This window comes from Saccopteryx bilineata, chromosome 5 (genome assembly GCF_036850765.1).
Source record: "Saccopteryx bilineata isolate mSacBil1 chromosome 5, mSacBil1_pri_phased_curated, whole genome shotgun sequence".
Classification (NCBI taxonomy): Eukaryota; Metazoa; Chordata; class Mammalia; order Chiroptera; family Emballonuridae; genus Saccopteryx; species Saccopteryx bilineata.
In genome coordinates this window covers 50613122-50685210 of record NC_089494.1, presented here as the reverse complement: position 1 = coordinate 50685210, position 72089 = coordinate 50613122, and the positions used below count along the sequence as shown (strand labels likewise).

The following is a 72089-nucleotide window of genomic DNA, read 5'->3' as shown; positions in this document are numbered from 1 at the left end:
CTCTTGTGTTAGCACTTCTATCCCAAACATTCAAAATATATATTTCATACTGTGACATATATTTCATCAGTAATTAAGTTCTAAATTATAGACTCAAGAACATTTTTTTTTGCTTTAAAGTTATTTTTTATATATTACCAAATTGTTATTTCCTAATATTTTTAAATTATATTCATGATAGATACTGGTCTATATTTTTCTTTTCTTGTACTATTTTTATCATTTTTATTAAGTTATTTAATTTATTGTGTTAACATGGATTCAAGTGTCCCACTCAATATAACATGCTCATTTCCCAACAATGTGACCCCATTACACTGCCTTTGTCCCTTTCTTGACAAAGTCCCCCCTTTCCCTCTAGAATTTTGTCTTATGTGTATCTATGTGTTGTGTATATATAATTTCACTAATCTCTTCCTCTTTTCTGATCCTGTCTCTCATTCCCCTTTTCTCTGACAGCTCCTCATGACCCCACTTCTGTCTCTATTTTATTTCTCAGTTCACTTTGTTCATTAGATTCCACATATAAGTGAGATCATATGATACTGGTCTTTCTCTATGTGATTTATTTCACTGAGCATAATAATCTCCAGATCCATCCTTGCCATAGCAAAAGGTAAGATTTCCTTCTTTTTCACGGCTGCATAGTATTCTATTGTGATAAATTCCACAGCTTTTTAACCCTCTCATCCATTATGGACATTTGGGCTGTTTCTAGATCTCTGCTATTGTAAACAGTGCTGCAATAAACATGGGGGTGCATTTTCTTTTGAATCAATGATTTGGTATTCTTAAGATATATTTCTAAAAATGGGATAGCTGGGTCAAAAGGCAGTTCCATTTTTAATTTTTTGAGGCAACATCATACTGTTTTCCACAATGGCTGCACAAGTCTGCATTCCCATCAGCAGTGTAGGACAGTTCCCTTTTCTCCAACCTTTACCAGCACTTATTGTGTGTTGATTTGTTAATGAGTGCTGTTCGGACAGGTGTGAGGTGGTATCTCACTGTGGTTTTAATTTGCATTTCTCTGATGATTAGTGGTGAACATTATTTTCTATGTCTATTGGCCATCTGTGTATCCTCACTGAAGAAATATCTATTCAGTTCCTTTGCCCATTTTTAAATTGTATTGTTCACCTTCCTGGTGTTGATTTTTTGAAGTTCTTTATAAATTTTGGTTATTAACCCCTTATAATAACCCTGTATTATTGCATGGATTGTCTTTCTGTTTTGTTAATGGTGTCTTTTGCTGTGCAAAAACTTTTTAGTTTGATATAGTCCAACTTGTTTATTATCCTTTATTTCACTTGCCTGTAAAGATATATCGGTGAAAATACTGCTATGAGAGATATTGAAGAGTATATTGCCTATGTTTCTTCCAAGGTTTTTATGGTTTTGCAACTTACATTTAAGTCTTTTTTTTTATTTTGAGGTTTGTTTTTCTTATCCATTTTGAGTTTATTTTTGCGAATGGTTTGAGTTGGTGATCTAATTTCATTTTTTTTGCATGTACCTCTCCAATTTTCCAAAACCATTTTCAAAGAGACTGTCTTTATTGTATACTCTTGCCTCCTTTGTCAAATACCAATTGACCATAAAAGTGTTGGTTTATTTCTGGGTTCTCTGTTCTGTCCCATTGATCTGTATGCTTGTTCTAATGCCAGTACCAAGCTATTTTGATTACAACAGCCTTGTAGTATAGCTTCACAACAGGAAGTGTGATACCTCCTACTTTGTTCTACATTTTCAAGATTGCTGAGGCTATTCAGGTTTTTTTTTCTTTTTGTTCTACATAAATTTTTGGAATATTTGTTCTAGATCTGTAATGTGTGTCATTGGTATTTTAATAGGAATTGCATTGAATCTATAGATTAATTTGGGTAGAGTAGATATTTTAATATTTTCATTCTTCCTATCCATGAACGCGGTATATGCAGCGGTGGATTTAATAGCAGGTGCACCAAGCATATGCCCTGGACCCTAACTTCTAAAAAGCCCCCACAAAAGCTCAACTTTACACTTTTTTCTAATGACATCAAGTTTGGTTTCATATGTGCAATTTTAATATTAATAGTACATAATATTATTTATTTAAAAATATGGTTAACATGTATTTTTATTTTCCCAGTTTCTCTCTCTCTCTTTTTTTTTTAAGGGGTCCAATATTTTCTTCTGTGCCTGAGGCCTCAACTGATCTTAACTCAACTCTGGGTATATGTTTCCACTTGTTTGTTTCTTTCCTGATTTCCTTATTTAATGTCTTATAATTTTCCAAGCACAAGCTTTTAACTCTTTGGTTAAAGTATTCCTAAGTACTTTTTGTTGTTGTTGTTGCAATAGTGAAGGGCGTTGTTTCCTTAATTTCTTTTTCTGACAGTTTATTTTTGGTGTATAAAAATACCACTAATTTCTGAATATTGATTTTATATCCTGCCACCTTACCGAATTCATTTATCAAGTCTAGTTTTTTGACTGGAACTTTAGAATTTTCTATGTATAGTATCATGTCACCCTCAAATAATAACAGTTTTATTTCTTTTCCAATTTGGATGCTTTTTTTTCTTGTCTGATTGCTGTGGCTAGGACTTCCAAACCTATATTGAATAGGAGAGGTTTAAGAGGGCACCCTTGTCTTGTTCCTGATCTTAAGGGGATTGCTTTTAATATTGGCCCATTGAGTATGACATTGGCTGTCAGTTTGTCATAGATGGCCTTTATTATAATATGTTGAGTATTCCCACTTTGCTCAGAGTTTCAATCATAAATGGGTACTGCATTGTATTAAATGATTTTTCTGCATCTATTGATATAATCATGTGATTTACATACTTCAATTTGTTTATGTGATTCATCACATTTATTAATTTGTGAATATTGTGCCAGCCTTACCTCCCTGAAATAAATCCCACTTGATTGTGATGTATGATCTTTTCAATGTATTGCTGGATACAGTTTGCTAATATTTTGTTGAGAATTTTAGCATCTATGTTCATCAGGGATATTGGCCTGTAGTTTTCTTTCTTTGTAGTGTTTTTACCTGGTTTTGGAATGAGGATAATGCTAGCCTCATAAAATGACTTTGGAAGTCTTTCCACCACATGAAATTTTTGGAAAAACTTGAGAAGGATGGGTATTAGTTCTTATGTGAATGTTTGGTAAAATACACCTGTAAAGCCATCCAGTCTAGAACTTGTGTTTGCTGAAAGTTTTTTGATAACTGTTTCAATTTTATTTTTTGTAATCGGTCTGTAGGGTTTCCGATTCTTCCAGATTGCGTTTGGAAGATTGTATGTTTCTGAAATTTATCCATTTCACCTAAGTTATCCAATTTTTTAGCATCTAGATCTTCATAGCATTTTTTTTTTTTACAATCTTTTGTATTTCTGAGGTTTTAGTTTTTACTTCTCCACTTTTATTTCTAATTTTATTTATTTGAGTCCTCTCTCTTTTTTTCTTGATGAGTCTGGTTAAAAATTTGTCAATCTTGTTTACCTTTTCAAGGAACCAGTTCTTGATTTCATTGATCTGTTGTATTGGTTTTGTTGTTGTTGTTGTTGTTTTTGTTTTTGTTTATGTCTCTATGCCATCTATTTCTGCTCTGGCATTTATTATTTTCTTCTTGCTACTTCCTCTGGGCTTTATTTGTTAGGATTCTTCTAGTTCTTTTAGGAGCAGGGTTAGGATGTTTATTGGAGATTTTTCTTGCTTCTCAAGGTATGCCTGTATTGCTATGAACTTCCTTCTCAGGACTGCTTTGGCTGTGTCCCATAGATTTTAGGTTTGTTTCAAGAAAATTTTTTATTTTTTCTTGATCTCATTGTTAACCCATTCATTATTTAATAACATGTTAGAGTATTTTTTATTGTTTTATTGTGGTTGATATCTAGTTTTATGCCATTGTGATTAGAGATGCTTGATATGATTTCAATATTCTTAAATTTATTGAGACATATTTTATCTCATAACATGTGGTATCTTAGAAAATGTACCAGGAGCACTTGAAAAGAATGAATATTCTACTGCTTTGGGGTGAAATGTTCTTAATTTATCAATTAAATCCAGTTGATCTGGTGTGTCATTTAAGGCTGCAGTTTCTTTGTTAATTTTCTGTCTATAGTACCTATCCATTGATGTTAGTGGGGTATTAAAATCCCCTACTTTCATAGTATTGCTGTAGATCTCACTCTTTATCTTTATCAAAATCTGCTTTATATATTTATGTGCTCCTAATTAATCACATAAATATTTACAATGCCTATATCCTCCTGTTGGATTGCTTTCTTTATTGTTATGTAGTTATCTTCTTTGTCCCTTACTATATCCTTTGTTTTAAAAGCTATTTTGTCAAATATAAATATTGCTGCCCCAGCTGTTTTTTATTTTCCATTTGCATGAAATATTTTTTCCAACCTTTCACTTTTAGTCTATATGTATTTTTTGTTCTGAGGTGGGTCTCTCATAGACAGCATATATAGGGGTCCTGTTTTCTTATCCATGCTACTACCTTATGTCTTTTGAGTGGTGCATTTAATACATTTACATTTGTTATAATCGATATGTACTTATTTATTGCCATTTTATTTTTAAACCTACAATGCTGTTTCTTTTGATTTTTTTCTCTCTTTTGCTCTTTTTTTATAGCAGGCCTTTTAACATTTGCTGCAGTACTGGTTTGGCTGTTAATGAATTCCTTGAGTCTTTTTTTTTTTTTATCTGGGAAGCTTTTTATTTCTCCTTCGATTTTAAATGATAGCCTTCCTGGATAAAGTAGTTTTGGTTGTAGTTCTTGTTTTCTATCACTTTGAATACTTCTTGCCAATCCTTTCTGGCCTCTAGTGTTTCTGTTGAGAAGTCAGATATCTCCTTTATGGGTGTTTCTCTGTAGATAATTAACAGCTTTTCTCTTGCAGCTTTTAGTGTTCTTTCTTTGCCTCTTAACATTGGCATTTTCATTATGATGTATCTTAGTGTAGGCTTGCTTGGGTTCATCTTTAAGGAGATTCTCTATTCATTTTGAACTTGTGTGACTTTTTCCTTCATCTATTTAGGGTAATTTACAGCTATGATTTCTTCAAATAAGTTCTTTATTCCTTGTTTGTTCTCTCCTCAGTCAGAAACTCCTATGATGTGGAGGTTGTTTGTCTTCATGTTGTTACAAAGGTCTTCTAGAGTTTTCTTAGTCTTTTTATGCCTCTTTTCTTTTTTGCTGCTCTGCTTTTGAGCTTATTTTATTTTGACCTCTAAATCACTCATTCAATCCTCTTTTTCACCCACCCTGCTGTTGATTCCTTCTAGTTCAGTCTTTATTTCTGATATTGTATGATATTTGTCATTTCTGACTGGCACTTTATGATTTCAATGTTCTTTTTGATGGTTGTTATCTCTTTAAGTTCTCATCATGATCATTCATTGTTGCTGTAAGATCTTTGAGCATCCTGAAAATTACTATTTTAAACTTTGTGTCTGGCACTTTGGTTACTTCTATTTCACTTAATTCTTTTTCTGGGGATTTCTCTTGTTGATTCATTTGAGTCATATTTCTTTGCTCTTTTTATCTGTGTATTAGGTAGCACTGTCTGATTTTGAAATTTGTAGTGGTGTCTTTATGAGGAAGATGGTCTCAGTGGTACTAACCTCCAGGCAACCTGAGTTCTTTACTATAGGGATGCTTCTTGAGGGTAGTATTTACACTACTGTTGTGAGTATTGAATGCAATTGGTTTTTTTGTGGGTGCGATTATTACTTCAGGCTGGCTGGCTCTAAGCATCAACTTTGAGTATTAAACACTGTGCAGTGTCTTTCCTATTGGGTGTATTTATTTTCCACTGCGTCTGATGCCTGTGGGACTCCTCCTTTGAGCATGTTGCTTGTATAGCTAGCTGAGTCTAGTGTTGGTGCTGTCTGTCACCCACTGCTGGTTTTGTTGGTTCTGTGTATTCTTGGGTTTCATCAGCCATTTCTTATAACTTGCTGTGGTCTACCTGTCTGTAGCTACTTCTCTGTTTGCTGTTTGTGCCTGGGAAGTATAGGAGGGGCCAAACTGTGTATAAGGACCAGCTTTCTCCTGTTTTGAGATGAAAGCAACTTTGTAAAAGCTCCAAGCTCTATAACAGGGGTCCCCAAACTTTTTACACAGGGGGCCAATCCACCGTCCCTCAGACTGTTGGAGGGCCGCCACATACAGTGCTCCTCTCACTGACCACCAATGAAAGAGGTGCCCTTTCTGGAAGTGTGGTGGGGGCCGGATAAATGGCCTTGGGGGGCCGCATGTGGCCCGCGGGCCGTAGTTTGGGGATGCCTGCTCTATAAGATTTGTCTCCACTTTTCAGGTACTCCACCTCTTCTTGGAACTGAGTGGTCTTCCCACAGAGTCTTCTATAGAAATACTGTAGTGTAGGCTCAGACTGGCCTAACCCCACCAACCCATCTAAAGGTTTCAAGCTTGATGGGTTAGGGAGCTGAGGTTAGTGGAATCCCTCACTTCAAGGGTCTCTTGGTCAGGAGCTCAGTAAGGGGAAAGTGGACCCTACTCCAGAGCCTCAGACATGCTGGATACTCCAATTATATTTCTCTCCAGGGAGGTGAGCAGCAGGTTCAGATTGGATGGGGCTAAAAGTTCCTCTGCAGAAGTTCTTACAGTTGGTGAGCCCCTGGTCTCAGGGGAGAAGATGGAGAGAGTCCTCCCCAGGGGCTGACTGTGCCCCTTGAAAAATATATAAGCTCCTCATCCAGGAACAACAACAGGCTTATAGGGACCCACTATTTTAGTATATGTGGTCCATGCCTCTCTCCCTTCTTCCTGTGGAATTGAACCCAGTGGGGAAGGATATCCAGCACCCAGACTGGCTGACTGTGAAGCTCCACCCTTTCTAATGTGCACTCAACTACCATACCAGTGCTGATTACAGAAAGTGAAACTCTCCTCAGATGGGCCCACTCTCTGATGAGACTGTTAAAGCAAAATGTATCCTCAAGGCTCAAAACTTCCCCCTCCCAACCCTTCCTCAGTCAGTATGTGATGAACTGTACATAACCTTTAAGTTGATCAAACAGGAGCCTATTACCAACAAGGCAGGAGACAAAACAAAGAAGGAGCACACCACCAAAGGAGACAGAAACCAAAACAGACCTGTTACCAATAGAGAGGTAAGAACCAAAACAGAAGAATATGACAAACCCAGGCCGGAAGCCTGGCAACCAGCATCAATAGAATTTGCCAGAAAGAGTCAGCAGAATATAAAACGAACCCTCTCTCCCCTGCTCGGAGCTGACTCTTTTATCAGACTCAGCCTACCTGCACCCAGATGCTTACAATAAACCCTCTTTTTCTCACTTTTACCTCTGCCCAGTTGATGTGACTTCCGCCAGGTCCCAGAACTTTCAGGACCCTCCCTTAGGATTTGCCTCCAGCAAGAGTCATTAGGTCCTGAATTGATGCTCTCTGCAGCTGGCCTCTGGACATTCTAACCTTGTGCCTCCCTGGAGGGAATCTGCTGAAGACCACTGGGGGACACTGTCCATTACTGGCCCTCAGCAACCTTCTTGAATCTACAAACAATCCAGAGTTTGTGGCTGCCTCTGCTGGACCCAGGTGCACATGAAAATACCAAGCCACACACCTAGGCTGGCTTTTACCCACACTAGACTTGAGGGAAGGTCCACAAAAGGCCAAAGTTCCCTGAGACTCACTTCTTGTAGCCTCTACCTGCTGGCTGCTGGTTGGGCTTGGCCACTGAAAAACCCCCTGGTGGATCTACAGCCTGCAGCAACTCAGAAATTAGAAATGGTAGTGGCTGTGATTCCACCTCTCGACCCAGCTGTCAGTCTGTTCAGACTTTTTTCACAGGCCTCAGTAGGGTGTGGCTCCCAGGGGTCTGGTTGGTGTGGCCTCTGCCACATAGAGATGTGGTTGCCCACAGTTTCTACTGAGTCTCTCATGAGGTAGAAGCAGCAGTCATAGTCTTGGGAATGTGTGTGGGGTGGGTTAGGAAGTTCTGGCCCCAGAGCCAGAAAACTGAGTCAATGACATACTCCCTGCTTCCTGGCTATCTTCTCAGAATGGCCCAGTCTCCACAGGGTGAGTTAGGAAAGATTCCCAAGGGTGGAGCAGTTGCATTACCCCGGGCTGCTGCCACAGGGAGGGGACTGCTCCATTCAAGAAAGATGGTGACTGCAATATTGGAGAATGACTCAGCATGGGGGTGCCAGTGGCCATCCCCCACAGTGTCTACCCTCAGGCCACCAATTTCACACTCTCCGCATGCAACTTTAGTCCTCTCAGCCATCCCATCCACCAGAGCTGCAGGTAAGTGGCTGTGAATGAGACTTTCTACCCTGGACCTTTCAGATGGAGCCTGAGTTTTTAAGAGCTCCCATCTCTTTCTCACAGATAGAAACCTTGGTTCTTTTCACTGCCAAATGCTATGTGGGTGCTTCTTCTAGGCCCTGGGGCTCTAGGATGGGTGCCGGACTTGGGGCTTAAGACTCACACCTCTTAGGGCAAACCTCTCCGCGGTGAGTCCCTCCAGGCTCTTCGCAGCTGCTATCTCCTGGGAACAAGGCAGCCCTTTCCACATCTCCGCTTTTCCTACCAGTCTCGATGTCACTTCTGTGATCCTTATTTATAGGCTCCTTTTCTTTTAGTCCAAAGTTGATTTTTCATGATGATTGTTCTTAAATTAAGTTGTAATCCAATTTGGTCCTGGGAGGTGGCAGTTGGAACATCTACCTACTGCGTTGCCATCTTAAAATCCTCTCTACGGTTGTTTTTTGTAAATAGTTTTGCTTTTCTTAACTTCGAGATTTTCTCTGTATCTCTTATTTTTAATTTGTTTATAATATATATGGTATTCTTTTTAGCATTTACCTTGCTTTTTATGCTCCAATTTTTGGATATGTGGTTTGTTAAATTATCTTTTTTTGAAAAACTTTCTGTCATTATTTCTTCTAATATCTCTTGTGCCTAATTTTTTTGTTCTCTTTCTATCATACTGATTATATATATGTCACACAATTTGATTGTTTTATACCTCATGTTTTCCATGTTCTTTTTTCTTCCTTTTTCTTTTCTTTACATTTTGAGGGTATTCATCCTATTTCCCTCAACTCTGTCAAATCTACAAATGAGCCTATTAATGAGGGCTTTATCATTTCTTTTATTGTGCTTTGATTTCTAGCATTTCTATTTTCCTGTTTCTTAATAATACATTTCTCTGCTGAACATATCAATGTGATCATATGTGTTATCTAACTTCTGCATTGGAGCCTTTGACATATTTGTCATAGTTACTTAAATTCCTTATCTTATTATTGTAATATCTTTGAGATATCTGACTTTGTCCATAATAATTATTTTATGTTTAGATAGTATTTATTCTTACCTTTTTGCATATATTATAAATGTTTTATTGGAGTCAAAGGTCTTCCAAAAATGATTAATAATAAGAGATGTGAATAAACTTATGCTTGAAAATGAGGAAAACTTTTTCTGGTCTTTAGTATGGGGTTCTGCATGATCTTACTATAAATTTAATTTTTTATCAATGTATGTTAAAGACATTATAGAACATTGACAATATGATGTTCATATCTTTTAGAAATTATAGACAAGATAAGGTCAAACACTACTAATTTTTAAATTCCAAATACATTGTCTATATTATATAACTAATTTATAATATATAAAGGTGGTACACCTTCTATTTTGCACTTGAAGTAAGATAGGTTGAAATTTGGGCTTCTATATTTTTAAGTTGAGTAATATACAAACATACTGTTTTTATATTATACATGTAAACTTTAATTATACAATTGAGGTATACATTGCTGTGAAATATTTCTTAATAAGAAGGGGAAAGTGGGTGACCCATTATTCTTGGCTGTGAGTAATTTTTATGCTAATAATATTAACACATTTTCACTGGGAAATAACTGACATACAATATTATATTAGTTTTAGGTATACAACATAATGATTCAATATTTGAAAATACAGGGTGGGGCAAAAGGAAGTTTATAGAGTTGAGTATGCAAAACAGTTTATTATTGTTATTTATTAATTAATGTATTATTTTTTATACAACTGTAAAACTACTTTTGCTCTACCATCCATTGCAAAATGATCATCATAAATCTAGTTAAATTCCACTACCACACAGTAACAGTACTTTTTGTAATGAAAACTTTTAAGATCTACTTTCTTAGTAACTTTTAAATATTTAATAGTTATTAATTGTCACTACACTGTACATTATATCCCCAGAAATTACTTACATTATAACTAAAAATTTGTATCTTTCAACCATCTTCACTTATTTTACCCATCACTCTTATTTCATAATATTAACATATTTTTATTTGTAATATATAAACTTAGTTTTACCTTGCTTTTTCCCTGTTATTACAAAATATTCATTGATATTTTCTTATATGTTTTATTATATTCTTTATTTCTTTCATAAAAATTCACAGTAATTAAATTACTAATTGAGAATTTATCATTAGTTATTTTTGTGGAGAGATGTTTTAGAGGACTGGAATGTTGTTTTATTAGTTATTTAGCATTTTATGTTTTTATCAGCACTTAAAATACAGAACAGATTTTGTTACAGGTCATTTAATTGTGATTTTTTCATATTTCTTTGAGTCAGTAAAACTGAACAATTTTTTTTTCTTTTATCCTAGTATATTTTTTGGAACATAATGTGTTTCTAATTCTTGTAACTATTTAAGAACATTATTTAGTCTTGACTACTTTATTTTCTTTAAGTATAAACTTTACCTATGATCTTGGTAACCTAGCTTTGTAATGTATTATATGGTTTTAAAATTTACATATCAGTCAAATGTTTTAAATAGCATATTTTTATATTTGAAAATAGTTCTTCAGTGTATCAAGCAGAATTTTCTTTAGTAAATATTAATCACAAATACTACCCTATAGCATTGGAATGATATCAAAATAGATTATATGATTTATATGAATGCACACACTCACTCAATTGAAATAAAAGCTAAATTTAGGGTTATTTTTTATTGTAGCTTTTTAAATTTCTATATCATTATATCATAATTTGTTCTTTTTTGTTCATTTTAAGGTAAAAATTTAATGTATACAACATATTTATATATATATATTTTGTGAAATGATTACTACAGTAAAGTTAATTAATATCTTCACATAATTACCACTTTTTTGTGTGTGATGAGAAAACAAATCTACTCTCTTAGCATGTTTCTGGTGTTTAGTAAAGTATTATCTTTAGTTTGTCCTATAGTCTCACATTATCAAAAATGCTTTAAAATAATAATCGGACAATTATAATCCTGATAAATAAAAGAGAAGGGCAAAAATAAAACAAAAACGGGTGTTTATATCAGTGTACATTGCTACTATGTGTTTACTAAATATTAGCATAAAATGGCTATAATTTTTTAGTTGTAATTAGTTATAGTGACTGATTCAGATTGAGCACTGGGCTGTCAGCTGTCTTAGATTATGCTTGCTCTGTTCCAGTCAAGGCAATTCATTAGTTATGCTGTTTGAGAGCAGCTGTACCCTTTGAGATGTGATTTATTCAGATCCCCTCAATATTACTGCAGAAGCATGGGAAGATAAGTGATTTGATGAGCCTATGTATTTACTGTCAAATGCTATTATATTTCGAATGTGCAGCAGCAGTGATAGGAAGTTTGTGTTTTAAAAGTGATGGATTAAGTCAACTGAAGAAAAGTACATAAAATCTCAAGATACAAAATTATAGTTCTTATAGGTAGGCATGTGCTTTTTTAAAAAAATATATTTATTCATTTTAGAGAAGAGAGGGAGAGACAGAGAGAGAAAGAGAGAGAGGAGAGACAGAGAGAGAGAGAAGGGGGGGAGGAGCTGGAAGCATCAATTCCCATATGTGCCTTGACCAGGCAAGCCCAGGGTTTTGAACCGGAGACCTCAGCATTTCCAGGTCGACGCTTTATCCACTGTGCCACCACAGGTCAGGCGGCATGTGCTTTTTTAAAGAATGTTATAGAAGTCATTAAATTCTCACTTTGCCATTTCTATTTATTTATTCATTGTGAAAAGTATATACACTGTTTAAAATTACATAAAAACAAAATTGTTAACAACTAAATGGTCAAATTTTAAAACTAAAAATAATAATCTCTCCTGTGTTTATTGTCACATTTTAGATTAATTTATTTATAAATATTTCTCAGAAGAAGTATTTAACTTGAAATGAACTATGTACCCAGATAACTTGATTTTGAGACAATATTCTTTTGATGTTGTATAATAAAAGATAAATAAATTTAATGCTTAATTTCAGTGTTTCTTCAATATTTATATATAAGGTCATCAAAGAAAAATATTACCAGAAAACTTATACAATTTCTAGTGGCTGCATACCTTGAGAGAAAGTATTTCAGTGATTTTCAAAATGTTTCATCATTATAACTCTAGCTGTTAAAGAGTAGGACTTGGTCCGTTGTTCTAATTAGGGATTGAGATGGTGCCAGAATTTTTCCAGGACTGTGAAACCTATTCTATATTTGATTTACCATGTCCCTAGACCTCTGGGCACATTTTAGGAAACAGCTGGATTACCACAGTGGAGAGAGCAATCAGGACAGTCCACTGCATGTCCGTTTGGTTCCCTTCTTTCTCTGATTAAATTTTTTTGCTCTCTAATGGCTTTAAACAGCACATTTGTTTGTTTGTTGTCTGTTTTTATAATTCAGCCTTTATAGACTTTCCGAGTAAAATTGACTTTTATTAGGAACAGGAGATATATGCATATTTCTTTATGACTTAAAGTATTTAAGAGAAATGCTTATAAAATGTTTTCATATATTTTTCCACCTAAAAATTTATACTTCACTTTGAAAATATAATAAAAATCAGAAACATATTTAAAAAGTAAAAAATAAAACTGTACCCTTTGAAATAGTAGGACTTGTTTGTCAAAAGTGCAGCCACAGGAATCAGAGAATAGACTGAGAAAAGGTCACTGTCTCTGTAACTTTCACAGGTTACCAAATCACTTAATCCTTAATTCTCTCATCTATTAAATAGGAACAAAAATGGTAGCAACTTCAGATAATTAGATGTAACATTTTACAAATCACTTAATATAAACCATTTAGCATAGCTTTTGGCAGCTTAATTATTGGATAAACCAAGACTACTAGTAAAATAAATGTATAATGCAGAAAAAAGTTTACAAGTAAAATCAACTAAGAAATGGCTATTATGTTATTATTTAAAGCATATTTATGTTTCAATTTGATTAAACATAAAATTACATAAGTGAATATTTTAATACTTTAAAATATGAATAATATTTTTAAGAAATTATATCTCTGTTGTATCCCATCTCAATAAAAATTTCTAACTGGTCTAAAAGATAAAAATTACATGCATTTTATATAATATATAAATTAGACTAGTTTTCAGAAAGTTATATATAAATATAATTTTATTAAACCCATTGATTGTATTGATTTTTATGTTTCTTATGTTTGTAAATATGTTTTCAGATATAAGATTAAATTTGATTTTTCAGTAATTTTTTTAAATGGACTACTTACTAATTAAATTTTAAATCATTCGTATAAAATTTTAGGATTGCGAGGTCATTTACCAGCATTCAAGAGTGTAAAGCAAAGTGTTGATATATAAAATCATCTGAAATATTTTATGCTAAAATAATTATATACATGAATTAAGTCTCCAAGTACAAGAAATAATGTAAATTAATTACAATGAGTAATGTTTAGCATTATTGCCACATGTCACTTCTATATTACTGAAATAAGACCATTAAACATGATCATCTTATTTTTAAAAGACATACACTCTTTCTTTCTATAAAGTTGAAAGATAGCATGGTGGTATTCAGAAAAACTAACATAAAATCCTCTTGATTCTCAAAAATTGATAGCATTGTTTAAGTGCTTTCTATGTTCTAGGTATTGTTTTTAGAACTTATGTGAACTCATCTACAGTATTTAATCCTACAACAGCCATATGGGTTAGGTAATTCAATTATTACATTTATTTTACAGGTGGTGCTATATAGGCACAAAGAGTTTAAATAGCCTGGCTATAATAGCAAGTTAAAGCCAAATTTTAAACCTGGCTCTGCCATAAAACAGTCATTTACCCATCCTTTAATAATGCCATTATCAAGGAGATAAAAGAGGCATATGAGAGAGGAGAAAGGCTTGATGAAGTGGATATCAGCCTATCAAAAGAAGTAAGAAGGAGGAAATCACCAATGCTAAAATCATAAATCAAGACACACATTTTGCTGAACTGAGGACCAATTGGGAATTACAGAGTGAGAGTAGTCAATGAATAACGATGTTATATCATTATAGCAAATTAAATCTCTTTATAAATTGTGCATGTTATATCTTGTTCCAGTTTGTATAATTAAGATAATTATATTTATAGTTAGTTCAATACAGAGATGAAATGTGTTACATGCTTTTATGTCTGCTTGATACATAGTAAGCATTCAATGTTAGCTGGAAAATGATTTCCTGAGTGATCTAAGGGTGTGCAACCAAATAATAACAATAAGAAAACTGCATTTCGCTGGTAGCCTGTGCCAGCTATGAGATTTTGCCTTTTTCCTCCCAAGTACTTTCTGTCACTGGCAGATTTGTGCAAATATCAGGAAAGGTCAGAGATGAGATTTTAGCTGTGGTAGCCATGTTCCAATATAATCAAAACAGCTTTTTCTTTTAAATTTTTTTTATTCTTTTCATTATAAATTTTCCAGTAGACTCTTCCATTTAAAATGTTCATGCTAGATGGGGGGGGGGGATAAGGAGGTGCAGGGAGATATATTTGGTGGGACACTTGAATCTATGTAAACACAAATTTAAATCATAAATTAAAAATAAATAAATAGGCCCTGGACGGTTGGCTCAGTGGTAGAAAGTTGGCCTGGCGCACGGGAGTCCCAGGTTCGATTTCCAGCCCCGGCACACAGGAGAAGCGCCCATCTGCTTCTCCACCCCTCCCCCTCTCCTTCCTCTCTGTCTCTTTCTTCCCCTCTGTCAGCCAAGGCTCCATTGGAACAGCGTTTACCTGGGCGCTGAGGATGGCTCTGTGGCCTCTGCCTCAGGTGCTAGAATGGCTCTGATTGTGGCAGAGCAATGCCCCAGATGGGCAGAGCATCGCCCCCTAGTGGGTGTGCCGGGTGAATCCTGGTTGGGCACATGCGGGAGTCTGTCTGACTGTCTCCCCATTTCCAACTTCAGAGAAATACAAAAAAATAATAAATAAATAAATAAATAAATAAAATATTTATGCTAACATTTATTGAATACTAAATATTATATATGCCAGACACTGTTCTAGGTGGTTTACATGTATTAAATTACATTTAAAATATTTGATCAATTTTTATCTGTTTTATAAATTAGGAAACTGAGTCATACAGAGCTTAATTAATTTAGCCAAGATAACATGGATAGTAAGAAGTAAAGTAATACTTGATTCCAGATACCATGTCATAAATCATTAATTTTATACACAGAAGAGAGAAAGAGAGAAAGTGAGATTGGGAGAGCCTAACACAATTATGTGATATACTCAGGTTATAAAGTGTTTTTAAATTAAAGGATAGTTCAATATTGTCCAAGCCAAATTGGTGTTTTATACAAGACCAAACCAACTCTTTTAAGGAAACACTAGAAAACTAGACTTGGAATTTATGTATGTCCCAGCACTTCAATGCTCAATTTCTCACCTAAAAATTTTTTTAATAAAAAAAAGCCAAAATATTGCATCTTGACATCTTTTGAATTTTACAGCAGTGAGGTACTTCTACACAGAACGTATTAGATTAGCGGACACTGTTATAGGAACCACTGATGAATGTATACTGTGATAATTGCTTTGTCTGACTCTTTTCTCAAGATGACTCATCAGTTGGCTGCTCACATCAAGTAGTTCAGAGCAGAGTGTTCCCTCATTGAGCATCATTCTTTTTGTGAAAGAAGAAATGGTGAACACTTGGAACACAGTTTAAATTTGCTTCTGTTCTTGCTACTAAAATTGTTTTTGGTAGCAAGTCTTTAAAATTTCGAGGCAGTGTCCTATTGGGGTATTTGTATTTCTTTTATTTTTTTATTTTTCTGAAGCTGGAAACGGGGAGAGACAGTCAGACAGACTTCTGCATGCGCCCAACCGGGATCCACCCGGCACGCCCACCAGGGGGCAACGCTCTGCTCACCAGGGGGCGATGCTCTGCCCCTCCGGGGCGTCGCTCTGTTGTGACCAGAGCCACTCTAGCACCTGAGGCAGAGGCCATGGAGCCATCCCCAGCGCCCGGGCCATCTTTGCTCCAATGGAGCCTCAGCTGCGGGAGGGGAAGAGAGAGACAGAGAGGAAGGAGAGGGGGAGGGGTGGAGAAGCAGATGGGTGCTTCTCCTGTGTGCCCTGGCTGGGAATCGAACCCGGGACTTCTGCACGCCAGGCCGACGCTCTACCACTGAGCCAACCGGCCAGGGCGGTATTTGTATTTCTTTAGACTACAATTTAGTGTCCCGAGAGGACTCTGAATGGAGTGACTGACCAACATTGAGTTTGTATGATGATTAAAAACTCTTATTTGTAATGTCTGTCATTCAAAAAACGGTAAAAAACAAGTTTGTTTAAATCAAATTGTCTATTTTGAAGAACAAGGAATCAACCTGCTAAATATTATTTTGAAATATGAAAAGCATAGTGGCAAGTGAATAGATGACACTAATATAAACTATAATATTTTATAACATACCAACAAATGTTATTTTATAACATTTGTTGTATATTTATAACAAATATATCAAAATGTTGACTTTTTTTATTTATTTTTTTTACAGAGACAGAGAGAGAGAGAGAGGTATAGACAGGGACACAGAGACAAGAACGAAGAGAGATGAGAAGCATCAATCATCAGTTTTTTGTTGTGACACTTTAGTTGTTCATTGATTGCTTTCTCATATGTGCCTTGACCACGGGCCTTCAGCAGTCCAAGTAACCCCTTGCTCAAGCCAGGGACCTTGGGTCCAAGCTGGTGAGCTTTGCTCAAACCAGATGAGCCTGCACTCAAACTGGTGACCTTGGGGTCTCGAACCTGGGTCCTCTGCATCCCAGTCCAATGCTCTATCCACTGCGCCACCACCTGGTGAGGCAAAAGTGTTGACTATTTTAAAATAAAAAATATTAAATAATATCTGATTAGAACTAGATAATGATTATTAATATTATAAATTTTTATAAAAAGGACCATTAATTTCCTCATTGAAGTCTTTGTAGCCTGACCAAGCAGTGGCGCAGTGGATAGAGAGTTGGCCAGGGACACAGAGAACCCAGGTTAGAAACCCTGGAAGTTTCCAGCTTGAATGCAGGCACATCCAGCTTGAGTGTGGGCTCACCAGCTTGAGCATGGGGTCACTGGCTTGAGTGTAGAATCATAGACATGATCCCATGGTCGCTGACTTGAGTCCAAAGGTTGCTGGCTTGAAGTCTAAGGTTACTATCTTGAGCAAAGGGTTACTCTGCAGTAGACCCCCCTCCCCGTCAAGGCACATATGAGAAGGCAATCAATAAACGACTAATGTGCTGCAACAAAGAAATGATGCTTCTCATCAATTTCCCTTCTTGCCTGCCTGTCCCTGTTGTCCCATTCTCTGTCTCTTTCTCTGTCCTTGTCTCTTGCAAAAAAGAAATCTTTGTAAATGACTGTATGTTAATTAAAAGAAATATACTTAACTGACCTTCTTAAAAATTTTATTGTAAGCTGTCAGATGATATTGTTATTACATAACTAAGAAGATGGTAATTTTTAATATAATGAGCTCTTCATGCAGATGATGTGATTTTGCTTTTTATTAACTCAAAGCTCTAGCCTTTTTTATGAACCTACAAATAAAAAAACTGCATATATAATCCTTAGATAAATAATATACTTTTTGCTAGAGAGACATTTGTTGTCATTATAACAGGTTTGGTTATTAGATATTATGTATAATAAGAAGTTTTTATGTATACTAATTCAGTATTTTATGTATCAACCACCAACTGAATGGTGATACTCTTTAGTGTATTAAAAATCTAACAAGTTTGTTTATTCCAGATACAAAAAAGAAATAGTTTATTATTCAATAATTATGCTTTATACTTTTCTAAAAAGCTATCATACTTTAAATAGAAGTGAAAAGGTTTAAATAAAAGTTTGTCTGTCAGAAGATTACAAGATGGCGAGAAAGTAGATGGACATTCTAACTGCCACCTCCCAGAACCAAATAGGATTACAAATTAATTTAAGAACAATAATCTTGAAAAACCAACAAAACAACAAAAAAGTTTGTCTGCAATTATGTAATATTGCAATAGAATCAAATAATGTATAAACAATTACTTTTGGTAGCTGATTTCTAGCTTTGAATCAAGTCATATAACTTTTAGTAATATTTTATAAATATAATAACAAAACCTACCTTTTCATCTGTCATAATTTTTAATATATATGAAAATATTTAAAAACAATATTAACACATTGACTCTATTGAAATAAAAATAAGTCACTTTAATAAGTAGAGATATTCTAGTATCAAAGGTTGTTCAGTAATAGAAAATTGTTAATATAATTAAACACAACTGCAGTTTAAACAATACAAAAATACAATATAACCTTAAAAAGTGACCCCAAAATACCCAATCTACATTAATTCTTCATTTTTAAAACCCTAACTGTATAAAACCTATTTTAACTAATAGTCTCCAAATATCAGTTGCTTAATACAAAAAGGATCATTTTCAATTGTTCAATTGTTCAATTGTTCAACAAGGTTAGGGTTGGAAGTGTGGTAACAGCAAGTAAGGTCTCAGCTCCACAAAGTTATTTGATGAATCATTGATTCTATTTAATGTACACATATCTTCTGCTTAGTGGGTTCTCCCCAGCCTTCAACTTGATCCTTTGCATCCACATGGCATTCAAAGAAAGAAGAAACAGAGTAAAAATACATCTGATTTGATCACCTTAGCTCTAGGCCAAATATACAAATGCATTTAGGTGACAGGGAGTTATATAACAGCCTGGGAAATACCGATTAGTAGTTCACCAAAGCAAAACGAAAATGGATAATGGTAAAAAGTTTAACCAGTTTCTGCCACACAAGAATTACAGGGCTATTATTTTAAAATACTTAGAAATATGTGAATATATATATATATATATCTTATACTAGAGACATTCCCAATAAAGAAAAAATGTTTATTATCACAGTTGTTATGCAATTTTTTTCAATTTCTATGCTAATTTTATTTTTATTTTTTGTGGCCATTCTTTAGTTTATTTTTTAATTTTTATTAATTTTTATTTATTGTGTTAACATGGATTCAAGTGCCCCACTCAATATAACACCCTCACCTCCCACCCCCGTGTCTCCCACTACACCCTCTTTGCCTCCCTTCCCTCTGGGATTTTCTGTTATCTGCATCTATATGTTATGTATATATAATTTCACTAATCCCTTCACCGTCTCTGATCCCATCCCCTCATCTCCCTTCCCTCTGACAACTGTCTCTCTGCTCCCTGTGACCCACCTCTGTCTTTATGATAATTTTAAATATATAAAAAAAACAAGATAAATATGTATATTTATAAAATTATCATTCATATATGACATGATTATTTGAAAATCTCCACAAAACCTCAAGAACCTAATAAAAGTAATTTTTTAACAGTAACTAGATTAAAATACATATTAAACCATAGTTCTATAGTAAATCTGATCCTCAAAAATCCAACTCAAAAAAAGATTTAAAATAAAATATCTACCCTTTAGATTTAACAAAAAAAAAATATTAAATAAGTAGAAAATATGTTTTTGTTTCTGAAATGAAAATCTCAATAACATAGTGAGCTCAAAAATTTTCTGTGTATTTTATAAACATGTAAAACATGACTTGAGAACAATAAAAAAATTAGGTGAGATGGTAAAAATTTTACAATAAAATTTAAAAACCATTGGAGAAACAAATTAAGTAAATGTGAGATAGAATAGTCATGATGAAATAGTTACCCCACAAATATAAAATTAGTGAAAGAAATTAGAATTATATCAAAATCCTTAGGCCTTTCTATGGAATAGAAGTTTTTATAATGTCAAAAGAAATAAAAACTATAAAGAAAAAGAAAAACTAGTAATGACTATTTTTTACTAACTTACTATTATATATAAAATATACACAAATAACATAATATTGCCATTAAAAAGACACCAGAAAAACAAAATATTTGGAATTTTACTGACAATATTTTTGTATCTATATACATATACATATATGTTTTAAAAATCAATAAAAAATAAGACAAATTAAGCAACAGATAATTATGACTTTTAGTTATTTATAAATTAGTCATAGGAGGAAATAACTTTCATTTTGGAAGTATCTTAATGACATTTAATTCTATTGACCATTAAAGTTCTCATATTTTTTATATTGTTAGAGCACTGACAGCTTACTATATATGAGGATGGCATTTTAATAGAAAGCATCAAAGCATATTGACTATGTAATATTAAAATTCTAATTTACATTTTTAGAGATTTAGAACATAATAATTTTTGCTGTTCAGCATTTTAAGGAGTATTGAAAAGATATTCTGTATATGTCAAGTAATTTTTCAAAACCTTTGATGTTGGCCACAATTCTAGCAGAATTATTTTGAGTTGTTCAAGCTCAGCATTTTCAAACTCTTTCTCTTTCAACAACGCATGTAATTTGGGTTTTAAATACCAAAGGGAAAAAAATATGAAAACTAGAATGAACTAATGTACACAGAAATGCATTGTTAATTTTATCTACAAACAGGACACTCCATCTGTTCAAACATAATGCTCCAAACCAAGGAATATGTTCCAAACCAAAGAGCATGATATTTGACAGATGGAGAGGTCTGTAAGCCTGTCTGGAGCGTGGAATACTATAGAGTTGTAGCAGGGTCCAATTTTCCACATTAAATGAAATCTAATCAAAATTTCTCCCCAATGACATCAAAAATCAGCACCCATTTTACCAGTTCCTATGCACCATAGACCAAGTCATTTTATCTATTTTCATTTTTATACACAGGAAACCCATCTCTACTTTCTGAGTTAATTTCCTATTTTCATGGCTGCTCTACTTCAATAAGTACAAATGCCAAACATATTTCATATAAAATAAAAGTCACCAATGAGTCAAACACAGAATGACATACTCTTTAGATAAAAATGTCTTTTAGTGCTATTTTTAGAAAAAATTAATCAATGGATTGTGTCTTAGTATATAACCTTTGGGAAAAGCTATGATAGAATTTTGATGACTATTTGCAATTTATTGAAATAAGTCACAAAACAAGAAGCACCGATTATTTCATTACTTTTCTAAAAGCATGCAGCCAGTGAAAGGCCGAATAACATTACTATGCTTGTGTCCAGAATTTCTTTCTTTAAATTCATCATTCTAGTGTGTACTGAAGAGTATGGGAGATTGCCCCATCATTATTAAATTTCTGGGAAATTAAGCTCGATAAAAACTTTGCTTCTGATGACGTCAGAGTAATGGCGGAGTAGGAAGCGATACCGATAAATCTCCCCCAAAACTCAACAAGATCTTCAACCAGAAACAGAAAAACCTATACTTGGAGCTTCCAGATTCTTTGCAATACACCCAAAGGTATGATTGAGTGAAAAATTGGCTAAATATATAACCAAACCCCGAAGGAAATAGGGAGTAAGAAATGCTCCGCCTTCCTCACTAACCTAAACAGGGCGGCTTTCTCTGGTAACTGTGAATATAGAAACTGAGGCGGGCAAAGGGGGTGAATAGATCCAGGCCCCCGCAGCAAAAACGGCCGAACCAGGCTGTGGCTCAGAGATCCAAGCCGAGGAAAATCTGATCCTGTGGCAACCCGGGCAATACAAGCTAACACTCGCGCCAAACCCAAACAAAGAAAGACAAGCGGAGCGGCCATTTTACCCGGTCTCCTGGTCAGTGCGCAGTTAGTGGAAGAGAGATTTCTTCCTAAGCCGCGGAAGTGGGTGCCCGTGTTGCCCCACGGAGAGGCAGGGTCAGAGGCCTTTCTGTGGGCTGAGGGCAGAGTCTCTGGGCAGCCCCAGCGCCCTGGGAAAGCCACGCACGGGAGGGAGTGAGAACTAATCCCAACGGTGGAGATTTTCCGTGCTGGAGGCTGATTCACTCAGAGCGAAACGCGGCCGGCCTCATATCCTGGTTTGTGCGCGCAGATAAGGAGTGAGCGATTCCTCCGAGTGCCTCGGCAGTGCGCGCCCGTGTTATCGCAGAGAGGGGCAGAGTCAGGGGCCTTTGTGTGGGCCAAAACGGAATCTCGGGCCGCCCCAGCGCCTTGCAAAAGCCGCGCACGGGGACGGAGCGAGATTCAATTCCAACGCTGCAACTTTTCCCTGCGGTTGGGGGTTTCACTCAGAGCGTGAGACTGCTGGCCGGATATCCTGGTTGCAGACAGTGAGTGAGAGTTTCCTCCAAGCGCCCCGGAAGTGGGCGCCCGCTTGTGTTACCGGATAGAGTGGCAGAGCCAGAGGTCTTCGAGTGGGCGGAAAGCCCGCCTGATTATGCTAGCAGCTCTGACTGACTGAGCCTTACCCAGAGCCCTGTGCTGAGTGGAAATAGAGTGGGGAGTTGCCAGCAATTTGAGCCTCTTACTATCCAGGCAGAGGCAGCAGCAACCCCATACCTGGACTATCAGGCTACTAATTGAGGAAGGAAAGACTAGGAGAAAGGCTCCAGGAACACGGACTCTCTCACTGTCGGAGCCTATAAATGCTAATGAGCCTCGACTCCCAACGAGAATAAAGCACAATACATGACATTGCCATAGAGACTTATCAACTGTAAACCTCTACCTGAGCGTGCCAAAGGGGCAGAACCCGGGGTACAGAGTCACCGACCAGGAAGAGGGAGAGAAAAGAAAAAGCAAGAAGATAACCTCTCAAAATCAAGAATAATATGCAGACTTTATAACCTATCCCATTTTATTATATTTGTTCGTTTGTTTCTCTTATCTTCATTCTTGAGACTTTTTTTTCCTCCTCCAATTTGGCCGATTAACTCTCTACCGGTCTTACTCTCTCCTCTCCTTGAACTACACTACCCATAAGTGTTACATCTCCCATTATCATTTCTCTTCTCTTCCTTTCTCTCTATGAGGGTTGCACTCCAAAACCCTTAACTCTCTCTCTCTCTCTCCTTTCTTTTTTCTTCTTTTAGTGGTTCCCTCTTTTTTTCTCTCTCTCTCTTTCTTTTCTCCCTCTATATTAGTTTCTTCCTTTCTCCTTTACATCTCCTCTCATTCAAACCTCAATAACAAACAAATTATCTTATCTGGGACTCAAACCTATGTTTGTGGCATTTTGGGGGGTTTTTACTTCACCTTTTTAACTCACTAGCAGTGCTCCCATCCCTGGCTCTCCATATTATCTAGTTCTTGTTCCACTAAATACAATAGTAAGTTTTTAATTTGTCCCCCCATTTTTCCATTTTCCTCTTATTCCTCTCATCATAACTCTTAGAAAACCAACACCTAAAAGCAAATCATTTTATTCTTGACCCAAATTTTTTCCTTATTTGCTTTTTGTGGGTCCATACGCTCTTTTTTTTTTCTTTTTTCTTTTTTCTTTTTTTTTTTTTTCTTTTTCTTTCTCTCTTTTTTGCCCCTTTATTACTTTTCCCCAATTCAGACCCTCCATCACAGGCATTGTTTATTATAACTCACAGTCCACCACAAGATTTTCTCAAGAAAGAGAGGAGAGGAGAGGAGAGGAAAAAAAGAGGGGGGGAATAATTTCCTTTTTTAAAAATTTTTATTTTATTTTATTTTTCTTTATTTCATTATTAATTTTTTTTAAAGAAAAACAACTTTTTTCGATTTGTTATTTTTTTATTTTTTTTTTAACTTTTTATTCTTTATTAAATCTCATTAATACTATCAACAAAACCACCCTCAGATGCCATTAAGGAAGAGAAAATTGAATATCATGGATACAAAAGAAAGAGAGGTAACACAGCTAGATGAGGAAAAATCTATGGAGAAAAAATTTAATATATTGGAAACCTTGGAGCTAAATGACAGAGAATTCAAGATAGAAATCCTAAAAATCCTCCGAGATATACAAGAAAACACAGAAAGGCAATATAGGGAAATCAGAAAACAACTCCATGAACACAAAGAATATATGTCCAAGGAAATTGAAACTATAAAAACAAATCAAACAGAGATGAAAAACTCAATTCACGAGCTGAAAAACGAAGTAACAAGCTTAGCTAATAGAACAGGTCAGATAGAAGAGAGGATTAGTGAAATAGAAGACAAGCAACTTGAAGCACAACAGAGAGAAGAAGAAAGAGACGCAAAAATTAAAAAAAATGAGATAGCCCTACAAGAATTATCTGACTCCATCAAAAAGAATAACATAAGAATAATAGGTATATCAGAGGGAGAAGAGAGAGAAAATGGAATGGAGAACATACTTAAACAAATAATTGACGAGAACTTCCCAAGCCTGTGGAAAGAACTAAAGCCTCAAGTTCAAGAAGCAAACAGAACACCAAGTTTTCTTAACCCCAACAAACCTACTCCAAGGCATATCATAATGAAATTGACACAAACCAACAGCAAAGAAAAAATTCTCAAGGCAGCCAGGGAAAAGAAGAATACAACATATAAAGGAAGGCCCATTAGATTATCATCAGATTTCTCAGCAGAAACTCTACAAGCTAGAAGAGAGTGGACCCCAATATTTAAAGTCCTGAAAGAGAGGAACTTTCAGCCACGAATACTATACCCATCAAAGCTATCCTTCAAATACGAAGGAGAAATAAAAACATTCACAGATACAGAAAAGATGAGGGAATTTATCATCAGAAAACCCCCACTCCAGGAATTACTAAAGGGGGTTCTCCAATCAGATACAAAGAACAAAAAAAAAACAGAGCCACAAGTAAAAGCTCCAAGAAGAACACAAGAAAACCAAATTTAAACTGTGACAACAACAAAAAGAAAGAGGGGGAGAAGACGGAGATTAACAGTAGCAAAGGACGATGGAGTGCAAAAGTACTCACAAAATAGTTCGCTACAATGAACAGGGTAGGGACCCTTTTCATTACTCAAAGGTAACCACCATTGAAAAAACCACCACAGAAGCACATGAGATAAAAAAGATAGCAACAGAGGAAAGATGTATGGAATACAACCAAATAAAAACAAAAGATAGAAAAACGAAAGAGAAGGATCAAACAAGACACAAAACTAACAGAAAGCAAGATATAAAATGGCAATAGGGAACTCACAAGTATCAATAATTACACTAAATGTAAATGGATTAAACTCACCAATAAAAAGGCACAGAGTAGCAGAATGGATTAAAAAAGAAAATCCAACTGTATGCTGCCTACAGGAAACTCATCTAAGTAACAAGGATAAAAACAAATTCAAAGTGAAAGGCTGGAAAACAATACTCCAAGCAAATAACATCCAAAAAAAAGCAGGTGTAGCAATACTCATATCAGATAATGCTGACTACAAGACAGGAAAAGTACTTAGAGACAAAAATGGCCATTTCATAATGGCTAAGGGGACACTGAATCAAGAAGACATAACAATTCTTAATATATATGCACCAAACCAAGGAGCACCAAAATATATAAGACAGCTACTTATTGATCTTAAAACAAAAGCTGACAAAAATACAATCATACTTGGAGACCTCAATACACCGCTGACGGCTCTTGATCGGTCATCCAAACAGAGAATCAACAAAGACATAGTGGCCTTAAACAAAACACTAGAGCACCTGGATATGATAGACATCTACAGGACATTTCATCCCAAAGTGACTGAGTATACATTTTTCTCCAGTGTACATGGATCATTCTCAAGAATTGACCATATGTTGGGCCACAAAAACAATATCAGCAAATTCAGAAAAATTGAAGTTGTACCAAGCATATTTTCTGATCATAAAGCCTTGAAACTAGAATTCAACTGCAAAAAAGAGGAAAAAAATCCCACAAAAATGTGGAAACTAAACAACATACTTTTAAAAAATGAATGGGTCAAAGAAGAAATAAGTGCAGAGATCAAAAGATATATACAGACTAATGAAAATGACAATACGACATATCAGAATCTATGGGATGCAGCAAAAGCAGTGATAAGAGGGAAGTTCATATCGCTTCAGGCATATATGAACAAACAAGAGAGAGCCCAAGTGAACCACTTAACTTCCCACCTTAAGGAACTAGAAAAAGAAGAACAAAGACAACCCAAAACCAGCCGAAGAAAGGAGATAATAAAAATCAGAGCAGAAATAAATGAATTAGAGAACAGAAAAACTATAGAAAAAATTAATAGAACAAGGAGCTGGTTCTTTGAAAAGATCAACAAAATTGACAAACCCTTGGCAAGACTTACCAAGGAAAAAAGAGAAAGAACTCATATAAACAAAATACAAAATGAAAGAGGAGAAATCACCACGGACACTGTAGATATACAAAGAATTATTGTAGAATACTATGAAAAACTTTATGCCACTAAATTCAACAACCTAGAAGAAATGGATAAATTCCTAGAACAATACAACCTTCCTAGACTGAGTCAAGAAGAAGCAGAAAGCCTAAACAGACCTATCAGTAGAGAAGAAATAGAAAAAACCATTAAAAACCTCCCCAAAAATAAAAGTCCAGGCCCTGACGGCTATACCAGCGAATTTTATCAAACATTCAAAGAAGACTTGGTTCCTATTCTACTCAAAGTCTTCCAAAAAATTGAAGAAGAAGCAATACTTCCAAACACATTTTATGAGGCCAACATAACCCTCATACCAAAACCAGGCAAGGATGGCACAAAAAAAGAAAACTACAGACCAATATCTCTAATGAATACAGATGCTAAAATACTAAACAAAATACTAGCAAATCGAATACAACAACATATTAAAAAAATAATACATCATGATCAAGTGGGATTCATCCCAGAATCTCAAGGATGGTTCAACATACGTAAAACGGTTAATGTAATACACTATATCAACAAAACAAAGAACAAAAACCGCATGATCTTATCAATAGACGCAGAAAAGGCTTTCGATAAAATACAACACAATTTTATGTATAAGACTCTCAACAAAATGGGTATAGAAGGAAAATATCTCAACATGATAAAGGCCATATATGATAAACCATCAGCTAACATCATATTAAATGGCACTAAACTGAAGGCTTTCCCCCTTAAATCAGGAACAAGACAGGGTTGTCCACTCTCTCCACTCTTATTTAATGTGGTACTAGAGGTTCTAGCCAGAGCAATCAGACAAGACAAAGAAATAAAAGGCATCCATATCGGAAAAGAAGAAGTAAAGGTATCACTTTTTGCAGATGATATGATCCTATACATCGAAAACCCCAAAGAATCCACAAAAAGACTACTAGAAACAATAAGCCAATACAGTAAGGTCGCAGGATACAAAATTAACATACAGAAGTCAATAGCCTTTCTATATGCCAACAATGAAACAACTGAGAAGGAACTCAAAAGAATAATCCCCTTCACGATTGCAACAAAAAAAATAAAATACTTAGGAATAAACATAACAAAGAATGTAAAGGACTTATATAATGAAAACTATAAACCATTGTTAAGGGAAATCGAAAAAGATATAATGAGATGGAAGAATATACCTTGTTCTTGGCTAGGAAGAATAAATATAATCAAGATGGCTATATTACCCAAAGCAATATACAAATTTAATGCAATTCCCATCAAAATTCCAATGACATTTTTTAAAGAAATAGAGCAAAAAATCATCAGATTTATATGGAACTATAAAAAACCCCGAATAGCCAAAGCAATCCTAAAGAAAAAGAATGAAGCTGGGGGCATAACAATACCTGACTTCAAACTCTATTATAGGGCCACGACAATCAAAACAGCATGGTATTGGCAGAAAAATAGACACTCAGACCAATGGAACAGAATAGAAAGTCCAGAAATAAAACCACATATATATAGTCAAATAATTTTTGATAAAGGGGCCAACAACACACAATGGAGAAAAAAAAGAAAGCCTCTTCAATAAATGGTGCTGGGAAAACTGGAAAGCCACATGCAAAAGAATGAAACTGGACTACAGTCTCTCCCCCTGCACAAAAATTAACTCAAAATGGATCAAAGATCTAAACATAAGACCTGAAACAATTAAGTACATAGAAGAAGACATAGGTACTCAACTCATGAACCTGGGTTTTAAAGAGCATTTTATGAATTTGACTGCAATGGCAAGAGAAGTGAAGGCAAAAATTAATGAATGGGACTACATCAGACTAAGAAGTTTTTGCTCAGCAAGGGAAACTGATAACAAAATAAACAGAAAGCCAACTAAATGGGAAATGATATTTTCAAACAACAGCTCAGATAAGGGCCTAATATCCAAAATATACAAAGAACTCATAAAACTCAACAACAAACAAACAAACAATCCAATAAAAAAATGGGAAGAGGATATGAATAGACACTTCTCCCAGGAAGAAATACAAATGGCCAACAGATATATGAAAAGATGCTCATCTTCTTTAGCTATTAGAGAAATGCAAATCAAAACGGCAATGAGATACCACCTCACACCTGTTCGATTAGCTGTTATTAGCAAGTCAGGTAATAGCAAATGTTGGAGAGGCTGTGGAGAAAAAGGAACCCTCATCCACTGTTGGTGGGAATGTAAAGTAGTACAACCATTATGGAAGAAAGTATGGTGGTTCCTCAAAAAACTGCAAATAGAACTACCTTATGACCCAGCAATCCCTCTACTGGGTATATATCCCCAAAACTCAGAAACATTGATACGTAAAGACACATGCAGCCCCATGTTTATTGCAGCATTGTTCACAGTGGCCAGGACATGGAAACAACCAAAATGCCCATCAATAGATGACTGGATAAAGAAGATGTGGCACATATACACTATGGAATACTACTCAGCCATAAGAAATGATGACATCGGAACATTTACAGCAAAATGGTGGGATCTTGATAACATGATACGAAGCGAAATAAGTAAATCAGAAAAAAACAGGAACTGTATTATTCCATACGTAGGTGGGACATAATAGTGAAACTAAGAGACATTGATAAGAGTGTGGTGGTTACACGGGGGAGGGGAGAATGGGAGAGGGATAGGAGGTGGGAGGGGCACAAAGAAAACAAGATAGAAGGTGACAGAGGACAATCTGACTTTGGGTGGTGGGTATGCAACATAATTGAACGACAAGATAACCTGGACTTGTTATCTTTGAATATATGTATCCTGATTTATTGATGTCACCCCATTAAAAAAAAAAAATTATAAAAAAAAAAAAAAAAAAAAAAAAAAAAAAACTTTGCTTCAAATGTATCATATGAGTTGCTAAGAACTGAGAACACCATTTTGACTTATATAAATTAACTGTGGGCTTACTAAATAGAGCATGAGGGCAACCCGTAAGAACTGTATAGATTAAATATGTATATTGATGTATATTGATAAATGTTATATGAGTTCTTAGTACTTGCAATTAAAATACAGTTCAATATCTAATTTTAACATGTTAAAACTCAAAGCTACTTATGACTTTGCATCTCAGAAAACTTGGCATCATTTAAACCCTACTTCTAGCTATGCTCAGCTCCAAGCCTGGTATTTACAACTATGCCTTATCATTGGTCATGGTTCTTGAAATAGGCAAAAATGTTTGATAACAATCTCAGAAAATATTAAGTTTAGTAGGAATTCTACTAGGAAACCCTAAAGGAAACTATTATCTTCTTCGTAACTATTATAATTATATTTCACTTGAAGGAGAGCAGAATTTGTCACCCCAAAATATGCCTTCTTACATAGGAATTATCTTAAACTGATTATTTTTAAGAACTGCAGACACAAGAAAAGTTCTGAAAAACAGTGGATGTTTCTCTTCTGTATGAAAAATTTATATTTATGAGAAAAATCTTCATTTGCATAATGTCTCCCTCTCTGTACCAGGGAAGGGATGATGATTAAATTTCTAGAAATTTATCAATGGAGAAGGCGGGGACCCATGTTTATTATGCTTTGCCTGATGACCTCTTATGACTGGCCCCTTTCAACCACAACATATTATTTTGTCTTTAGCTGGAGATGTTATTTAATGTGGTGACTTGAGCCATTTCAGGGAGTTACTCGGTTTTTCTAGAAATCTCTCCTGGAAACAAGAGAAGGTGTACATGGTATAAAATTTGTGCATGTTTTTCTCCTGTTTAATCTCAGCCAAGAAACTAGAAAAGTAATGGGAAAATTATTATTCTACCCAAAAAAAAACTGCCATTCTGAAGATATTTCCTTTACACCCAGCTAAAAAAAAAAGAATATTCACGCAACTTTACCATAAATATAAAGACTGAACTACTTATTTTCCAAATGTTATTGTGTAGAAAACTTTCATAATATGTAAAATTTAAGAAATATCAATATTTCATATATATGCTTGAGCTATCTCATCTACTTTTTCTCCAGATATATAATAAATCATCCTAGATTTTCAAGCCAGATATTCCACTGTGGAATGGTTATGTTATTTTGACAGTCATTTATTTGGCCTTGTCATTTCCACATAAAATGCTCTGAATAGTCTTTCTCCCAAATTTACATGATTCTATTAGAATCTTTTTTGTGTTGACATGAACTGCCTAATGATAGACTCTCAAAGTTTGGTTCTGAGATTAATTCCAAGTTGTATGAAGTTACTGGAAATGTATCTGTCTATACCAATATAAATTAATTTAAAGAATTTGCAGTGCCCAAGTAGCTTTCAAATACTTTGAATAATAGTGTAAAGTTATTTTATCTTTTTAACTCTTGCATATTAGCATATCTCCTATTCTTTACTCCCATACATTTCTACTTTTCTTATGATTTCTAACATAATATAGAAATCTTGTAACATTATTAATTGCTTTTGCCATATTGTATATGTATGTGTATGTTGAACTTCAACTTTACCCAGGAGCTGAAAAAATAAAGCAGATTTAGGAGGAGAAGATGAACTTTGGGTTCTATAGCATTAGAGGCCTTGGTCGCCAAAGGCAGAACACTTCATCCAGGGCACAAGTAAAAACCCTAATGAGTTATAACCTATGCTGCTGCTGGGGCATTTCAGTCTCCTTGTATCTGGAGACCAAAAGATTAATAAAAAAGACAAATAAAAAAGAATAACCACTATCTTGGTAGGAGTAATTAAGCCTATTAGAAGGAGCAAAGGCTGGTTCCATCATTGGTACTTATTCTCTTTGTGTCTATAAATGAACAGATACAACACTCTGGCCTGAAAAGACAATGTTGACCATGAACGCAGACCATTCAGGGATGAGAGTCTAGATGAGGCCAGTAGAGGCGGTAACTCAAGGAGAAGGAAGCCTAGAAAAAATACTAGAAAAGAAATGACAAATATCAAAAATCAAGAGAGTTCTTGATTTTAGCCTAATAGTGTTAGTCTGAAAACTTTACATTTTATATTTACTTTAAATATGGGCTTGAAATACTCATCAATATCACCTTCTACATTAATTTCATAAGCTTAGACAGGTAAATAAAAAAAAAATCTTTTGAAACTGTTTTGAAACTATACATTATTTTATATGGGGTATTAATGATATTTGAATGTTACCAAATAATTATTAATTAATTAGTCAATAGTGAAAGTTTTACATAAATAGCTTCTAGTTCTGTACTAATTTATACTGAGATCCTTTGAAATAGATTTGATTTTGTGCAAATACATATGTATTTATTAGTCAGGGCTCTCCAGAGAAACAAAATAGAATATAGATGTATGTGTGTGTGTACATACTAAAGGGAGAGAGAGAGATTTGAGATGTTTATTTTAAGAACTTGGCTCACGTAATTGTGGAAGCTGGCATGTCCAAAATATACCAAGTAGTCATCAAGTGAACTAAAGACCCACAGGGAAAAGTTAATATTGAAACACAAAATCCAAAGACTGTCTTCTAGTAGAATTTCCTTTTCCTCAAGGAAGGTCAGTCTTTTTCTAAGAACTTCAACTGATTGGATGAGGTCCACCCACATTGTAGAGGGTTATCTGTTTCCTCAAAGACTACTGTTTTAAATGTTAATCTCATCTAAAAATACTTTCACAGTTATTGTACATTCAGATATTTTTGACCAAATATCTGGGTCACTGTCCTAGCTAAATTGACATACAAAATTATTTCTACATACACACACATACATGATTTCAGAAAATAATTGTGTCTAGGTTAACATTTTAAATCAGAGAGGAAATAGAATTCCATCTGTACAATGTCAGTCTAAGTAGCATAAGGCATATTATTTATGTTAACTGTAAGAATGTAAAGGAAAATTAATTTGACATTTTTCATGTTACACATATTTCTGCCTATATATAAATATGTGTTCAATTGTAATCTGATCTGCCTTTTTGTAGTTTCATTGATGTAAGTAGTTAGAACCAAAGGAATCTAAATTTCAGGTTTAGTAATATATTATAAATGTTAATATCAGTTTTGTTGTTTGCAATAAAATTGGTCCCTCACAACAATGCAAACAGAAATGAATATTACAATTTTTATGGGCATTAAAATACATACTTTCCAGAGATCTTACTCATAGATTCTGATCTTGTAGGTTTGGAGTACAGCTCTGCATCTCTATTAATAAGAAACTCAATAGATTGTATTACTGTGCATTGCTGAATGAGAATCACTGAAACAAAGCACACTGTAGAAAAAAAAATCAATACTTTACCTTTAGAGTGAATAATAATAGGGAAAATAAAAACACTCAAGCCTCATCGCCAGGATGATGAATTAGATCTTTAAAAGACATGTTTCCTAGACACTATTACTAATGAAAAATAGGGCTTCAGGAAATGAAAAGTTGCCCAGCCAGACAAAAACAACATGACATCTGAGTAAGTACGGTCAGCTAGGCACCAGGCTGATGGCACAAAGCTGTGTTCAACCAAATTAGCAAATGATATTTATAAAAGTACCTGACAAGCATGAATTCTAAGCATACCATTGGTTATCAAAATGATTTCAAAAGAAAAAAAATGAGGTTTGAGAAAAGGCGTTTTTGAACTTGCAAGATCAGGTAGAGAGATAGAGCAAAATTTATGACATATGTGGGACAATGAGCCATTCATCAAGATGAAAATTTATGTGAAGGAAAGAGAGCCCATGTGCTGATTTCCCCCCTAATGTCCCATGCTCTATTCTCCTACTGATATTGTTGTTTGGTCATTGGTTTGTTGAGGTGTAACATACATGAAGTAAAATTTACCACATTAGGAGCACTGTGCTAGGAATTCTGACAAATTAAAAAGGTGAATTTCACCATCACCATGATAAATATATTCCCATCACCACTAAAAGCGTCTTCATTATTTTGTGGCCAATTTTCTTACAACAGCTCAATAAATAAATAAAAGACATTTTATTGAGATTAAAAGCAAGTTATAATAACATGTAGCTGAATTCTAAAATAACGTATCAGATACTCTTTTTAGCTACCACCGCAACCAATTCATTAAGATTTTGCCTTTATTTATTTATTCATTTTTTAGAGGAGAGAGAGAGAGAGAGAAGGGGGGAGGAGCAGGAAGCATCAACTCCCGTATGTGCCTTGACCGGGCAAGCCCAGGGTTTCGAACCGGTGACCTCAGCATTTCCAGGTCGACGCTTTATCCACTGCGCCACCACAGGTCAGGCCAAGATTTTGCCTTTAAATGTAAAATAAAAATTATTTCTTGACTTTGGAAATTCTAAGTAATGGAATCTTGGAAATTGGAATAGATAATTATTCTGTCCTAAAAATACTTAGTATATTAATTCTATGCATTATATTTCTCTCACTAGTATAGAAAATATGTGCTCTCTACTAATTTAGAAAGACTAAAGCTTATAATCAGATATCTACTTTTAACGACAAGATTTAGGCTAATTATTATATTATGGTAGAACTTCTGAATTAATATTTGAAAAATTATGTTTGATATTTAATAGTTATAAGTTAAGACTATAAAAGTAGAATATTTCATTGTCTTTCTTAACATTTACTATATATAATTTGTTTTATATTTAGATATTTATAGAAATAAAACTACTCATTCATTACATTTTCTGATTATTCACTAATATTAGAGCATTATCTCTGCATTGCTTTTTGACTTTTCATTTAAGAAAATATCTCAGAAAATCATGTTTTGCAATTAAAGTTGAATATACATATGTATGTGTAAGTGGGTACACACATATATATATAATCACACACAAATATTTTTTCTTAAAATATCTCATTAAATCAAAACTATACATTATAAAGACTAGACTAAATGCTCTAAATATTTCTGCAAAGCTAGTGTCATAAAGACTTCTGATGTGAGCTCTGTTATTTATCACTGTCAAATAGGGTTTTGTAAAACCTTAATGTTAACATATAATTGAATGTTTCAGCAAAAGTAGTTAAACTTCTCTTTATTTAATCTAATGTTTAATTAACTTCCAACTAGTAGAATTTTGGAAAATAAAAAATAAACAAGAAAATAGGAATTAATAAATCTCATCTCAAAATAATAACCAACATTATCTTTTGGTTTGGCATATTATTAACACATATAACTATTATATAAAACAATTTACCCAAATTTAGCATAAGTAAAATATGTAATTATAGAGGTGGTAGACACAAAGCCAGGCTGGAATGCTACTTGGTGTCGCATAGATGCAGCAACAAAGTTGGAAATAGATCCAGTTTCATTTCCTCATTCCTGCTTCTTCCTTCTTTCATCTCATTGCTATTGCTCTTCTCTCTCAGTCCCCTCATTGTTCTTATTTCTATATAGCAGCATGTGGCCATTCAGCTATCTTATAGTTCATCAACATATAGAAATGAACTGGCTCTGTTATACAGTTCAGAATTCTAAAGAAAAAAAAAATCAGATTGTCTCAGCCTAAATAAAGTTTCCAGAGAGTGTGGATCAATTCTGCCACAGACTCAGGAGCAGAGGAATGAAATTTGAATCAGGGTCACTTCACAGCTGTTAGGGTAGCTATCATCAAAAACACAAGAAATAACAAGTATTAGTAAGGATGAAGAGAAAAGTAAACCGTTCCACACTGTTACTGGTAATATAAATTTGTTCAGCCACTATGGAACAGCGAATGGTGGATCCTTAAAAAATTTAAAATATAACTACCTTATGATCCAGAAATATCACTTCTGGGTATATATTAAGAAAGTAAAAATAGGATACTGAAAAGATATTCACACACAGAATAAAATGTTGTATACATATTATTAAGAAATGAGAAAGGAAGAAACCGTCATTTGCAACAATGTGTATTTCCAGGGTTTTAGGCTAAGTGAAATAAGCCAGAGAAAAAGAAAAGAAAGTTTCACAATATCAGTTTTGTGTGAAATATTTTTAAAATTCGAATACATAGAAGCATAGAGTAGGACAGTGGTTATCAGGAGCAGGGAGATAGGAAAATGGTGAGATAGTCAAATATTTTAGGTATGTAGGATGAATAAACATGATGACTAGAGTTAATACTGTACTGAACACTGAAACATTGCTAAAAGAGTAGATTTTATGCTCTCTCAACATGCTAAGAAGATGGTAAATATGTGGAATGATATGTTAATTAGTTTGACTGGAGTAATGATATCCTTATGTGTATCAAATAATCATGTTGTACACCTTAAAGATACACTATTCTTTATTTAAAATATTAAAAACAAAAGTATATTAGTGGTAACCTAAAGCTGGAGAAAATTATGGGATAGGGAGAGGGATTATAGCTAAAGCATGGAAGGTTTCTTATTGGAGTGATATTGTCTAAAGTTAATTTTGCTAATGGTTACAAAACTCTGAATATAGAAAAAAATCATTGAACTGTACACTTTAAATGATTGAATTGTGTGACATATACATTAGATTTCAATAAACTATAACAAAAGAATCTAGCACAATTCTTGACACAGAGTAAGTACTAATTAACTATTAACTCATAACTATTAATTTGTCTATTCCTGTTGTTTTTAAGACTCTACTCTCTGAAATTAGACTCCATAAAGAACTCACATCCCAGCAATTTCATTGACACTAAAGATCACAGCATAGTCTCGGGAAACTTAAGTATCCTGTCAAATCTTTGACATTTGTATCTATAGATTGAAGTCAATGATAGTAATTTTTAATGATATAATATGTTGTTATGGTTTCTCTGATTCCAGTTTCTTCATTTTCACTTTTTTTTTTTTTTGTATTCCATTTCCTTCAATGCAGAGGACTATGTGCCTTTATAATTTCCCAGAATTTTCTGGTGTTTTCAATCTCTGACCTGAATTTATAAGGGTGGCAGAGAAGACAAATGGTGAGGACAGCTATCACTGCTGCTGTGAAACAGAGAAGGACCTGAAGGGTGGGGTGGGACAGCGGCTCAGTGTCTGTTTATGGCAAGTCTCAGTCCATTGAGTCAGAGGGCATTCTAGAAAGAAACAAAAAATTAACTATATATTCTTTCGGGCTTTCTTTTTTATGATGTGAAACCATAATTTGTTAACCTTGCTTAAGCTTTTCTAAGTCCTGCTTTGATTCCTTTAGAATCGTTGTCAATTCTGACATTATTGTTTCTGTCAGTCTTGATTTTCAGGGATATGTGCCTTTTGTTTGTGTTTCATTGTCTTTTTCTGTGTTTCTACTTTAGTGAGAAGTTGAATGAAGAAAATTTAGCAATTACTATTAAAATTTTATTTCAAAAAAACACATTTCAATAGTTTTTAAAGTCACTATTTTTTTGTTAGTGTATTTAAAATAGGTGAATATCAATAATTGTTAAAAATTTAAAACTGTACTTATGATGACTCACTCAGCATACTTGGAATATTTAAAAAATTTAAATGGGCTTGTATTTCAATTATTAAATTCACCAAAATTCATAAAAATCTATCATCTGTTGGATCATGTTTTTAAAGTGATATTTAAATAAAGAATAATCATTGATACTAAGTGAAAATATAAGTATATTTATGTGGAAAAATATGTTTTTTAGTTATATTTAATAATGAGATCCAGAAAAAAGATTACTATGATACTTGGCTAATATAATTCACAGAAAATTCCACAAATGTTTTGTGATTTTGTTGTTGTGAAGATGTATTGGATAAAGTGAGTCAAAGATGCTGAGGAAAGCTAAGGAGCCTACCTGGGAAACAGGTATTACCTGATTGGTACACATATCACATTCAGCAACACTGTGTGTGACTGCTTCTGAGCTCCCATCTGTCAGATCTCAACAGAAAGAACAGAAACTAGAGATTCACGTAATTCAACAAACATCCTTTTAGTAGCTGTCAAGAGAAATAAAATTAGAAAAAGCCATCTTCTTCCTGTTATATGTTATTGATATACGTACTACCTGACCATAGCATATTTCATACAAAATGCTTTCAGGCACTTTGCTGTTATATTCTTAGATTATCTTATCTCTCTAAACTTCTTTATAATAACTAATCTATATTTCAAATATATATCATGATCTCTAGTCATTTGGCAAAGTGCATTTTTATTGGTTTAGCATCTATGAGTTTTCAGTGAAAAGTGCATTCAAGCAGTAAGATAGAATTATTATTTGGTAAAAATCTTGGAAACTGCAGTATTGATCTTTCATAGTGATTTAAGTAAAAAAAAAGAATAGGCTTATCTTAAGATATGAATTAAATTTAGTATATGCATATAAATCATATATAAAAAATAAAGCTCTTCATCTAGAAGTTGCTATTAGAAAAAAATCAGTAAAATAGATATCTGGGAAATTAAGCTAAAAGAATTCTCTTTAATTTCAAGAAAACGAATGATAATGTGCTACGGGTAGTCAGATTCTGCATTTTATCTTATGGAGTTGCTTTGCAGTGAACCAATGAGCAGTGTAGAAATCTGCTTTTAACATATTTTTTATGATAGCTAAAGTATCATTGATTTACTTTTATGTCTTAGATAAACACTTGAAATGTTTATACAATGCATACTTTATTTAAATACTGAATATAGAAGAGGTGTTTTAATGTAAATGGAACTAAAACCATAAAAGGTTTTTGCAGAAAAAATTAATATACCTCTGAGTTATAGCCCATTGTGCTGTAAAAAGTGACTTACTCAGATTGAATTACTTCACCACATATGAGATAACAAGAAGTTAATGTTTTATTCAGTAAGTACAGACAATTTGCTATGTCAGACACTGAAACTGCAATAAATAAATAAATAAGATAAAGTATTTCTTCAAGAAGCTCAAAGTTTAGTAGAGGTAAAAGATGAATTTACTATAATAGATATGTAGAAGAAACATATGACTGTAATAATGGTAGTGGAGGATAAAAAAATAAAGGACCTATATTACTATGGTAGTCTCCAGTTTGCAACACTGGAAGAAGCAATTTCTTGACTGTATCATGAACAATAATTATTAGTCAAGTAAAAGGTAAGGATAAGTTTGGGACAACACAAGTAGTGCTTACAGCTCTTTTTAAATTTGTCTAGTAGGTCTTCCGGTGTTTGCCGGAAGGCCCCTGAAATAAAATTTATTTAAAAAAAAAAGTTTGGGACAACATAGAAACATGTTTAACATCTATAAGCAACTTGATTGTGGCTAAAATAAAATATACAAGGCAGGAAGTGATAAGAATTTACTTGTTGCATCTTAGAGAAATTTATGGAAATCTTCATTGGGTATACAATGTGAAGATACTAAGAGTTTAAAATAAAAAATAACGTTGCATTGCAACAGACTCTGTCACTGCTACATTCCCATGTCCTTAGCCCAAACTGGAGGCTACCTATGGCTTCAGGTACAGTTCCTATACTCAGTAATGGTTTCCTATCTCAAGTATTTGCTTCTCTGTGCTGGACAGCTTCCCCTCACTATAGGACTATACTCAGCTTCCACAAGGGCAGATGAAAGTGTCAGGAGGTTAACTCACCACATATGTCATTCGTGACCAGTGAGAGATGGAAATTGGTGAATAAACTTTTCTGCTTTCTTATTCTTCAGCAGAGTTACTCTGAGGTATGCTATACAATTCTTTTAGAGTGCTCTCAACAGGATTAAGCCCTAGTTTCTCAAGGTGATAATCTGGCTATTAATGCATCATTTCTTAACTTTCCCCCATCTCCAATCTCACTTCACTTTACAATGTTGCTTTCTTGAATCACCTTCTATGTAAACTATCAGCACTCAAAAAAGTCAAACAAAGACAGTTGAGGGGTGTTTTTTTTAGGTAAATTTTTTAAGCAAAGGCATAGAAAAAGCGCTTTCATAAAATATAACTACAAATTTAAAATTGAGATATTGGTTATGCAATAAATTAATTAAGAAATGAAGCTGTAAATGAGGGTTGCTGTAGTAGCAATGGATAAAGTTAGGATAGTTCTAACAAATGCATAAGAGATAAACCAATAGGTCTTAATGTTTAATTGAGTGTATCTATAGAAACTCACTGTGGTTAGTGAAATTAGCGAGAGGAATCAAAGATGACCTTTGATTACTAGGGTAGATAACTCAATAGAGAGATTATGATTTCAGTTATGAATAGTTCTATGTTAGCTATGACTATAAAGTACATGCATGCATACAAAAGGAAGTTGAATATGTGAACCTAAAACCCATTAGTCTGAAAGACAGATAGTAAAGGTGTTTTAGATCTTTAGAATACTTGGGTTCACCAGGAGATAATTTTTAGTATCTCCTGAGCAGAAAAGAGAAGGCATAAAAATACATCGTGTAAGCAGGTAGAGGAAGAAAGTCAATATCCAAGTATACAGTCATTGAAAATTTTTTTTTGCTTTGGCAAATAAATCATTGAGGACTTATCTGTGGTAACTTCGGAACCTGAAAGAGAAACAACTCAGACTACAACCAATTAGGGAGTGAAATGCAAGAGTAGACATAACCATTGTTTAAGACTCTCCTTGACAAGTTTTAATTTAAATATATCTATATAGGACCAGTAGACAGCCACTAGAAGGTTTGCAACATACAGGAATGTTTTTTTTTAATAAAAATATATATTCATAAATTTGGGCTAAGAAAATAGAGGGAAAGAGAAGTGGAGAATGTATGACTAATGGGTAAAAGATGGAGTTGATACAAGCAGAGGGGTTATTCTGAGCAAGAGGTGTAACTCATCATCTGAGACCAGAGGAAAGCTAGTGAGTAATTATATTTGAAGCTGGAAACAAAATTCTGAGAAGAAGATCCATAAATACCTCAGTTTTAAATTGTCTAATAAGGAAATGATGGAAGCAGAAGTTAAGGTAATATTGTGGATTTGAAATGTTTATTATGTGACTGTTGACCAAGAAGAGTCACAGTGAATCCAGGTGAGTTCTAAGACTATTAAGTTGTAATGACATCTATTTAGACGGTTCAGTCATTTTTCTCCAATTTTCTTAATTCAAATGGAAGAATACATTAAAATTTGTGTTGGTGAGTTTCTAAACAGGTATTAAGAAAGAACAGGGTTATAAGAATGTGCATGTCCAGGTTATCTTGTCAATCAATTATGTTGCATACCCATCACCCAAAGTCAGATTGTCCTCCATCACTTTCTATCTAGTTTTTTTTGTGCCCCTCCTCCTCCCCCTTTCCCTCTCCCTCCCTCCCCCCCCATAACCACCACACTCTTGTCCATGTCTCTAAGTCTCATTTTTATGTCCCATCTATGTATGGAATAATGCAGTTCTTGTTTTTTTTTCTGATTTACTTATTTCACTCTGTATAATGTTATCAAGATCCCACCAGTTTTCTTTGAACATATGTACCCTGATTTATTGATGTCACCTCATTAAAATTAATAAAAGGAAAAAAAAAAGAATGTGCAGACACTGTTAATTCTCCATTCTGACCGCCCTAAGATATATTTTATCCTTTCTGTGTACCACTTCTCTTTCTTTCAGGAGGAAGCACTTGGGACTCTTTGTAAAGGCTGTAGTCTGGCTACTAGAGCCATATGCTCCACATGTATGCAAAACCAGAACTGCCTGGAAGTTTAATTTCACCCTCAACTCCCCAGTGGTCTCATCTCTGTTTTTCTAATGTTTTCCCTCAGTGTATACCTATAACCTCATGTGTACTATTTTACAGATCATCAATGGGGGGTTGTATAGTAAATTAATTGGTTAATTCAGTATATTTTGTAAGACAAAAATATATTGATATTTTACTACATTACTTCTCAAGCTTTCTTGCAAAGACCATTGTAAGAGAAATAGTTTTGGAACAGAGGTTTGGATTATACATCTGTCCCAGTACCTGTGTAAGAGAGAGTGGCCTGATATAAGAACATACATAGATCCTTGAGTAGATAATTAACACTTTGGTCAGGAACTTGGGATGATAGGGATTAGAAGTCCATAGATGAGAGCATATGAAAAAAGGCACATAAATGTACCTATAGGAATGAGCACTAAATATGAGGACCTATGAGATTAGAAGTCCATAGATGAGAGCATATGGAAAAAGGCACATAAATGTACCTATAGGAGTGAGCACTAAATATGAGGACCTTTGATGTACCACCAGAAATATCCAGTATAAAAGTAGCACTCAGTAACCAGGAGGTAGAGATGATGTGCTGTAGATATCAACTAACTTATTCTTGACACTTCAGTGGGTGCACATAAAGGGAGTAGCCATGGTGGCAAATATATAGACTGTGAATAAAACAACACACAAAGCCTCTTTCTTACTGAAACTGATATAAGCCACCAGTACTGTAAAATATCCAAGTTGTCAGCAGTGGATGCTAAAGGCTCTGAGGTCCCCATATATCTTAGATCTGTCATGGAGGTCAACCAGTCAGCGGATGTGGAGTTGATTTCTTACTACTCATTTCATCTTAGAAAAGACAATAGTTCATCCTTATTAGGATGGATATATATTCTGAGTGTGGATTTGCTTTTCCTGCTGACAAGACTTCAATCAGCATCAATATTTAAGGGTTTGCCATATATTAAATTCAATGATGTGGTATTCCACATAAAATTACCTTTGATTATGCAACTTGCTTTATAATAAAGGAAGTATGACAACAGGTATAGAGCCATGGGCTTCATTGGTCTTACCTCTCATTTGGGAAGGGGAAATAAAGGTGGTAACCACATCATTCTGAAAATATACACACATTCACCTACACATCCATATAACTGATTTTCTTTATTCAAAAAATATATTTAAGTATACAATATGACATATATGCTATCTATTAAGGTTGTCATAGAGAATGAGAAGCACTCAGTAAAATTTGAATTTCAGATAGTCAGTGTAAATATATATCCAATATTGGATGGGGAATACTTTTACCAAAAAAAAAATGTTCTTTTTCTGAAACCCATATTTAACTAGGTGTTCTTTGTTTTATTTTATAATTCTGATAACCCATGTGTTCCACTACTAGAGAGACAGTATCATACACTATCATTCCTGTGGACAAGTTCTGCCGGGGGTGACGATGACAGAGACGCAAAGACCCGACTCTGAGGACCAGGTTCAGTGATGCAGATCCACTTTATTCAGGAAGTAAACTAGCTTATATATTAATACACAGTTCAGCCTATAGGGTGTTACAGCATGTTTCTCAAAGCCAATGGCTGAAAAGGTCAGGGAGCTGCGTGGTTGGCGTTAAGTCACTTCCTTATAGCAGGCGAGCTTCCTTCCTGGGTGTGCCCAGGAGGCTTCTGGGAGCTGGAGTATTCTCACAGCATTGCATCAGCCACAGCTACTAGGAATGTACTCTGCACTCCACCCACAATTCCAATGACCTATCTGGTCTGAAGCGCACACACACACACACACACACACACACACACACACGGAATAGTAAAGAAGATTTTGCCAAATATTACAATCAGGAGGGAATGTTTCCATGCCCAGAAAAGCAATATATGGCTTAAGAAGAGCACAGTAAAGTGAAATAGAAGGGGTTAATTTTAATAGTCTAAGGAAAAGTAATCTGGGATAGTGTTTTTTTGGAGAACAAGAAAGAAGCCAATTTTAACTCTTATCTCAAAGATTATGGTAGTTGGGAAATTTAACAGACTCTTTCCTTCCTGCAGAGAAAATTTAGGATTGGTTTATTTTAGATTTTCTGTGAGTCTTTTGATATCCCCGGTGACTATTAACCAAGAAATGGAGAGATCCCACTGGAAAAATGTGTAAGGAACTTGAATTATATTTATAGGCAGTCCATGAGTAGCAAGTACATGAGAAAATAAATCAAGGGGACTTTTCTAATGTGTAGTTTGTGACCAAAAATTACAGACATATTAGGCAACATGTGGTAAATGAACTTTGAAATTTTAAAGATAATTCTGGTAGAGTAGCACCACTGACAATGTAAATTGAAGTCAGAAAAGTTAATGTCAGAGATCTAGAAAAACTAGAATTTGTTGTTTTAGTCCATGGATGCTTATAGGTCAGTGTTTTTCAACTTGCAATCTGTAGACTGGTCTGCTAGAAATGTTGTGTCGGTCCACACTGATGTTATATTGAAATATAGAAAAGAAAGGCTTGTAACATAAATAATGTTTAGCAAACTTACTTTCCTTAAAACAAAGAAACTTTTAGCAGAACTTACTTCTTCTGAAAGTAAGTTACTCCCTATTGGCCTTGAGGCTGGTTTCTCAGACTGTGGCCTTGGACTAGCTTTGAGATATCAGGTGTTCTCAGAATGTTTCTCCCTGAATTAATCCTATAGATAAACATTGTAAGAAAGCTTGCTTCACTGCTTTGTTTTACTGTTATGCTTTCTCCCCTCCCATTCCTCAATCAGTATGTAATTTTTCCTATAAAATCTATCAATAACTCCAAAATGCAGTCGGGGCCACATTGATTTGAACGACTTAGGTTTCCATGCGGTCCATGTAGTCAGCTAATTAAAGACTCCTAATTTCTTAATTTGGCTAATTGATTGATTGTGTGGCAAGATGTCTTATCTCTCTATTCCAATAAAACAATATGAAGATTATAGACCCAATGATAGTAAGATTCACTTATGCTCAGGGTGATTTCTGCCTTAGTGATCCCCAAGATAATTCTCCTGTTTTCACCAGTCCACAAGTGTAAATAGTTGAAAACCACTGCTATAGATTACCTTAGGGAGAGCATAACATAATTGCTCACTTTGTCTGAAGGTGCTGAGGTTGGTGCATAAATAATTCCAATGTTTGCCATATCTGTAAATGCTATAATCTAGCTTCATGAAATTGATGGTAAAATCTGTGTAACATATACTAATGTGTTTTCTGAATTATTTCCAGTACTCACATTCATTCATGAACCATTAAAAAAATATTGTTTTGGCTACATAATCTCTTTAACATTCACCTCTTGTCTTTTAAATATGCAAATCTGTGCATTTTGCAAACTCAATACAGGATGGGGCAAAAGTACGTTTACAGTGTTCATATTAAAAATAACACAATAATTAATAAATAATAAAAAAGAATTAACTGTCTTGTGTACTCACAACTATAAATATATGTTTGCCTCATCCTGTATACAGAGCAATACAGTTTCTAGAGTGCCCTGATATCCCTGAATCATGAAAATGGAAGAAACCTCATCACACATAGCCTTTAAATTTTGAGATGAAGATGAAGCAGAGACTCAAAACCTAGATAACTTGTTCAGAGTCCAACAAAATACACTGATCTCGTAAATGCTATTCATAAAATCCCCAAACTATACTTTCTTCTCTATTTAGCAAGTTCTGTTCCTCAGCCCTTACTTTGCTCAAGATAGCAGATAGATAGTTTAAGAACTGACATTTTTTATAGTGACTAATGGCACATTCTTTACTGCAAGACTCCTAGTTTCAAATCCCACACACACATAAAAAATGTAAACTTCAGAGAAGTTATTTCAATCTTCTGGAGAAAAAAAATTAATCATCACAGAAATAAAAGATAAACATTTATAAGTATGAATCAATTCTAAAGAAAAATATAGGAGAAATACTAACTCTTGTTAAGTTAGAAAAAAGTTTTATGAGTGTCTAAGTGATACTTAAAGGATGGTTTGGAGCAGAAGTTAGCAAATATTTTTCTGTGGTTCACAAACTAGGCACAACAGAACAATGTTTGTGACATGGAAAAATGTATGATATTCAAATGTCATTGTCCATAAAAAAACAAAAACCGTTTTAGTAGAACACAGACAGGCAAAGGCACCTACATATTGTCTATGGCTGTGTCTCTGCTGCACAGCAGAGGTAAGTGTGTGCAGCAGAAATGGCATGGCCCACAAATCAAAAATGTTTACTCCTTGAGCCTTTACAGAAAGTCCGCTGAACCTTGGTTTAGAGAAATGCTGTTCAGAAAGCCAGTCTGCAACATGTTCCAGAGCTCGTGCTTGTATGTGAATTAAGGCACTACTTGCCATATAAAAAAAAAGTCATGCTGTAAAAAAATAAGGGAGAGCAACTAAACCATATGTTTAGTCATGTAGTAGATTAACATTCTGACTCAAACTCCTTCGCCCGTCATAGACAGAGAGCTCACAGTTTGAGGATCTCTTGGTGATCTGCCAACAGCTTGAGCACCTCTGTTTCAAAGCCTGCTGGATCTGAGAGCAGTAGACAGCCACTGCAGGAAGAAGGGTCAGGGCAGGTTAACATTATGTGAGAAATAACTATGTTTATACTACTCTGTTTGCATGTAGATGGTTTTAATTGTGTTTAAAATGTTGAAAGAAACTGAAATATTGAAACATTCAGCATAAATAAATGATAGAAGTTTATGAGAGAGATGCCGGCCTAGATAGAGGAAAAATTATTAATATAATAAGTAATATTACTAATTTGTCTGGACACAGTGTCCTACAAGCTGTCAAAGAAAGAGATGATTTTGAAAAAAAAAATTGACGGGTAAAAAATAATACAGCCAATTTCAAAACTAGGCTAAAGAGCTTTGTATAATCAATTATCTTCAGAGATTTTAGCAGTTACGATTGGTAGCTTCAGCTTGTTCTAACGTGCCATTTTAAATCATCCTTATAAATTTTTAAAACTCAAAGATTGACCTAGCTAGAAATAGGATACTCAGCCTTTAGTATTTTGAATCTTACTGTCTCAAAATTTACAGCAGCATTATTATTATGAAGGTAATATTCCTCTTTTGTTTGTTAATTGTACTCCTATTATCTTATTTACTGACAGAGGAAATTGATACAGTGTCACAAAACATTTAATTCTAACTGGTTATATTGGTAAGAATGATTTAATGAAATTGAAAAATAATTGCTTCAAAAATTACCATTGCTATCTATAAAGACCTTTGATTCTGAACCACAAAGACAGTGACATTAAATATTATGCTCTATATACTTCTTTCAGGGTCTCATATAATGCTTTCACTTAAAGGTCTTCATTAATTTTAATAAGCTCTTTCAAACTATTAAAGCATTCCAGTGTTGCTGTTTTATTCTATACACCTCCTCTTGTAGATTAAACATACAGAATTAATTCATTCTCCTAGTTTTAAATATGTCTTGTTAGGAATATGACTCATTTATTATATCATTAGAAGTCAAAGATTGCCTGAAATGTATATTTTGCAATAATATTAGGTACATTTCGTTGTATTACTGCATGTTACTTCACTATATTTATGTTATTACTAGTATTTATTTATTTATTTATTATTCTTGTGACAGAGACTGAGAGTCAGAGAGAGGGCAGAGACAGACAGCAGGAAGGGAAAGAGATTGGAAGCATCAATTCTTCCTTGTGCACCTTAGTTGTTCATTTTAAAGAAAATATTTTCATCTTCTGCAGCTATAAAATCTCTTTAGAATACAAAGGCTTGCTGTTAGCAAGACAAATAATCTAAAACCAGGTTAACAAATGCATGTGCTAAATATAGAAGAGATATCCAAGATGTTAAGCTGCTGATTTTCTGTGTGGAAGATTTGCAGACATGGTTCAAAGGGGAAAGAGGGCAGGTGAGCCAGTAGAAGCATTCTCTGCCTCAGGGGATACTTTTATAATGTAACTCTCCAAGATGGATACAAAGCATGGCCTTCTGCTGACTTCTTCTGCACACATCCTGTGAATAATGCAACCTTTGCAATAGCATGTTAAATGATACATCTCTTGAACATAATGTTGAGTGACAGAATGTAGACCCCGAGAGGACTTACCATGATTTCATTTACCCGTGGATCTAGAACAGAAAAAAATATTATCATGAAAAAAAAATATTTAACAAAAAATGATTGCTGCTTGTAGAAAATGAGTAGGGAAATATGAGAAAACTTTTTGAGGATAGGACATATAATTAACGGATCTGCTGTTGAGTGAATTCATATATTTGTCAAAAAACATTAAATTGTATTCTTAAGATCTATATATTTCACTGGGTGTAAAGTTTTACCTAAAAAATAAATTAAACTGTAAATCAATATTGAACTCTAGCTTAATCAAAAAAGCTTTGATTTTTAGAGTGATATAGGCTAACAATTATTAAAGTAATATCTGCACATGATGGATTTGAACAAATGAGTAAATATATTGAGGATAGTAAAAGTCAAGATTCTCACTATTGTAGAAAACAGTTGCAAATATGGAAAGTGAAAAGTGTAGATTGCAACATACAGAGTATTGGATCAAAATTGGAGTAGATGCAACTACAGACTGTAAGCACTGAGCGCATCTACATGCTATTCTCCACTAAATGACCAGAATTGTTTTTTTGTTTTTTTTTTTGGCAGAGACATAGAGAGGGATAGATAGGGACAGATAGACAGAAAGGGAGAGAGATGAGAAGTATCAATTCTTCTTTGCAGCTCTTTAGTTATTCATTGATTGCTTTCTCATATGTGCCCTGACCTACAGCAGACCGAGTGACCCCTTGCTCAAGCCAGCGACTTTGGGCTCAAGCTGGTGAGCTTTGCTCAAACCAGATGAGTCTGCACTCAAGCTGGTGACCTTGAGTTTCAAACCTGGGTCCTCTGTGTGTTCCAGTCCGATGGTCTATCCACTGTGTCACTGCCTGGTCAGGTGGCCAGGGATTTGGGGGAGAAAAGATTGATTCCAGAGCTGAGAAAGGGAGAAGATTCTTAAATTGTGGCTCAAAGTAGACCTAAATTAGAAGTTAAAGATAGACAGAAATTAATCATCTAATGAAAAAGAACATTTGCTGGACCTGGCCCGTTGGCTCACTGGGAGAGTATCAGTCTGGCACGTGGAAGTCCCCAGTTTGATTCCCAGGCAGAGCACACAGGAGAAGCGCCCATCTGCTTCTCCTCCCTTCCCCCTCTCCTTTCTCTCTCTCTCACTCTCTCTCTCTCTTCCCCTCCCACAGCCAAGGCTTCATTGAAGCAAAGTTGACCAGGGTGCTGAGGATGGCTCCATGGCCTCTGCCTCAGGTACTAGAATGGCTCTGATTGCAGCGGAGCAACGCCCTTGAGGGGTCCAGCATCCTCCCTGGTGGGCATGCTGGTGGATCCCGGTCAGACACATGCAGGAGTGTGTCTGTCTGCCTCCTCCCCCACTCCCAGCCTCCTCACTTCTCACTTTGGAGAAATAAAAAAAAAGTGCATAAAAAAGTAATAAAGAACATTTGCTAAGGCCACAAGTGGTGGTATTTAAGAAACTTTGTTCTTGAGTACTTTCTACCAAAAGTGTGAAGACCTCTCTCCTCTGGGTTCCAGCTCTACTCAGGTAGAAAAGCAGGGAACCAGTTCCTAATTCAGAATATAATTTATGTCACAGTCTGAGCCTATTATGTTGTGAGTGAGCTATTTGAGTATTTCTATCTAAAGAGTAGTGTTGCTGTTTGGAGGTATATATTTTAATGGAAAAATAATAATACACTGGCATTAATGTAATATAACACAGCAAGCAGCACTTTTACTATGGCTACTTTATATACATTCTTACTGAGTCAGGGAGGTTAGCTCTTATGTGGACTGGTGGTTGAAAAACACTCTCTTAGATGATCTTTGTTGCCCTCAGAACCTATCATAATGATAAATAAGACACTACATTTCTTATAGTTTATCTTTTTAGCCAGTGAATTTGTTTTTAAAAATGTGATGTTAAAAATGTTTGTTCCAACTTTAAAATTTTTTCCATTAAACATTAACCTATATTAATATGCATAATTATTATCTATACTCTATTTTGCGAGGAATGTTCTTTAGATCTCTTCATGAACATAAAGTTGCAGCAAGATGTCACTGTTAAGAAAATAATTTTCAGTCTATTTCTCATATGCAGTTTTTCGGGGTGGTTAGCTGATCACTCTCAGCTGTAATTTTGAGCTCCACTGAACTGTTATGGATGTTCCATTTTAAAACAGAACATATGTGAACTGAACTGTTCCTGTTATGCTTGACTGATGCCCCTGATTGTGCTCTTAATTCACAACTATGCCTCTAGTTATAAAATAATAACTTTGATTATTTGGGTAAAGTCAGATCTTCAAATCCAATTTCGTCTGTTTAATTGAAAAGCAACTAAAAATGCATCTGCCACTATGCAATGTAGTGTGCTTTTCTTTTTTCCTTCAGTTTAGAGTGATCTCATAGTATAAGCTGTATGGAATTCTTGACATTGAACTAAATTATACCCAGTCCACATTTAATTCAACAAACTATTATTTATTAACATGAGAAAACATGAGGTTATGCTCATGAAATGCTGATATAGTGTGAATAAACTTGATGATGTTTAAGAATAGTTTTAGTGTAATTAGCTGATATCTTGAAAACATAATCAAAAGCCTTCTTTATCATCGATTAAATTCCTATTGTGCTTCTAAAAAACATAAAAACTATATATAGAAAAGCATATACTGTGAAAAACAAATAAAAGCTGGCTTCTCAAGATATGAATTCTAGCTTCACCTCAATTTCCTACTTACAAAATATATTTGGCAGCTCATTTAAGGTTTGTATCCTCAGTTCCCACATTTATAATAGGGGATAAGATAATAATTTAAACTTAATACCTACATCACAAGTTATTTAAGGTTTGCATAAAATCCTATATGTGGAAAATACTCTATAATATAATAATCAATATCAATGCTATTTATTGTCACTTAATTCTAACAAAATCCCTGCTAAGATAAAGTTAGGGTATTAGCAGATATCAACTCTTAACAATGCCCTAAAATTGTCTGCTCATGGACTATCCCAAAAATACCTGCATTTTGGTCACAAGCCTAATCTTATGATCTAGGCTTTCTCACAAATAACTGATCTGCTGACTTTTTAGTCACATAAGGATTTTCTTTGTTACCAGTGCATTTGTCCCTTGAACAGAGAGACGATGTTGTGTATAATACTACAATGCTGAATAAAGCATTCTAAAAATTCAATAATAATGAAATAATGAAGCTGGTAGAGTACTCTGGTCAGGGAATGCAAATCCATATCAGGAATATATGGCTAACTGTAAGAGGACACAAGTTTATGCAGTCCATTACAGGATAAATATAATAAAATTTATCTGCTGCCAAGTAGCTCTCTGACCCACCAAGAAATAGTACCGTACTAGCAATTATTGGTAGAAATAGCCAGATTAGCAGTAATCTGGAGAAAAACAAGGAGAACCCATGCTGGGCAGCAGCACTTTCACCACGGCTACTTTATATATGTCCTCACTGAGCAAACACTAGGATAGCTGACAGAAAAACTGACTTCTAAGATTACTTTATATATGTCCTCACTGAGCAAACACTAGGATAGCTGAGAGAAAAACTGACTTCTAAGATTACTTTGTCTATATGAATATTTAAAAAAAACAGTTTTTCTACATAGGTGCTATCTAGCAGACAGCTAAAAAGACATAAAAGTCTTTATATACTCTGCACATTCTGGAAGGCTCGCCCACATAATCTTGTCACCATTAACTCTAATTTTGCTTTTCCCAAGTCCCTGAGTAGCATGCCAACCCCTTAGGTACTAAACATAAGTCATTTGAGAACCACACCTCAGGCCATGTAAAGTACCCAAGAAAATATACTACCTAAAGACGTCCACAGAGAGAATTTTACTGTACTAATGCCTTGACGGTCACTCTTGAGTGAAGTTATAGTATAGAAACCATCCATCTTGACTAGTTGTAACCCATCCATAAACCCAAATATGACTTGACCTACACTTTCTCCTTTATTAAATAATGACAGCAAATTCACTATAAAGTTATAGCTGGGGATTGCGAGGAAAGCAGAAAAAGTGTAGGATTACATTTTCAAAGATTCTGAACAACTTGGCTTAGTCTGGAATATACTAACTACTTCCCTTTTACAATGGAAGAATTTTGTGCAAATTCCATATTATGCTTCAGCACTCCTTGACCAAGTTTTCAGTCTCTAACAAGGTATAGCTATGATCCCAGAACTACTTTTCAAAATATTTTTCAGTAGAGGATGATATACATTTCTCCAAAATCTTAGTAGTGTCAGCTGAGATTTTCTGGCACTGTGGGCTTCCCTGAGGATGGTTTCATCTCTGTCTGTGAGAGTCACTTCTGATTACATTGGTCTGCTGGGTCGTAAAGTCAAGGTATAGGTACGAGCATGCTAGAGCCAGTGATGCAAAGCTATTTCTTTGTCTAGATATCACTTAAAAGTGGAAGCCTGAAAAGTTTCTAGTTAAAAAGTTTAATAGAGCAAATACTGTATATATCACCTATGAAATTCAAAAAGACCACCATGTATTTTTTTGTTTCATTTTCATGAGATGTAACGTACATTATTTTGTAAATCACACCCAAAAGGTTATATCTGATGCCCAAAGCCAAGCTCTCCAACATTCACAAGACTCATTTTGCATGCTCTGGCACATATCTATCTTATAAGGAGATACAGGGTGTTTCTACTTTCAGCCCAGTGGTATGAGTATAATGTCAGCAATAAAATAGATCAACATTATAGTTCCATATTATTTCATGATAACAAAAGTTCCCGGAGACAATATTAAGACAAAGTACAAGAGAGTTAACACAGCTCTTGGCTTGAAGGTAAAAGAATAGTCTTTGTCATATTAAAACAAACTGATTCTCAATTTCCATACTGATTTCTACCGATTCCTGATTTCTTGAGGTAGAAATTTTCCCTTTGTTGAATAATTCCTACAAACAGACTGGAAACTCGGAATGAAACACACTGACCCTTGCTGCAGGATAGCAGCAAGATCTGTTTTAATCCCTGATGAGCTTGTTTACAATGATAACAATGTGGTAATTTCAGTAGAAAGTTTTTGTTACCTTAGCCATCATGGTTCATTTTATTTTTAAACTAAATGTGTCATTTTTTTTCCATTTAAGATGAAAAATATTAGTATCAGACTGGAATAAATGGATGGCTATCTATGTTCTATAGTGCTTAAGAAAAACACTAATATTTTGTCAATGAGATCATGTGGGGCAAGTGACCAATTTGGCAATCATATGTAAGAAAAAAATGAAATTGTCTCTGAGGATATGTAAGTGCTATGAGAGGTCAGGAGTGCAGCCACGTACAGATAACTAAAAGGAAAGCTGAAGGAAGAGATGTGGAAAAGTTCTCAGATAAATAATTATTTGCTTATCTAGGAGCGGAAGCTTTCTATATCTTATTGTCATATGTTTAATTAAAAGGACTTGAGTTAGCAGTCACCCTCCTAAGACTGTCTGCTTTGGAAGGATTTTTAAGAATCCTTTATTTCCTCAAATGTGTGAAGTCATATGATATTTTTCTCTTTCTGCCTGACTTATTTCACTTAACAAATAGTTTCCAGGTCCATCCATGTTGTCACAAAAGGTAAGATTTCCTTCTTTTCATGGCCCCATAGTATTCCATTGTATATATGTACCACAGTTTTTTAATCCACTCATCCACTGACGGACACTTGGGCTATTTCCAGATCTTCTATATTGTGAACAATGCTGCCATAAACAATGAACAATGTGAACTGAGGAACGAAATTGAGACAGAGGAGAGATCAAAGGGACCAGAGGAAAAGAGGACAAAAGAAAACAGGATGATAGGATGGGATAAACCTGAAGGGAAGAGGGGAGGGTGTTATGGGGAGGGGGGAAAGGGAAATGTTGAGGGGAATGCGGCGGAGGAGGGATGCATTCAGTGTGACACTAGAATCTATGTAAATACAATAAATTAAAATCAATCAATAAATAAAATAATAAAGGATCCTTTATTTCATTTCAAATACTGTAGAATTTATAATTTTTATTGCTAGGTACTGGGTACCTCTGTTTTAGCAGTAAAAAGCATATACAAATCAATTTCTTAAAGTTTTACTGTTGTAATATCAGTTAATATTACTGAAAAAACTTTCTCCAATCATTTTCAAGTGCAGTGCTTTGCGGAGGGTACTATCAAAATTCCTAGCCTTCTAATTTAGGATCATATAGTGCTTCTTGGCAAGAGAAGATAGTCAATACTTATTGGGGATAACACTGGCTAATTCTCTCTCTCTCTCTCTCTCTCTCTCTCTATATATATATATATATATATATATATATATGATAGTAGAAGTTTCATTTGTGCTTAACATATAATAAATATATTTTCATTAAATATTCCAAGAGTAAAACTATAATACAAACTATGAAACCATTAACAAATCTCTAGGCCTTTAATTTAGTTCATTAATATATTATGAATATTATAAATATACAAAGTGTGGAAACTTAAAAAAAGCTATATATTTTTTTCACTAATTTGTTGCCAATGTTTGTGTTCTGTAAATAAACATTGCTATATCTTTTTTTACCTGAAAAGTACACTATCATTGAAGCATATCTATATTGATATATTTTTAAATAATTAATCTACATAGGTTAAATTTACCCTATATTTCTCAGAATTTTGGGGGTTTTAAAGATTAGTTAAAAAATTGTCAAAATATTTGTAAGTTCACTAAATTTTTAGATTTGAAAACAAAATTATTCTTGCTATCCTTCCTTTTAGAAGGTAAAAGATCAAATCTTCATATCACTCAATTGTTATTTAGAGAACTCAATGATAGTTTTAATGCAAAAGTTATTTTAATAGATTATTTTATTCTAAATATGGTGCTTGAGTGAGAGAAAAACAAAATCAATAAAAATTTTCAGAGAAGAAAAGATAACATAAGCCAAAAGTTTATAAAGAAAAATTAGAGACCATATTTTTTAAGATTATGTCAAAACATAATAAAACAATAAACATTTTTAAAAGAACAATTGGGCAAAAAATATTGGTCATTTTAAAATAATGAAAATGTAAACTTTATATTCATTCCTCTGTATATTATTGTAGTAAAAATTTGCAGTGAAATATCTTTGTGCTTTTTTTTCTTATTCACTCCAACACATTTAACCAAATATGTTGTTTTAACATATTTCAATGTTCTCAAAATCATTACTTGGATTCAATAATAGTTTATTAAACATATACTTTCAAATTTCCCTCTTAGTATTTAAAAAAATTTTTCCTGGTGTGAACACAAATTATTCTTTTAAAAGCAAAATATTTATATATATTTCTAGCCCTGGCTGGTTGGCTCAGTGAATAGAGCATCAGTCTAGCATGCAGATGTAATGGGTTCTATCTCCAGTCAGAGCATACATGAGAAGCAACCATCTACTTATCTTCTTCTACCTCTCCCCCTTCTCTCTCTTCCCCTGTCTTGGCCAGAGGCTCGATTGGCTTGAGCATAGGTCCTAGCCCTGGCGCTGAGGATAGTTCAATTGGTCCGAGCGTTCACCCCAGCTGGGGGGGGGTGCTGAGTGGATCCTGGCCCTGGTGCATGTGGAAGTTTGTCTATCTCCCCTCCCCTCCTCTCACTTAAAATATATATATATTTCCTTGATAAATACAAACATATCTATGATCTTTCATAAACATCCACTGTATTGTTTTATATATATATAATTTTACATTAAAAAAGAACATCGATATTAAAGTAAGTCAAAGGCATTTATGCATCCTTCTTTAAACTTTAATTTATAGTTTCTCTGTGATGTATTTAAAACAATACAGTACATTAAAGTATGTTTTACAGACATACAGTTAATTATATTAATTACTTACTATTAATTATAAATCTTAAAGGAAATCAAAGATCTGGACATTGAAATATAAAGTTAACATGCTAAGCCTCTATGATTTGTAAGATTGAAAGATAATCAGTGCCCTGGCCAGTTGGCTCAACTGTAGAGCATCGGCCGGGAGTGTGGAAGTCCCCGGTTTGATTCCCTGCCCGGGCACACACACAGGAGAAGCGCCCATCTGCTTCTCCACCCTTCACCCTCTCCTTTCTCTCTATCTCTCTCTTCTCCTCCCACAGCCAAAGGCTCCACTGGAGCAAAGTTGGACCCAGGCGCTGAGGATGGCTCCATGGCCTCCACCTCAGGTGCTGGGATGGCTCCGGCTCCAACGGGGCAATGCCCCAGATGGGCAGAGCATCACCCCCTGGTGGGCATGCTGGGTGGATCCTGGTCAGGTGCATGCCAGAATCTGTCTGACTGCCTCCTGGCTTCTGGCTTTGGAGGAATACAAAAAAGGGAGAGAAAAAAAATGTATTCTTCAATTAAACCAAGGAGACATAAACATTATCTTAAACCCTTTTAAATCAGTTTAAATAATATAAATATTAATTTTGATAGAAATATTACATAAACTTTTAAAAATATAATTTATAAATCTCTGTATTTAAAAGTTATATTTTATTTATTTATTTTTAGTGAGACAGAGGCAGAGACAGAGAGAGAGAAGAGACAGGAAGGAAGAAAGATGAGAAGCATCAGCTCATAGTTGCAGCACTTTAGTGGTTCATTTATTGCTTCTCATAGGTGCCTTGACCCAGGAGCTCCAGCCGAGCCAGTGACCCCTTGCTCAAACTAGCGACCTTGGGCTCAAGTCAGCAACTTTGGGAGTCAAGCTAGTGACAATGGGATCATGTTGATGATCCCATGCTCAAGCCGGTGACCTCTAAATGGAGCTGCTGAGCCTGTGTTCCAGCTGGCAACCTTGAGGTTACAAACTTGGGACCTCAGTCTCCAGGTCAATGCTCTATCCACTGTGCTACCACCAGTCAGGCTAAAAGTTATATATAAATAATATTTAATTCCTATTTAAGACTGTGAGTGTCTTGTATTTCTTTTTACTATGTAAGGTAATATAGTTAACAAGGCCAATTAATTATTTTTCTTTTGTATAAACACAAATTTTCTTTTTAAAAAACAAAATATTTCTGTCCCTAGCTGGATAGCTCAGTTGATAGAGCATCAGCCTGGTGTATGGACGTCCCAGGTTCAATCTCCTGTCAGGGCACACATGAGAAGCGACCATTTAGAGAGCAATGGCCCGCATACCCTGGTGCTGAGGATAGCTTGGTTGATTCTAGCATCGGCCCCAGATAGGGGTTGCCAGGTGGATCCTGGTCAGGGCATATGTGGGAGTCTGTCTCTCTATCTTCCCTTCTCTCACTTGAAAAAAATTTAAGTTTTTACAGATGATTCTTAGAGGGAATTATGAATGTGAGGACCAGTTGTAGATTAATTGTTATCATGAAGTGAAGGCAATTTGGTGATGAATATCTCAGTAATATAAAGGGTTTCCTATGTCTCAGGTATATTCCTATGTGTATTCCATATTTTGTTATATCAATATATCCCCATGTTTCATTACAGCAATCCTCCAAAATATAAAGAAAGATCATTTTATTTTTCTTATTCACAAAGTAAGTCAGCACTGAAATGAAATAAATATAATTTTCTACTAGATCTGAAAAGAAATGGACTAAAATAGAAATAAGAGTTTGTGTTATTTTTACTTTCTTTAGAAGTTGTACTCATGTATGGTATCCTTGAGGTGGCAAGCCAGCAACAGCCAACAACTTGTGGAGTTTTCTCCCTCCAGAGATTGGGGAGTACTGAACTCCATTTATTTTCAACCTGACGCCAAAGACCCAGCTGAAGTAGGCAGAGAAGAGTAAAGAAAGAACAGGAATATGATACTGTGGAGAAAATATTTATAGAAGAATTATTTCAAGTTATAAGAAAAAGCAAGAAGCATTTTTTTCCTGCAATATAAACGTGAGTCTTTCTGAAAACATGACTAGAAATAATCACATATACAGTAGGTGTTTTCTATAACACCACAGAAGAAAGTACACCTTCATATTATCACAATATTTCCATTCTTTAAAAATTTTATTATATATGATAGACCAATATGTCTGATTTTTAAAACGTGATATATGTTGTTAGACAGTTATGATTTTCTTTAAAAACTCAATATATCTGTGTACTCCTATGTTTAAATATTTTATTTGAAGTTAGTGCTTTTAGAAATAGTCAAAATGTAAAACAGAAAATAATCTGGTTAATTATGCCTTCAAAAGATTCTAATATGCTGCCAATGCTGATTTGAGAGAAAAAAATAAAATTCCCATTGCATATGTTCAGCAATAAATTTTGATGTTTAAAAATATGAGCAGATTTTTGAGGCACTTTTACTTCAATATACCAACATTTAAATCTAAATACTTACAAAATTGTGTTTTGCACAGACTAGGTTCTATCCAGAGAATACTAAAATTTAGTCAGGCATAAGGATTTAAATAATTTGTAAATAAAATGTCTAAAATCTTAAACCCACAAGCCAAGTTTTGTTCTGAAGTAAACTGAAGTAAGCAAGATTACATCCTAAAAGTTTCCTAATAAGAAAAATGTGGATGAATATATTACTCGCAACTCTAGAATACCATATTTGACTACCGGTTCTTACAAAAGATTTCCAGGTTTTATTGCATTAGAAGTTGATGGATCATATATATGACAAAAAAAAATTTTACTAACAGAAATAGGATATGTTGGAATGATTATTTGTCTTTTATCTTCTATGTCCAAACATTTTGAATGCATCAAGTTTAAAGTAGCTATTATTATATAGTCATGTGATATATCACATGAATATACATGATCACCCAAAATATACGATGTATTTACCGTTATTAGAAAGTAACACTAACTTTTAACTTTGCAATGCAACATATGTCTAAATCAAATTATTTTTAGTTAACGATTATACAAAAATGTATAAATCAGTTTTTTAATCATGAAAAATAAACATATGCACACATTTATATACATATGTCAATATCCAGCTACACACATATTTGGAGACACAAATATTTTAAACCATCCAAAATACGTGTTTTCCAAGCATCTGTAATCAAGTAGAAACCACAAACAAGAAAGTAAAAAATAGAAGCATACGAAATCTTGAGAGGTCCATTACTGACAGAAATAGCCATGGCGACAGGAATACAAAAGCCATGCAATTAACTTTTAGTGCACTAATGGAGTTCGGAACTGAGTCAGAAGGATGGACACCTATAACTTTTCTGAATATTGCCAGACTCAAAAAAGATGAGCTATATTTGTATAAAGAAATTTATATTTATGTCAGCAGAGGAAAAAGAAACAACAAAAACCATTGGTGTATAAAGTTAGCTGGTCTAGAACACTGTGAGGCTACATCCTTATATAATTGTGTCAGAATTTTTTTTGCAAATACCATGTCAGGAAAAAAAAACACTAGTTCATTTAAAGCTGAGTATAAAGAAAGAAAAAACTGGCATAGATTAAGAAATATACTTTATAAATAATATAATGGAAAGAGGAGGAAATAAACATCAGAAAACCATTGACCAAGAAGAAAAATATTTTCACTGAGTAGGTAAGAGAGGGTTTAAGCATTTTGTCAAGAATCAAAAAAATCTTTTTTGATAAAAATAACTGCTAATTTGTAGGGAAAACATATACAAATTACAATTCATGAAAATATGTGAAAATAAATTATGAGAAGACGATATAATATGTACAAGAATAAAAACAAAATTAAAGAAAATATGAAGATTTTAATGGAGAACTTGTTTAGTAGCAAATGTAATGGGAAATATAGATATGTATAGGAATGAGAAAAGCTAAAAAAATTAAACATAAATTAATATAGTAAAGCATTTTAAAGAATGAGAAAGGGATTTACAGTTCAGATTGGAGACAGACACTAGAAAGAATATTCCTCCTCTTTAAACAAGAAAAAATTAGAACAAACAATTAATAATTGTTTTGAACATGTTAGAGAAATATGGTATTAGGTCAAACAACTGAAAAATGTGGAGAGAGAAGTGCCTGAAGAGAAAAATATAGGACCCAAACATTTGATTAGCATGAATGGAAGCTCCATGCATGAGAAGACAGAGAGGAAAGGAGAAACTGATTCATTCATATAAGTTACTAAAAATATTCATTACACATATTAAACAATTATTTAGTACAGCATAATATCAAACCCCTGGGGCTGCGGACATAAAGGGGTTCACAACGTTATGTGGGATTTTTCTCTAGAAACAGCGATGGGCTTCCACAGAGAGGGAAGTTACCCTCTGGTGATTGATGGTGAAGAATGGCAACCACACCTGAAATTCATCAGGAAGCATTTCTCTTATCTTTTCTACTGAGCAAAACTTTTGGTTTCTGGATACAATAACTGTAGAGTGAATGAACTGGTGGAAAATTATTGCAGCAGAGAGAAGGGAATAACAGCCACTGTAAAAAAAAAATCCACTCAATCTCATCTCCTTTATCTCTCCCACAAAATAAATGTCTTCATCTGCAGGTAGAGGAGCAATAAAAGCTGTATCTGAAAGAACTGCTGGAAATCAATAGAGACAAGAAACAAAACAAAACAAAAAAAGTTTACTAGTGGAAGAAGGCCAAGTATACTCTTAGATCCAAAGTTACAGCTGGAAAAGAAAAGACTCCAGAGCCAGAGATATACAGTCCGTGCCTAAAATTAAGCATTAATCAGAATACCAGCAAATGCTGTCTCCTCCTGCCCCACCCCACATCACAATGCTAGCAAATACCAAGTAAAACTAATGGTGGGAAAGACGCACCAGGAAATGCTGTGAGACACAGATTCTTTCTAGGAATTAGTGCAAAGAAAAGATGCAAAAACAAGTGGGAAGACCTGAAGTCAAGTGGGAAGGAGATATCGATAAAACTTGTCTGGCAAATTAATCCACACCATCAATGCAAGATGTCACTAGAATTAGAAACCTCTGGGCAAACTTTAAACAAAAGAGAGCTGGATTAGCTATAATAATTTCTGACAAAATAGGTTTTAGAACAAGAAATATTTTCATGGATAAAGAAAGACACTGATAGAGAAAAATGAGTCAAATCTCCAAGAAGACATACCTTAACAATTGTAAATAGTAGTGCTTAAGAGCAGAGGTATAACATACATGGGACAATAACTAATGAACTTGAAATTAGAAATAGGTGAATACACAATTGTACTTGAAAATTTAACACTATTTTCTTGGTAACTGATAGAAGAATAAGGCAGAAAAATCAGTGAAAGCATGAATAACATGAACTTCTCTGCCAACCAATTTGACTTAATTGATATTAAAAACCATTCTATTCAACAGCAGAATACCCATTATTTTTACCTAAAACAATCACCAAGACAGCATACATATTGGCCCATAAAACAAATATTAATATATTTATAATAATTGAAAATAAAATTATATAAAAATAAAATAGTAAGAGACATTTTGAAAAATATCCCTAGTAATTACAAAGTTAAACCCTGTATTTCTAAGTAAACTATGGGTCACAGAAAAAGTTTCAATTGAAATAATATCAATATATATTTTGAATGAGCTGAAAGTTGAAAAAAAAAAGATTAAATAATAAAGTACATCAAAAGCAATGCTTAGAGGTAAAATTATAGCTAGAAACGCTTACACTAGAAAAGAAGAAATAGGCCCTGGCAGGCAGCTCAGTATACAGAGTGTTGGCCCACTATATGGACATCCCAGTTTGATTCCAGGTCAGGGCACACAGGAGAAATGTTTCTCCTCCATCCTCTCTCCCTTCTTTCCCTCCCACAGCCATTGGCTTCATTGGTTCGAGCTTGGCCCTGGGTGCTGAGGATAGCTCCACTGGAGCGTGTTAGCCTTAGGCACTAAAAATAGCTCAGTACTCAAGCATGGACCCCAGATGGGGTTGCAGGGTGGGTCCCAGTCAGGTTACATGTGGGAGTCTGCCTCACTGTCTCTCCTCCTCTCACCTAAAAAAAATAAAAAATAAATAAAGAAAAACAAAACAAGAAATAGTGACAATAAGTAACCGGTATTTTTCCTTTGAGAAACTAGAGAAGAAAAAACAAATTTAACCAAAAGCAAGCAGGAGGAAGAAATAATAGTTAAAGCAGAAATCAATGATATGAGAGAGAAAAAACAATAATGAAAATCAAAAGTTAAGTTTAGAACAAAGTGTATTACCAGTAATAAATAATGTAATTTCATAATAGCAAAGGAATCAATTCCTCAAAAGAACATAATCCTAAATGTTTTTCCATCAAATAGCATAACTTCAAAATAAGTAAAGTAAAAACTAATCAAAAAAGAATACAAAAATAAATCCATGATTACATTCACCCATTATAATGCTCCTCTCTCAATAATTGATAAGATAAATAAAAAAATTAATAATGATATAAACTATTTGAATGACACTAATAACTAAATTGACTTAATTAGGATATTAGGATAGAGTAAAAAATAGTAGCAAATACTCATTTATTTCAAATGCACATAAAATATTTCCCAAGACAGGCCATATTCTTATCCATAAAAAGAGTCTTGATAATTTTTAAAGCAATTAAGTCATACAGATTTTATTCTTTGATCACAATAACATTAGCGCAAAATCAATATCAAAATTATATCTGGGGAAAAAAATATCTCAAAAATTACCTAGCTAAATAATACTTTTCTAAATCACCTATGGATCAAAGACAAAAGGAATTTACAAACATTTTATACTGAATGAAAATGATATATCAATATGTCAGAATATATAAGATGTCATATTACTTTAGGAGGAATTTACAGAAAAAATAAATAATATTAGAATAGAAGAAATGTGTAATTCAATCTGTGGCCAAAGTTTTCACTTTAAAAACTAGAAAATAAACAGCAAATAAAATATAAAGTAAGTAGAAGTAAAAAATTAAAGTTTAGAGTAGAGATCACTGAAATATAAAGGACAAATCCTACAGAAAAAAATAATGAAGCTAAAAACAAATTCTTTTTCTTTTTATTCAATAAAAGGAGGGGAGGCAGAGAGACAGACTCTTCCATGTGCCCTGACTGTGATCGACCTGGCAAGCCCACTAGGGGACCATGCTTTGCCCATCTGAGGCATTGCTACATTGCTCAGCAATTGAGCTCTTAGCACCTGGGGCAAGGCCATGGAGCCATCCTCAGCACCGAGGGCCAACTCATTCCAATCAAGCCATGGCTGCAGCAGGGGAAAAGAGAGAGAGAGAGAGAGAGAGAGAGAGAACAAAATGAGAGGGGGAGGGCTGGAGAAGCAGATGGCCCTTTTCCTGTATGCCCTGACGGGGAATCAAACCCAGAACATCTACATGCTGGGCCAATAAATGTTCTACCACTAGGCCAACTGGCCAGGGTGATTCATTTTCTTAAATTTTAAAGACTTTCTTTAGGGCAGTACTGGATTTACAACAAAACTGAGAAAGAGGTATAGATAAGTTATTTCCCATATATCCCCTGTCCCTAAACATGTATAGCCTTTCCGGTATCAACATCATTCACCAGAATTATATATACTTTTTAAGCAAGAGAGAGAGAGAGAGAGAGAGAGAGAGAGAGAAGGACAGACAGGGACAGACAGAGATGAAAAGCATCAACTCATATTAGTTGCAGCACCATAGATGTTTATTGATTGCTTTTTCATATGTGCTTTGACCCAGGGGGGAGGCTTCAGCAGAGCCCATGACCCGCTGCTCAAGCCAGCAACCTTGGGCTTCCAGCCCTTGACCTTTTGGCTCAAGCCAGCAACCATGGGGTCATGTCTACTGTCCCATGCTCAAGCCAACGACCTCTTGCTCAAGCCAGATGAGCCATTGCTCAAGCTAGCAATGTTAGGGTTTCAAACCTAGGTCCTCAGTATCCCAGGCCAATACTCTATCCACTCTGCCATGACCTGGTCAGGTATAATCATATATTTTTTTTTACCCATATATAAACCTACATTGACACATAATAATTACAAAAATTTCATACTATACTTTATGGTTCACTCTTGGTATTGTATATTCTATGGGTTTGATATATGCATAATGACATGTATCCACCATTATACTGCAAATCCTGAATCTTTGAGAGGACCAAAATAATAATAATAATAATAATAATAATAATAATAAACCTTAGCCAACATAGTAGAGAGAGAGAGAGAGAGAAAGAATATAAATTACAAATTTCAGGTGAAAGACGATATCTGTATAGATTCTACAGAACTGATTAGAACTATATCTATTCAAGATATTGTATTTGTAATTTAAAGCCTTCCCACAAAGAAAACTAGACGGCTTTATAAGTAGGGTACCAAATATTTAGAGAAGCAATACTACTAATAATAAACTGTCTAGTAAGCCGAAAAATGAAGGACTGTTTCCTAACTCTTCCTATAATAAAGGCAAAGACCACAAAAGCAAACTAATTATCAATCTTCTTAAACAAAGGTGAAAATTTTATAAAAGTATTGGCAAACTGAATCTAACAATATATTAAAATAGTAATACATCAAGACCAAGTGTTATTCTCCCCAAGAGCCCAATCTGGTTTTATAATTAATTCTCTGAAAACTAGGAAAAAGGAGTTCTTCAATTTAATTATGACCAATTATGGGGGAAAAGAGCTATAGCTAATGTTACACTTAACTGTGAAAGACTGAATATTTTCTCCTAAAATCAGGAGTAAAAAAGTATTTCTATTATCACCAATTCAAGGTGGTATTACCAAGACAGGGAAATGAAAGATACTGTGTCATTGTATTTAGAAAAGAATAAGTATACACGGAAAACATTATGATCTATATATAAAATGAAATGCAATTCACTTAACAGTTGCTAGAATAAATGAATTGGTCCAGCAAAAATATAAATAAAAATTAATACACAAAAATTTATTGTATTACTCTTTCTAAGCAGCAAGTTAAAATTAAAATGAATATTACATTAGTATCAATACACTAAAAAATTTGGGGATAAACTTGACAAAACATGCAAATGACTTATATATTGTATTTCAGATTGTATATTGTTTATGTGTATAAACATAATTCTTTACCATTTTTCCCCTGAACTATCAAATTTATATAATATTTTAATTGTTATCAAGATTAAATAAGATAATACAAAGTTCTTATTCCACTGGTTAACAATACTTAGAAAATAATACATTTTATGCATATTATTGCAACGTGTTATCAGACAAACATTAACTTGCATGTGGAATCTAAAATACTAGAGATGGAAGGAGACTATTTGTTTCTACTCTTAATTTTACAGAAGAGGAAATTGAGCCAGAGTAAGAGATAAAGCATTTTGGCTAAAATCAGAGTACTACATATAGATGCTTAAAGTATCAGAAATCAATTACTAAAGAATAAATAGCAGCTTTGTAAGATCTGTAGTCAGAAACTTGTAGACAAAAAATAAATATGCTAAGAACACAGTAATTACTTTCATTTCCAGTGACAAATTTCAAAAAAATGATGAATCCGTATACTTCTCATCACAAACCAATTTGACATGAAAAAGATAAAAATGAGATTACCTATTAAACTTGAATACATGAGTCTAGAAAATAGTCATTGACTTACTAGTTGATATTACTTCAAATTAATAAGATTCTTAGGCAAGTGTTAAATGTACAGTAGTCATAAATACAGTGTCTATCAATAATCACTTACTTTTAAGTTATCTGTTGGTATACTTAAAAAATAGTATTTAACTCCATGCATGCATGTGTGTGTGTGTGTGTGTGTGGACTGTGTGTATGTGGACATGTGGTGTGCTTGCATTCATCTTGATAATGGGATGGAAAGCTGCTTAAATATTTCTAAAAATATAATTATATAATCCCAAAATGTCAATTAGAAGAGGGAATTCTATTCCTTTCTTGAAACAGCTTGGATCACTGACATTTTTATTGAATCCTTATATCCTACATAATCCTATAACAATTCTTAGCTGATTAGAATGTTTTATTATATTTGGGAACTAATGCCAGAATTTGGGGTAATATTATTAGAACTAAACAGAGAAACAGTCCAAGGCTTAAAATCCACAAAAGGAACTCCAGACTCAGAAAAATAATGACAAAATTCAATACCCTATTAGATTAGTATTAGAATAAAATATTTAAAATTGTATAAAGATATGGTGGCACTTATAGATACAATATACACTGCTTATAGTTATAATAACCCTAAATACAGTGAAAACTTTATAAAATTTTGCTGAAGCTTAAGAAATAAAACTTTAAAATATTCAAGATATATCAAAGCTCAAGACAGATTTTTGTTTGATTTTTTTCCTTTCCTCAAGGCCAATTTTATTCTGGAAGATATTCAAGCTTTTGGCATATAACTATTTGCCTGTGTAATTCCTTTCAAAGAAAAACTAACTTATAATTGAAAATAAATCTTATAATAAAAACTTAAATTACGGATACCCGTCCTATTAACATCCTCATTAGGGTGTTGTTAATAAATACATCCACCTAAAACTAAGAGAGACAAAGATAAACAATGTCTAGTCATCCAAAATAGGCATCAGGAATACTAGCTTGTAAAAGTTAGATTCAAAGAAAAAATTTTTGGCAAATGATGTGAACAGTGTGTTAGAAGACTAGTAACTTGAATAAATATATATAAAAGTGTTCTGATGTTCAACATATTTTATTGGGACCTAATTTTGTAGTTCGCTTACTAGGAGAGCTTTGAATTGAATTCAATAAAATTGTTTGTAAAAATTGTGATTAACAATAAAACATTTCTTAACATTTTGATGATTTGCATCAATTGCTAAACATAATAATGTTTAAAAATAAAATTATTTTAATGGAACTAAAAGGAAGACATAAGTTATATTTTTCTAAAGCTAAATCTGATTAGTAATTGTGATTTTATAGTTAGGGAAATAGATGAATTAGAAGCTAACTCTATTCATCTTTTCATCTTGAATGAGGCCTTCATTATATTTTTTCAAGTAAGAAGAGTTAACACGTGAATATATTGTCGCAGAGTTTATACCTTCCTTATTGTAAGGTATTTTTTCCCGCCAAGAGGGAAGGAAGGGGCCAGAGCCACGAAGTGTGGTAGTAAAAGGCTTTATTGAGTACAGAGCGCGCATCCCGCCTGGGGAGGTTCCCTGGCCCTGAGAAAAGATGGAGGCCAGGGAAGTTGCAAGTGGTGACCCGCGTGGGTGATATTTAAAGGGTCCCTAGGGTGGTCGAGCTAATATGATGTGGTGAAATCTCACTGGCTGACAGATGGCCACTTTTTTCCAAAGTGCTCCTGTGAAGTTTCTTTTGGCGCACTTGGTTGTGGGCGGTCCTAGCCAAAGTTCCCGGGTCTGGCCTTTCCCATTATCCACCGACCTTACACTTATTTTCTTCTCTCTGTTCTTCAGTTTAGATAATTATTGGTAATCTATCTTCAAGTCACTGGTCACTTTTTCTGACCGCTCCTAACTGCTCTTCAGCCAAGCAATTGAATTTTTGTCTGATGTCTTTTATCCAAGACAATAATTTTGAGAATGAGATAAACAGTCATGTATAGTAATAGTTAATTCCAGTTTTATTGCTGAGTATTATTGCATTTTATTAATATAGCAATATATATGTATTTTTTTATTTACTTGTTAATGAACATTAAGATTGCTTTGATTGTGGAGTTATTTCTGATAAATTATCTGTAAACATTTGTTTGCTAGTTTCTGTGTATAAATGCATTTTTATTACTCAAGTAAATATCTAAGAGTGGAATTGCTGTCTAATATATATGTATATGTGTAATATATGTATATATGTAATTAACTTTTCAAAAAAACTGCCAAGCTATATCCCAGAGTGGTGCACTAATTAACTTCTTGTCTATAATCCGTGAGAGTTTTAGCTGTTTCAAGACCTTGCCAACACCAGAAGGATTATACTTTTTCATTATCAACTTAACTGTTATAATTCTTTGTTCCTACATTTCTATTTGGTTTATTTTTTAAATTTCTATTTTTGTGCTGTGATCTGTATTTGTTTACTCATTATATTAATATTTTTCCTTAAGTGCTTGAAAACATTTATAATAATTGTTCTAAATTATTTATAGGCTATTTCTAACATTTGCTTCCTTGTCATTAATTTTTATTGGATGATTGTCATTGTGAATGATTGCAAGGGGTCTGGTGTTTTCTGATAAGTAATTACATTCCTGGCTTATCCTCTTGACTCTATCAGGCTTGAATCCCTTTTAAAGCTGGAATACTTGGCTTTTTGTTTTCCATTTTAGACCATGACACAGTTTGGAAAGTACCTCATATAGTGTGAACTTATGACATCAACTGGATAATTAAATCTCTCAAATATCACTAGACTTCAACTTTAACGTCTTTCAACCTTGCCCTATCTATGGCAACTCTGTTTAACACTTAGAACCAAAGAGCCACTTTCTTCTGGGTCCCTTGAAGTTTTGCCCTGTAAATTTTCTTCCATGTCCTTGGCCTAGGACATGCCGATACATCATGCAAGGTTTTTGAGCTCATATTGTTTCACAGACATCTCCTCTCCAGTGTCCAGACCAATCACTCAGCAACCCCAATTTCTGGTTTGTGTTTCCACATCTTAATGAGTTCACCAAACATTGTTGGGATTCCACCATCATGCTATAATGTCTAGAAAGTGTACAGGAGTTGAGTTACCTAAAGATAAATGTCTAAAAAAAACCCAGTTGTTTTATTTATTTATTTGTTCTGTATTTATTGTGTTAGGGGAACAAGTTCAATACCAGTTACTTCTTTATGATGAGCAATAGAAATCATTTTGCCATTATCTTTTAAAGATTTCTCTACTCAGTTATTTCTCTTTTTTCTCTATGAAACTATTACATATTTGATAGATATTTATACTCTACCACCATATCCTATATATTTTAATAATATATTATATATCACATATATTACAAATATATATTTACAAACATATATGCACCAATATACACATATATATTCACAAATATTTTTAATATTTTATACCTTTATATTGCATTTTGAGGGAGTTCATCAAATCTATATTCAAATCTTTGATTCTGTCTTCATGTGAATGAAATTTACTACTTAATCCATTTATTAAAGGTAACTTTTTTCTTCTTATATTTCAATAGCTAGATCTTTCATTTCTCAAATTCACATTTAACTATTATTCAACTAGGTCGTATTCTGTTTTTCCACCTTAAGATTCCAATCTTCCTCACATTTTGAACACTTCAAATTATTTCTTGCCTACACCTTCCAAATGTCTCAATTATCTCTAGTTTCTGGTTTCAAAGAATTAATTCACAGTTTACATATACTGTGTGATAATGCTATACAACATTCATTTAGAGGTTTCCAACAGATAAAACAATAGTGAACCTTACCCTCAGAAATGAATAGACTGTAAATATGTGCTTTGTAATAATCACACCATAAATAATAATTGATGTTATAAAAATAGATAGTATTGTTAAATGGTACATTTTAGCTTTATTTTTATGTGAACTAGAATGAGGGTACCATCCTGTAACCATCACTAAGGGATAAGCTAATAAAAAGAAGATTACAAAGATATTGAACACAGTAATTAAGGAGGAAAGAATAGACTTCAGTTGGTTCAGGTGTAAAGGAAAATAAACAATTTATTCAGGAAGTTTGACCATGAAATAAGAAAGATATAGCCTGACCTGTGGTGGCGCAGTGGGATAAAGCGTTGACCTGGGTGTGCTGAGGTCGCCGGTTCAAAACCCTGGGCTTGCCTGGTCAAGGCACATATGGGAGTTGATGCTTCCAGCTCCTCCCCCCCTTCTCTCTCTCTGTCTCTCCTCTCTCTCTCTCTCTCTCTCTCTCTCTCTCTGTGTGTCTCTCCCACTCCTCTCTAAAATGAATTAAAAATATATTAAGCCTGACCTGTGGTGGCGCAGTGGATAAAGCGTCAACCTGGAAATGCTGAGGTCACCGGCTCGAAACCCTGGGCTTGCCTGGTCAAGGCACATATGGGAGTTGATGCTTCCAGCTCCTCCCCCTGTTTCTCTCTCTCCTCTCTAAAAATGAATAAAGAAAAAAAAAATTCTCTTTAATAAAAAAAAATAAAAATAAAAAAAAGATATAAAGTGATATTATCTTATTAAAAATCATAAAAAATAATCTTTTAAACTTAAATTTATAAGTTCTTTTATCTACTTTAGTTAGAGCCTCACAAAAATTAAATAAAGTTCAGTATTTTAATTTTTGCTTTTCAGCAAAGAAGCAGAATCTTTAAAATATTAAGTGACTTGCTTGAGTTCACAGTGTTGATTTTCTGAAAAAGCCATTTGTAGGCTGCAGTTGTTACAAATATGCATTAATTATCTTATAAGTTACAGGCTGCATGTAGACGTGTCTTTACAATTGTAAATTCCAATGTCATAAAATTGAAATCATTTATTGAAAAAGTTAAACAGTTTTGAACCGTGTTAAATTTATTTAAGTAAACACGACATAAAAAATGGTGATAGAAAAGTGACATTTATATAGCTAAATCAGTGAGGAGTGAAATGTTACATTGCTCTTTTATTTGAAAACATTCCAAGTTCTTTCAAAATGAGCTAGACAACTTGTCATTATTTAGTCTTCAGCAAAGGGTCTGTGACTATATTTTAAGTATTCTGTGTTACATATTTTAATCCCAGAAAGTGGAAAGAAAATGTTATTTGAGGTATTCCTTCCAAATTACTTATTGGACTAAAATTTATCCCAATAATCATATCCCAGAATATGATTATTATTTCTATAGGTCAGTGGTTGACAAATTCTTAGTTAACAAAGCCAAATATCAACAGTACAACAATTGAAATTTAAAAGCCGGCCTGACCTGTGGTGGCACAGTGGATAAAGCGTCGACCTGGAAATGCTGAGGTCGCCGGTTCAAAACCCTGGGCTTGTCTGGTCAAGGCACATATGGGAGTTGATGCTTCCAGCTCCTCCCCCCCTTCTCTCTCTCTGTCTCTCTCTCTCTATCTCTCTCTCTCTCTCTGTCTCTCCCTCTCCTCTCTAAAATGAATAAATAAAAATTAAAAAAAATTAAAAAATAAAAGAAATTTGAAAGCCAAATTTTTTAAACTTAAACTATATAGGTAGGTACATTGTTATTAACTTAATTAGGGTACTCCTAAACTTGCCTTTGCCCCTGCACTCAAGGGGCCAAAGAGCCGTATGTGGCTCATGAGCCACAGTTTGCCGATCACTGCATAGGTCCTTAGAAAATAAAATAAAAAAGGATTAACATAAATTCACTAAGAAAAATAATATGTAATAGCATATATTTAAAATACAATGTGTCCATAAAGTCATGGTGCACTTTTGCCTGGTCACAGGAAAGCAATATAAGATGATAGAAATGTGAAATCTACACCAAATAAAAGGAAAACTCTCCTAGTTTCATACCTATTTAGTACAGTTCAATGTGGGCTCATGCACAGATTTTTTAGGGCTCCTTAGGTAGCTATCCCGTATAGCCTCGACAGACGTGTCACTGACTGATGGCCTTCCAGAACGGGGTTTCTCCACCAAACTGCTGGTTTCCTTCAACTGCTTATCCCACCGAGTAATGTTATTCCTATGTGGTGGCACTTCATTATAAACGCGCCGATATTCACGTTGCACTTTGGTCACGAATTCGAATTTAGCGAGCCACAGAACACAATGAACTTTCCTCTGTACCGTCCACATCTCGACTGGCATGGCCATGGGCTGCTCCGCTCTATACATGGTGTTACATTATCATCTGCGCATGCACACATGCTGCCACCTCATCCTATAGAAACTGAGAGGGTTTTTCTTTTCTTTTTTTTTTTTGTATTTTTCTGAAGCTGGAAACGGGGAGAGACAGTCAGACTCCCGCATGCGCCCGACCGGGATCCACCCGGCACACCCACCAGGGGCGACGCTCTGCCCACCAGGGGGCGATGATCTGTCCCTCTGGGGCATCGCTCTGCCGCGACCAGAGCCACTCTAGCGCCTGGGGCAGAGGCCAAGGAGCCATCCCCAGCACCCGGGCCATCTTTGCTCCAATGGAGCCTTGGCTGAGGGAGGGGAAGAGACAGACAGAGAGGAAGGGGGGAGGGGTGGAGAAGCAAATGGGCACTTCTCCTATGTGCCCTGGCTGGAAATCAAACCCGGATCCCCCGCATGCCAGGCCGACGCTCTACCGCTGAGCCAACCAGCCAGGGCAGGGTTTTTCTTTTATTTGGTGCAGATTTTACATTTCTATCATCTTTTGTTGCTTTCCTCTGACCAGTCGAAAGTGCACCGTGGCTTTACGGCACACTATATATTTACCTGACCCTGGCCAGTGGCTTAGTGGATAGAGTGCTGGCCAAGCATATGGATGTCCCAGGCTTGATTCCTGGTCAGGGCACACAGGAAAAGCAACCATCTGCTTCTCTCCTCCTCCTGCTCCTCCTTCTCTCCCTCTTTTCTTCCCATAGCCAGTGGCCCAGGGCATGGCCCATGGTGCTGAGGATAGCTCCATTGGAGTGCATCAGCCTCAGGTGCTAAAAGTAGCTCAGTACTCAAGCATTGGCCCTAGATAGGATTGCCAGGTAGATTCCTGGACAGGGGTCATGAGGGAGGTTATGAGGGAGGTTTTCTGTCTCCCCTCCTTTTATCTAAAAAGATAAAAAAGAAAGAAAAGAAAAAAATAAGAAAATATACTTACTTGACTGACACACTAAGTGAAATTCATGAATTCTAAAACTATTATTGATAGTTTCTTTTC

General features: G+C 34.4%; 1 non-coding gene across 1 annotated transcript; it reads left to right on the top strand.

Moving 5' to 3' along the window:
• Window positions 1–38642: 38642 nt before the first annotated feature.
• On the top strand, window positions 38643–38705 carry LOC136307176 (U7 small nuclear RNA). Its single transcript, XR_010725848.1, has one exon. It is a non-coding gene; the product is annotated as a U7 small nuclear RNA (small nuclear RNA).
• Window positions 38706–72089: the final 33384 nt, after the last annotated feature.